Source organism: Poeciliopsis prolifica, unplaced genomic scaffold, assembly GCF_027474105.1.
Source record: "Poeciliopsis prolifica strain line A6 unplaced genomic scaffold, Auburn_PproV2 SCAFFOLD016, whole genome shotgun sequence".
NCBI lineage: Eukaryota > Metazoa > Chordata > Actinopteri > Cyprinodontiformes > Poeciliidae > Poeciliopsis > Poeciliopsis prolifica.
The window spans coordinates 6,856,146-6,928,234 of NW_026562391.1; the positions used below are offsets into that span (position 1 = coordinate 6,856,146).

Consider the following 72,089-nt stretch of genomic DNA (forward strand, 5'->3'; position numbering starts at 1 on the left):
ATGATTCGCAAGCGAGGTTAGCTATGTTCTTTTATTTTCATCACTTGATGAATAAATGCGAAATGCAGAAGCGGACGGTCAAATGAATGGTTATTTTAATAAAACATTCCACTAAATGTTCGAGCGATTTACCTGGTTATCTCTGTATCTCCTGCCAGCTTTTCACAAGTTAAGCTTCATTCACACAGACAGAGCCGAGGCTGAGAAGATCAGCACTGAGCCGACACCAATCCCCGTCTGACACCCGGCTGAGAAAATGTTGCGGGAGTTAAGTGAATGGTGCGCAAGTTATGTGCTTTTAATCAAATTAGCTACATTGCAGACAATAAGCACTTGAAGCGGGTTGACAACTGTACTAAGTTGGCAGTGTGCTGGTGGCTCCCCCCGCCCAGGGTCTTAGTGAGAGGGAGGGAAAGTGTCTGCTGTCTGGACCCCGGGCTGTAAAGGCTATTTTGAAAAGTTGCCCCTTCTCTTTCTCACTCTCTCTTGCACACACACACACACACACACACACACACACACACACACACACACACACACAGCTGCTAGAAACCATGACAGAAGATGACGGAGACGGTTGTCGCAGAGGGACAAGTCAAGTTTAGAGATGGAAAAAAGGTGAATTCGACAGCTTTTCTTATCTTTTTGTTTTGAAATATGCTCTCCTTCCTCCCTGCCCACCAGAGGACAATGTTGTGTGATTTATCGTGTCTTAACAAACTTCTTCACAGTGGAAGACTCGCTGGGTTGTTCTCCAGAAGCCCTCCCCGGTCGCAGGTAGGAGTTAACGCCTTCTATTTATGCATCACAAACACAGATCTTCTCGTCTGCTTCACGCAGCACCGATCTCAAAAATGTTCTGCCGTTAAATTAAGCACAACTTGCCAGTTGTCTGCTGGCTGCATGCCGCAGGGTTTAACACACCAGGATGTTGTTCAAGCAAAGTCTGAATAAGAAAATTCACTTCCAGTTTCATATAAAATGTTTCCCTCAGTGATGGATTCAGATATTAAATGACAGCTGGCTTTGAAGTGTTGCTAAAAGACTTGTGATGAAAGTTGGGCAGTACTCTGCTGTAACTTGCATTCTTTTGAGTTGAGAATAATTTGAGGTGCTGCAAATGTTTCAGCACAGATACGCGTTGCACTGCCTGCGTCCTCGAAGAAACTGGCAGTGGGAATAATCTGAGCTCCTCTGCTTTGCTCTAAGTGTGCACTGAACCATGTGAGCTTACTTGCAGCTCAACTTTTATTTTCGGCACCGCAGGTGGATCGATTCGTTATTTTTGTGGGGTTTCTCATGACTGATGTTCAAAAAACTAGACATGGGGACATTGGGTTGCTCTCAACAAACCCAATTATCACACAGTAAATGCAAAAAATAATCTGTGTTTTCCTTAGATTGCTTGACTTTGATCGTCTGCAAGGAGAAGAAGAAAGGGAAAAGCAGCGGACACAAGGAGAGGCTGAATGTGACACTGGAGGTATGTTCAGCAGCAGATCATGGCTTTGCTCCATCTGATCCCTGGTCCAACATTTCATTCAGCTCTTTTTTAGTATTTTATGCACAGCATGTTTGCTGCCTCAAAAAACACGAGTTCAGTTGTCAGATTGAAGAAATATGAAGCGATTCCTCACAGATGGTTTGTAGCAAAAGAAGCAGGGCTAGGGTCACATTAACCCTAACAGAGCAGAAACATGAGGGAGGAGAAAAGTAATCCCACATAAATATATCAAATAAAGTTCTACCTAATGAAAGCAGAAAGTTACAGAGCCCTGTAGAAAAGTATTCACACCCTCAAATCTTAAAAAACAAACGACAACAAAAAAAAAGTCATGTCACAGACCGAACAACACAATGCAGTATTTTCATTTTTTTCTTTTGCAAATAAAGTGTTAGAAGGACAATTTGAATTAGGATTGGTTAAAACGTTGAAATGGACAGAAGACATTATTACATTTTAATGTTTGAATTGTGTTGCTAGCTGAAAGTAAGTTGTGCTCTTTCACACTTACTGCTAAATATTTCTAATAGATTTTTTTTCTGAACTGATTGGATATTCCATTTATTTCAGTGGGGTCCAAGGTGATCGCAAAATAATGAATATTGCATAAAATGTCGAATAACTCAATGCCATGAGCTACAGCTGGAATGTCCTAAAGGAGCAAAATGTGGGAAAAGTTGAATGGTTCAAAGAGCAGAAAATATGCAGCAGTGGGAAAAAAACGTGGAGAAACTGCAAAATTCAATTTATCGTGACGTCAAAAGATTCTTCAGCCTGCAAAACAAATACACATCAGAGGACGCTGTGTGTTGTCTGGTCGGACGTTTTAGTATCATTTTCTCCTTCTTTCAGGGCATTTGTGGTGTGGAGCCAGGAACCGGGTATGACGGCGTGCCCTACGCTCTGTCCATCCTCTGCCTGGCAAGAACCCTGATCCTGGGTTTCAAGAACAGAGACGCCCTGCTGACCTGGGATGCTCGGATCCGCTACAGCCTGGGTGAAGGTCAGTGGCTTGGCCTCGTGCCGAAAACACAGTCTTGCCGTGTTACTCTAGGAAATTAAGAACGTGTTGCTTTTAGGTTGAGAATGTGCAAAATTTTGAATTAAAGGAATTGAGAGAGAAAATCACATAAATTTGCAAATGTATCATATTTTGTTTCTTGTTGCACAGGAAAAAGATCACTCTCAAATGCTGTATAAAATGTAAAAAAAAAAAAAAAAAAAAAAACTAATAAAAGGGGATTGAATAGTCATTATTTACTGATGTACGCATGCAAAAATGGAAGAACAGCCAGTCAATAATTTATTGAGGGTAAAGCAGATACGTTTCAGGGAGAAAATGTGACGGATCCATGTGCAGATTTGTTTCACTGCTGTTTACTGTCAGGAAAGCCTCTCACGTGTTTTCCAGCTCCCCAGCAGTTTGAGTTTTGAAGCACAAATAAACCGCAAATGGACCAAGAGAAGCACATTTTGCCATCCATCGCCTTTGTTTGTAGATGCTGCTTGTGTGTCAGATTTATGAACATACCAGAAATGCATCAATACAAAGATTTCAGATGGAAATCTTCAGTGTAAAATAAAAAAAAATAAAAAATGTTTTTCATTGGGTTAAAAATTTTAATGTGTTGAAATTTCTGTAATTAATTAATCAAACTTAACATGTTAAAGTCCTGACCATTGTCAATGTGGCTTCTTGAACATTATATCAAGTTCTATACTTTAAGAACCTCCACAATCACCAGATAAAATCAGATCCTAGCAAGGTGTACCTAATAAAGGGCCTTTGAGAGTATGGATGCATTTGAGTGTGTGTGTGTCAAATGTAGGTTAACGTCTGCTCTTAAACAATCTGAAAACATCTCATAAAACAGATTCGTGCCATCTGCATAAACAGAACTGTGACAAATTGAGGCCAGTGGAGCCCAGAGACCTGCTGAATCATCAGCATCTCTTCTTTACATTCAAACTCTGGGATCTGTTTTTAGCTCCTGTTCTTTGTGATTAATGACTTCTGTTATCCAGCAGCCATTATGTCTTAATGAGAATAAAAACAGCTTAGGGTTGGGCTTTTCAATGTATAAATGCTCTTGTGTCTCCTCAGCTCACAGGTTCCTTGTCAGCGTGGAACCAGGCACCAAACTGGAAAGTGGGCCTGCCTCCCTTCATCTGTGCAACAACCTGTTGGTCCTCAGCAGAGGCCTGCCTCCGGTGGTGATTGGTCACTGGAAGCTGTCGGCGCTGCGTCGATACGGAGCCGTGCCGCGTGGCTTTGTGTTTGAGGGAGGGACTCGCTGTGGATGCTGTAAGTAAATACGTTTTATTGCTAATCTGTAGCGACTTTAAGGATGAGAGAGGCAAGTCAAATCAACTAGCAATGTAGGTTTAAAACCTGGTTACTGAGAGGAATTTGCTTGACTTAAATATGCAGCTTATCTTGTTTTTGTCTTGCTAAAACAACATAAGTTCTGTTTATGCTTGGATGAACCAAAACTAACTTAAAAACTTTGGTAAAATTTGTTAAAGACGACAGAGAAAAGAAAGCATGGTGAGCAAAAGTAGGATTGAAATCTCTTCCCTTAAGATTAACTGAGTAAGATTAAGCTCTACAGTTTTCAGATGCAGACTGATAACAACATTGTAGTAGTTAGAGCTCTGGCGATGGGACCCGTAAGGATGCAGGGAGGCCAAACACTTGGCAACATTCACAGATCTCAAAGTCCAGTAGCTGACTGTCTGTTAGTGTGTAAGGAACGTTTGTGCATTTGCCTTGGAAAAGACCAGAGAAATGACATTTTAAGACTCAAAAGTCTTTGAAAGAATAGTCACGTATTTTTCCTTCAAATCAACATGAACATTTTAACCATTTTGTTGTCTCTTGTAAAAGAGATCATTGAATGAAAAATTGCTGAATACTGTTGGAACTTGAACTAAAGCCTACTCATGTTGTGTGCTTAGGCGATGGGCAACGTTGGTCCTTGAGGAGATGTTTTAGATGTGTCAGTGATGGACTCATGTAAATACGGTGTGTTTCAAGCAGGGAGGCATCCCTGGTGGGAAACTGGCCCTATCTGGGTGAAGCTGAACAGAAACGATACCGTTTTTGTGGACTTCAGGCCTCAGCTGAAGCAGTGAAGTGACCTCTGTCGCCTTTGTTTGATGAGGTTGAAGATCAGTCTGTTGCTTTTCTGGTGACCCAAATCCATCTTTGTTGGCATTTATTGTTTCACTTTTCAAAGTTGTGCAGCATCTCCTGATAATCCAAGAGATTGTCCAACACACTGCTGGGATTTTATCTTTGTGACGCTACGGCTCCACTGTGTCAACCATCTGCAGACTTTTCTCATAGCTTCATTCCTTCTTAAAGATTGTTCTGTACACTTTTGTGCTTCATTTAGATCATCTCCCTCTGTATACAAAGCTTACCTAGTCGGCATTAAAGTGCAATGGTTCACATTTAATTTCAATTTGAAATGGCTGATTTGAAACCTTTGCACAGTACAAGGGCCTTTTTAGCAGCTGAAAAGACTTTTGCTTCTATTAATATGACACTTAAGCTCCATGGAAAAGAAAATGTCTAGAGCAGCTGATCACTTGGTTTTCTAGAAATTATGAGTGCTACACGTTTTCTGACTTGAGTTCAAAATGACAAACAACTGCATCCTGAGAAACCAATTAATGTTCTGTTCTTTTTCATGCATCTCAACATAAGAAAGTGATTTATTAAGATACAAACACCAAAAAAAGGGGTTTGCTCATTAAAGAAAAGAGGTCAACATAAATATGTATTCTAAAGAAAAACTCGACTCTCTTCTCCCCTAAAACTGGGTGTTTAGTTGAATAATCTTCAACACTTCTTCTTTCTCCTCCAGTCTCTGACATCATCTGAGGAAAGTTTGCCCGACTCCTCACGTTCAGCTGTGAAATGTTTGACGGGTTTCTTCGCACATTCAGTCTGCGTTAAATAATCAGTCCACAGCATCACCAAAATCCAGGCTTTGCCTCAATCCAGGACTTTCCATTCCTTAACTCTCGGCCACTCACTGGTGGATTTACTGGTATGTTTTGGGTCACACCATAGAGTCCACGAGCATTTTCCTCAAATACTCTCTGGTACCTTGTAGAAGTGTGGGTGGTTTCCATGATGGTGAGCAAACCAAACCACTGGGGTTTTTTTTAAATGTCAACCTTGTTTAGAAGTAAAACCCTAATATCAGAAGTTTTAGACTTACACACGTCTTTTTGTTTTTATGACATAGAAATTACTGAAGAATAATTTTCAGAATAAAAGCTCTATCTTGGGTAAATAGGTTGACATTCAGATATCTGAATAGCTCTCAGACCTGTGACACCAGTGCCGCCGATAGATTGTAAAACCAGTCATTTACTGCGGCCATTTTCGTAGCTCCACGTTACATGTCAGAAATGTATTTCCGAGCCCACCAAAGCCTGCTGCGGATGTTGTTTTTGTCAGGGTTCGAGAATCTTCTGAATGTCAAGCTGATGGTGGTCATGAATGTGAAGAATGTCAACCAGCTTTACGCATTTTAAATGAATGCACCACAGCTGAAGTTTCAGATTATTGAGTTTTACTTTTTATGGTTTCTTGATGAAATAGGGGTGTTTCTCTTCATTGTCGAATTTTTCTAGAGATTTAGAAAGCGTTTGCATTTCTGCAATGCCCGTCTTTTCCAGTGAGGGAGTTTAAGCGTGAGTGAATACGAGAATAACCATGAGGTTTTCAGGCTCTGGTTACAATGTTCTCATGAGAGGCATCTATAAATACCGGTGCCGGACTCTCAGCCAATCACAAACAGCTTTGTGGTCGCATGTGTGCCCGCAGAGTCCTTCTTCTTTTCATCAGAATATTACCCAGCAGACACAGGGGCTGAGGTCCTCTTGCCATGGCGGCAGAAGTGGAGAAGGACAGAAGAAGAAATGTGTCAGTCGGGTCTGAAAGTGGCATTCCTTGCATGGTAGCTTCAAGGTGGGGTGTCAGTTGACATTTTGCTTTGCATATCTTCAATAATGGCGTCACGTTCCGAAAGGAATAAGCTGCTCGGGTCCGAAATGACTTTCTGTAAACGCCAAATACCAAATTTGCATAGCAAGACATAAGTCCTTGTTTTGCGCTTTGCAAATCATAAAAAATTAACAGAGTGTACACGGTGCTTCTGTACAACCAATTCATCACATTTAGTCTGGGAGCGCGAGCAGAAAATCAGTTTTCTCAACTTTGCCTTAATGATCATGTAATTTATTTGATAAATCAGTGTATTCTGGTGCAGTTTCGCTTTGTTTACACACCAGTGATCCAAAAAGTAACAACTAGCCTGACTTAAAGTTCTTTATTATTGAACATTTTATTTCACAGCTGTTTAATTTCCCTTGAGGCCTCATTTGCTCCAACAAAGTAAGCAAGTCTCTGTGTCATGGCTGTACTTTGAAAAAAAAAAAATATATATATATATAATAATTGCCCCTCTGTTCCTCCATCAGAGATGAAGACATGATGGTGATGTCATGTTGGCATCCAACATGACATCACCATCACTTGTGTTGCTAGGGAGACATCCAAACACACAAAACCTTTCTGACAGCGATTGAGCCGGCCCTGTGGGACAGAAGGCCGCCATGTTGCAAATTAACAAACACAGGAGTTCAGGGTCATAATGTAAGTTCACCTGTCTGGTAGTGCAATTGTATGCAAACACTCTTCAGAGTAGAAGACAATCAGAAATATCCAGGCAGGTCAGCCAGGGGCTGTCATAATGTAACCAAGAAAAGTAAAATAAACATCCTTTTTGGCGGGACTTTTAGTTTAATCCGGTGAAATTTCTGATTTCCTTTGGAATTAACAGCGAAAGTGTTTTTGGGATGTGCATCATAATAATTCATGAAAGTTTCGTTTCAGTTTATGTAGCCACATTTTGCAACAGGTGTCATTTAGGTGGAAGTGGGATTTCTTTACTTTGAGAATGGGTCGACAATAAAATGGTGGATGGCTCCAAATGACCAACAAAACCATGACCTCATCAGAAGAAACTCTGGCAAATTAGCACGAGACCAGGACTAAATTTGGAAAAAAAATCTAACAAATATTGCCACAAAAAGGCATAATCACATTATATTACAGATATTTTATTAATAGGTAATACTGTAAATCAAATTAACGGTAGGGCTTTTGTTTTAAAATTTGTATCCTCAGCATCACCTAAACTCCTCTGGGAAGTTTTCAAGTTCTTCTGTGACGACCCGATGAAAGTTCTCTGGGTTATGGGGTCCAAATGTGCTCGTTTCAACCCTGTAGCGCGTAAACGCTTTTAGCGCACACATGCTGACCCAGTAATAAACAATCATCCGCAGAATCTGGACAGCCATCCAGCTCCTTGCCCCAGATAAAAGCCATTCAATGCTTCCACACAAAGTTGGCAGCACTTTGTGTGTCCCTCAGCAGGTGTAAACACACATGCCTCCTCCGGTCGTACGTTGTTGCACGTGTGAGATTGTTTCTCCCGTGTGTCGTATATTTAGCGTCATTTAGACGGTATCTGCAAGTTAAGTCCAGCTAAGCCCGGCTCTTGCCAGCTTATATTAAAGTGTGAGTGACCCACAAAGATTGTAATGTCTGACTGTCCACCTGGCGCCAGCTTGAGTGGGGAAGCAACGCTGAACACAAACCCGACTTTAATAGATCCTGGATGCTAATTAATTCATGCTAAATTGCAGGAGATGGATGTTAAAGCATCTGTGGATGAGAAGAGATGCAACTTGAATGCATTCATGAAAATTTAAGTGACCTTTTTTTAGGTGCCTGGCAAGGATTTTAGTTTTGCATTCCAACACTTTTCAGAGAGAAACATTTTATTTTCACTCCACTGTGCTGACTGCAAAAAGCAGAAAATGCAAAAAAAAAAAAACAAAAACATAAAGCTTCTGATGATTCTTGAAAAGTGTTTTAAAGCTCTGGCTTTCTCGCGTCTAATAAAGATTTAAATTATTCAGGATCACAGAAAATGTGAAATATTCTTGGTTTAAAACCACATTTAAATCCTTTTTTTTACTTTGAGTGCACAAGTATTTTGTTGATCCTGATAAATCCTGATTTTGAGCAAAGCAACACATTATTTCTAAATTAAAGACACCACGCTGCCTTAATGGTTGCTGTTTCTATCTCCCCCTGCAGCTGAAGCGACCTCCTGCCATCTGCACGCAGTAATTTACCGTTTGTAGTTTCCATGGTTTTAATGGTGGTATCATGACCGTGATATTATTTTTATTGTTTACATTTCAAAGCGACAAGGAGAGGCAACCAAAGCAACAAACTGGTTCCAATAAAGTTTTCTCAAAACGTGAAGCACAACACTCATAAAAGGAAATCACAAGAGCATCCTACATATTTTACGTTTGCAGCAGCCGATCACTGTTGGAGATGATGTTTGCTCTCATATAAAACATTTCATAAAACGGCTCAAGAAACTCTCCCGCCCTACTGATGCGTGGTTTTCTGAATGTTGCTCTGGTGCTTGAGACACAAGTGGCCTGTGCTTGGACTGTGTGGTATCTGTGTCTCTCAGTTTCATGTTGTTCTTTCCCCTCAAGCCGAGGCTGCAACTTGTTACATGGTCTCCCAGCAGGAAGTGTTGGGAACCAATAAAGCTATTTGTGGGGGGTGAGGAGAAGTCTGTCCTTCTCAGTTTCATGAATCTCACCAAAACAGCACAAATGGGACAGACGGTAAAGGGTGAATGCTCACTCCGTCCATTAACATCGGCTTCACGTCAACGAGGCTTATTCCAAACAGAAGAAAATTGTTTATCTGATTTAGGAAACAGCCTGTCTGAACAGCATTGATGACGCCTCCAGAGGAAATGTCACCATCCATATTTGATGCTCACTGTTTTTTAAAGAGTGAATAAGCTATTAAAAGGATGTTTATTGTCAAAAACAGTTGTTAAAATAACTTGTATTCTTTCAAAAAACAATGCAAAGGCTAATTATGATTTGCTATTGTTTATATATTTAACGGCTCCAACCAGTTCCCACGTCAAGGAGTCAGATAAATAAATATATTAGTTCTGCTAAGACTTACTGTTATATCTTGAATGTTGACATAAAATTAACTGTTTTAAAAAATATTCTAAAAGTTCAAGTAAATAATTCAAGGATAATTCTCATGTTCACACTGACTGCGGCTTCGTTGGCTTTTGGAGTGGAATGGGCAAAATGCTAAGTCCTCCCACTCAATGTGCTTCTTACTTGTAGCTTCCCCTCCATTGTAGGCTGCATGGCTTTAAAGAAGGAAATCTGCTGGGTGCCACAGATATTACGCACAGCGCCCTCCACATTTATTGGGACCCTCGGTAAAGATGAAAAGCCATGAAGCAGATTCATCTTTTGTTGCAGAAGCAAAACCTCAGAATAAAAGCTCCGCAGAGGGAGAAAACTATACAGCCTGATGAAATATTTGCACCTACAAACTTGGCTCTGTACCTGAATGGTGGCACAGATGGATTCTGGAATCCATCTGACATGAAGAAACCAAGAGAACAACAGAAACATCAGGCTGCTGGTCACTAATCACGAAACGACACAAATTCAAAGTAGTTCAGAACCGCGGGCAGTGAGGCGTGGTGACAATAAAGCACGTTTCTCTTAGCCACTCGTCAAAATAGGAAAGACAAGAAAACGTGCCGTTCAAGTAAGTCAGATATTTGATGTTCTTCGTAATTCAGAAAATGGGTGGAAGACGGCAGCCTCTGAACTAAAGCTCGTCTTCAGCTGAAACTTAGACAAGTGACACAAAAAGCTCTTCCCATCCTGGTTAGAAAAATTACCAAACTTCCTGATCAATATGAGATTATTCTACAGTTAAAAAAAATCCTGATTTATTTGAAGGGTTTTTATCAATAAGCGTGGAGGCCATAGACAACAATAGACCTCACAGAAAAAACATCAAACTTTAACGTTGTTTCAGGTTCATGTTGTTGGCATTAATTCTGTGTTTCTTTGTGCGTTTTCTTTTCGTCTTTTGAAGACCATTTTATGTCTTCCTCACTTGGTGTATTTGTGAGAATAAATCTGTAACCTTGTTGGACGAAAGAGCAGAAAACAGACTTTCCCACTGAATACACCATTTTTTTTCCTTCTTTCAGACGTCTTATGACGCTTTGGTTTAAAATGTCTCGATGACATTACCTAAAAATCACTCAGAGTTGGAGCATTGTGTATTAACAAAAGCTATGGTAATCAGATGACAGCTTCTTCATAGAGAGTCATTCCTGGATTGTCTGCTTGGCATTTTCTACGTTTAATTTCTTTCAGGATTCATGTGATTGTCTCAGGGTGTCGCTTTATAGATGCGTCTCTTTCATCACAGCTCAAACTGCGTGTTACTCTAAATCACTGAGCCTTTTGCTCACGCCGAGCAGATTCAACGTCTCAATAAACCAAACAACTAATGAATCAGATACACTTTCGCCGCATTAAAGCCGAGCGACGATTCAAGTGAGAAACTCAGATATTGAACTATGAAGTTTGAAAACATATTTCGGTCGGCTTTGATGCGATTTCAATCGAACGTTGCTGACGTTGCAGCAGCACCACTGAAGCATGACTGAGACGTGATTTAAAACAAAAACGATTCCCATCTGAGATTCCTTTTTCCATTATAAGCAGCTTTACAAGAACAATGTTTTATGTATATATATTTATCTTTAACTGATCTACAGAGAAAGAGCTGACTCTGTGACTCACTCTCTGGTTTCTCTGATGAACTATTTCCACGCGTCATGATTTTTATTTTACTTTTGCTCTGTTTATTGTTGGTTTTTGTTGCAGTTTTCCCAGTCAGTTTGTGCTGTGTGGGCCTCAGCAGACAGCCTGTGAGCTCAACCTTTCTGAGGAAGGGTTGTTGCTGGCTCAAAACACAAACCATCCTTCACAAAACCTCCTTTGTACTCATCATGTGTACCTCTACCTCTGTGTCCCAGGGGCCGGTGTTTTCTTCCTGTCTTGCTCAGAAGGAGAGCAGATCAGTTTCTTATTTGACTGCATCGTCAGAGGAATCGCCCCCAGCCGAGCCTTGCACGGCGTGTCGACAAACCAGCCAGGTGAGCACGAAATGATCTCCTACACAGGTAAAACACAAGTTACTAAGGATGAAAATAAAGTGGTCCAAAATTTACGAGTAAATCCTTGCAGCTGCTGTGATAAGACATTTCTGGAAAGAATTGTCAGCAAGAAATCTCAAAATTTGGTTCTTCCACATTTAATTCATTGTACAATTATATAGAGAATTAAGCAAATCTGTTATGGGGAAGTTGTAGACAGACACACAAACTCAAAAATGTTGCAGAAGAACGCACGGCCAATGCTGGCCCAACTGTGGATGAGGCCCTTAGAGGTCCTTCCTTTAGGAGCGCACTTCCAGGAAAACCCGTCATCATAATTATACATTTAGAAGAACCAAGCAAAATTAAAACAAACAAACAAACAAACAAAAGCTGTTCAAAAGCAACAACAGGAAAAAAAAACATCCCTCCAACTAATCACTAACAAATACAGTGTTAGTGCGAAAGTGTAAACAATAGGTCAGGAACAAGCAATGGAAGTGATTCAGTTTGTAATACATTTGGATTCTGGTGATAAAACTTCAAATTACATCACTATCACATTTGTGAACCTGTTCTGTGTATATTCTAGCAGCCTCAGGCCAGCACAGGGCCCTAAGTAGCTGCAAAATTTACTTACACTTTGGGCCGACTCTGTGCATGCGCTTAAACTATCTGCGTCTTCTTCTGTGGTAATCTTTCTTTGACCTTCGTCACTATTTTAGAGACAGAGAGTTATCCAGGATAACTCTGCCTCCTTTTCTGTTAGGAAATTAAATAAAGTACCCAGTTTTGTAATGTCACGGTTGGCCCTATATATGAATCAATATCAAGGTGCCATGATGTAAAATTGACTCAAAATGTGCTTCACAGTCTCAGACTGCACATTGTGAGACAAGATTACTGCAGCGTTATTTTTATTTATTTTATTTCTCCTCTGATTTTTTTCCCAGTTCAGTTATCAGCGTCTCATTAAACCAATCGATCAAATTTCACTTGCACGGCACCTGTAAACACCAAGGCATTTCAAAGTGCTTACATCATAAAAACACAAAATACAAAGTCACAGAACACACAGCCAACATCGAAACATTTTGCCGTCATTAAACTTGAGATTATTGATTAATGTTTCATAATTATGCTTCAATAGCAACATAATCTGAAACATGTAGCTAAATGCTGAAGGAAATCATTTTTTTTATTAACAAAAAAAAAAGGGAACAGGGAAACAAACACTTTCTCGCTAAAGACCTTCAGTTACTTCAGTGTGTGACCTCATGTGTCCTGTGACGGAGGTTTACTGCCTGTTCAGTTGCACTCATGTAACATTTGCGTCGAGGCGCCATGCAAGTGGAAACGCAACATGCCTCTACCCCAGCGTGTCAGCAAGGAGATGAAGGGGTTGTGTTTCTGTGCGTGCAATTAAAACATATTGCTGATTTCACAGGAGGGAGGCTCAGGAGCTGATTGACACACTGAGGAGCTCCGTGGTGACTCTAGCACGGATTTAGCACTATGTGTTACGACCCGCCGTCCTGAGTTTAAGCATTTTTCGTGTTTTTGGTGCTAAACTTGCTCTGAGCATCTTAATGGATGAGAAATAAACACACAGATGGTTCAATTTGCTCTCAAGGTCTCAGGAGGTATTAAGAGTTGTTTTGTTGTCACCCACAAAAACTAAATAGCAACAGAAGGAGGTGTTTTTTTTACTTCTAATATTTTTTTTTTCCTTTATTCAAGAGAAGACAAAAAGTACTGTTCTTATCTTTCAATCCAAAATGAGTGCTGACTGTGCTCCACGCATTTTAAAATGCATTTTATTCTGCTTGTCATAGATCAACACAGCATCAAACTGCTGCAGGTCGACATGCGTTTCTGCTGATTCGCTCACATCTAAGAACAACATAGTTTGGTTTTACGCAAATACATAATGCTTAATGCATGGTTTAATGCATTAAATGCTAAAATGCAAAATAGGTATTGAACATTGTGAAAGCAAAACCTTTTTTTTTCTTCAGCCAAACAACATGTAGACTTTGCAGGGTGGTTTGGAAACGTCCAGGTGCATCTCAAACTATTGGAAACGCCATTAATTTCTGAGAGTGAAACCATATTTACAGATTCAATGCACAACGAGTGAAAACGTTCAAATTGCCAGCATTCGCATGGCACTTTATCTAGCCTCAAGTATTTATTTAATCCTTATTTTTATTTTTGAAAAGTGCTACTGACAGAAAATGAAACTATGCAATTAACTATCTCGGCAATTTTGAATATTGTAAAAAAAAGTTGAGCAAACTTCCAAAGAGAGTAAATATTTTGCTCTAACCCTACATTTATTTCGGTGTTAACCCACCTTGAATATGTGTTCTCTGAATCCTACATCACACGGTGCTGAGAATAACCTATAATTAGCTTTCAGCAGCGAAGTTAGCAGATGTTACCTGACCCCGCGCATAGCGTAGTGAAGAAACCTGGCATCCGATCTGCGGCAGTAGCTGCCGTCCAGAGGCACAGATCCAGGCGGCTGCTGACACGTACGCTCTGTGACCTGCAGCAGCATGAGCTCACAGGCTCGCCTCAGCATGTGGGTGTGTATGGGATTAGTTGTGTAATTAGTTGGGTTTTACTTCAAGTTTTAGTCTAAATTAGATGGTTATTAGTTGGAACGGCTGGTAGACGTCATTTTCACACTCAGTGGACCAAATATTTTAAAAGAATGGTGTAATCAACACTGTAAATAACTCAACTTCAGGCTTAACTTTATTGAAGCACTTAATATCTTGGGGGGGAAAAAATTGATTCTCTCAAAGAAGGTGAAGCTACATGGTCTTGTGGAATCATAGTGATAAAGAGGTTGGGGTTAATGCCGTACAGCTGGAGTACAAAGTCAGGGAATATTTCTTCACATTTACTATTTGTGGTCACATACTGTTCTAATACAGTCTTGATTTCACAGGAGGGAGGCTTAAATTTTAATTAAATTAGAATTCTAGTCATTTAAGTAATTTAAGTTTTTTAAATTTAGCAAAGTGCTGAATATCCTTTCAGTTTTGCTTTAGTGTGGTTCATGTGCAAGAACCTGCATTAAATATTTTGCTATGCTACAATCAAGTTTTTGTTGTTTTTTTAATCTAGATTTTATGTGAGAGACCAACATAAATTAGTGTATAACTGTGATGTGAAAGAAAAAGACTCCATGGTTTTCAAAACATGAAATCCAGTCGTTTCCTGCTCCGCTGAGTCAACACTTATCTAGCATATCTAGAGACTGAACTTTCTCCCATCATTGCATCCCGCCTTGTTCCAGCTCTTGAGTGAACTCCAAGTTTCCCATCTCACCACAAACTGGGGAGCTGTGCTCTGATTTCAATCATGCCTTTGTGTTTGGTGAAGTTAATTTTCCAGAAGGTGAACTTTGAACCCAGTCCGAGACGTTTTTGCAGCTTCTAACCCAGCAGCTACCAACTGTGGTCTTCCTGCCTCTTTTGGATGAATCCCCACACCAACACATGAATCAAATGGCTTAATTACCTCCACTGCATGCAGTCCTGTTGTGCAGAGGTCTGGTGATGAGCTGCTCATTTGCTTCAGGGGCAAAGAAGTAGCACCCAAAGACCAGAGCGAGTTGTCCTGTATTAGTTGGACCTTTCTTCTCATCAGTGCTCTTTCTTATTTTTTTTATTGTTCTTTTACTGTATAAACAGCGGGTCGGGATGCAGACCCCGCCTCTGCAGAGAAACGGATCAGCCAGGAGACCTGCGAGCTGGAGAAGAGACTCAGCATGTTGTCTCAGTGCAGTCTGGCCAGCAGCTCATGTAAGTCCTGCTATAAACGTTCCCTTTGGGTTTTAAACCAGCAGCACACTGCTCATGAGCTGGCTGGAGTTTAGGATGTGACGCTGACATTCCTACTGTTCTACACGCCGCTAATCCATTTATCATCTGTCCATCCACAGACTGTGGAGACATTTCTGTCTGGGTTATGTGTGTGTTAGTCAGAAATCTGAAGAGGTCCCACAGTTAATTTGCACCGATTGTCTCTGTAGACGCAGTGAGAGTTTAAGGGGTAAATTATAAATCACTGCAGGAAATGATGGTAGTGCTAGTTTTTTTTTCTTTCTAACCTGTCCTGTTTGGCATTGTGGTGCTTTGTTTTTGTCAAGGTGAGGCCCAACAGATTTACTTTCACAAGTGGAGCGTTACGGTTTTTGCTATGATGGTCTACTTGATAAAACTTAAAATAGAAATTTCTTTGAGTTTATCTGAAGTGTAATGGACAAAGAAAAAAAAAATAATTAAAAGGAAAAAAGATAAGAGGTGGGGAGAGAAAGAAGCACAGAGAGAGAGCACAAGTCAAAACCTTAAAGTCTGCCTCTGCAGAAAGACAACAAAATGAGAAACCACAACTACAAACATATGCATGTATTAAGATAACGGTGCATGTAATGTAAAATGTATTTAGTGGCAACTGCAGCCCAATTGAGAGTGTATCTGACAAACACCTGAATCTAAACACCGGTGTGTGTAAATGACAGCGGTTAAACTTCATCCTGCAGGATCAGTCATTTGAACAGCATCGATGATCTGTTGACTTTTCTCTGAATCGGTGTGGTTACTCACCTCTTCATCTTTCTTCTCCTCTCCAGCCTCCACTTACAGCTGCAGCACGCCTGTTGCCGGGGACGACCACAGCTTCTCCAGCTCCTCGTCCAGCCAGTCGGATGCGAGTTACGGCAACAGGTTTCCGTTTTGGGTGGAGCCCTCGGTCAGATCGCACCTTTCCAATGAGATGTCGTCTAGCTCCTCCACGCTGAAGGCCTTGACCCGGTCAGACGACAGACTGTTCGGCGCTGCCAGGGACGGCTCAGGGAGCCATCAGTCTCCTGCGCAGCGCCAACCTCGAGGGCTTAATGACTGCGGCCGCCAGAGCTCCTTAGACAGTGGGATTGGAATAGCGACAGGCAGTCAGTCATCGTATTCTGGGAGCTATTCTTCATGCAACGGGAGTCTGGACATGGCCAGCCAACAAGGAGGAGGCGGAGGAGGAGAAGACGATGAGTCAGTGGTCAGCCCTCCTGCTCCTTTCAATCCCCCTTCTTCACCTCCTCCGATCCCTCCTCCATCACCTTTTCAGCCCGCGGTCGTTCCGGAGCCCACATGCCCATCCAGGTGCACCTCCCAAGCATCTCACAGACACAGCGCGGAGTACCAGATCCCCAGCCTGCTCAGACGGTGGTATGACACCCCCAGGAGTCTTCTTCAGGCCCTGACGCTGAGGGAACCGTTCGCCCAGAAAGCCCCACCAGACCTGAGAGGCAAGGCCTGCGGAGGGGGAGGCAGCGGTCGGGTACAGATGTTAGACGCGAGAGGTCCCAGAAAACTGAGGGCTCAGTGTCAGTGGACGATGCAGCGCTCAGACTCCTGGGGTAGTGAGAGGGCGCCCCCTGTGGACAGTGAAGGAGAGTCCACACCCAGGGCTCAGGCGGCCTCAAGCAGCTCGGTTCCAGCAGAAGTGCAGGTACAAGAAGGCTCAAACGTTCTCATTTTCTCTCTCTGAGATCCGCTTTACTCTCGCATTGCCTCTAAACGATAGAACAGAGCCAGCCGTTTATTTCTTAGGATGTTAATAAAAAAGGAGAACAGGGTAAATGAGCCGGAGATTGCTTCTCAAGATTTCTGCGAAATTAATGTGAGTGAGCCAGGTTAGAAAAAGAAAATCATAAAAAGCCATTTAAACTACTTCCATATCTTATTCATTTGCATTCACTATTTTCCTTACACATCACAATAATACAAGCCTTAGAAAATTATTTTCACATTTTGTCACATTAATCACAAACTTTAATGCATTTAATTGGAATATTTATATGATGGTTGAATTAAATGCATTCATTTGGAAGAAAAAAAAAAGCAACATATTTTTAAAAGTGTTTTACTAACCACAGCCTGAAGTGTGCAGTGCATTTCTATTCAGCCCCTCTGACTCAATACGTTGGTCTGGTCTCTACCAATGTTACACATTTAGAGACTGAAGTTTTTCTTCTTTCTTCTCTGGATCACATATCAAGGCTCAGTGAGTCAGACTGGATGGAATCAGGAACATCTACATTCAAGTGTGCAACAGATTTGCTTTTGGACTTTGACCATGTCATGGTTCAGGGACTATTTTCTGCTGGAGGGTGGATCTCTTCCCCAGGCTCAAGTCTTCTGCAGCCTCTAACCAGTTTTATGCTGCATTTAGCTCCACTGATCTCTGATCAGCTTCCCCTTCATTGCAAAATATCCCCCTGCACTAAACGGGTGCTTGAAGTCTCAAGAGTCAAAGACATGTGAGACTCAGGTCCAACTCACTAAAGATGACCATCACCTACATTCCCTGCAGCCAGTTCAATATCAGATTCAATGAGTAAGAAATCCAGAGGAGAAAACATGAGCTGAAACATTTGTAGGTGGTGGAGTGCATGTTTAAGCAGTGTGGGCAGCATTTAGTTAAACAGAAACGCAGATTTGATGTTATCTGCTGTGAGGAAACGGGGGCAACTCTTTAGTGTCACTCTGCTGTCCGAGTTCGGGTCGGGATAAGAAATACACGAGGAAAGAGACGGGAAGCGGCAAATATTTGTGTTTCCTGACTTGATAGCCTGTCTCTTTGTCTTTGTAACATGAAGCCATCCCTTGGCTACCTTTTCCATCTGTCCATTCCTCTGTCAATCTAAAATTTCACCACTTTTTTTCCATCCACCTGTCAATGAGTCTTTCTGGAATTACGCCATGAAAAGTGTGTAGGGATCCTGTTTAGTGATAATACCCAATAGGTCACTGTTCATGTAGTGCAGGGATGAAGTTCATGCAACTTTCTTTAAGCTGTTTCTACAGATTTTTATTCTCACACTAAAAGTTTAGGACATACAACTATCTGGTCCGTCCGAATGACTTTGGATGTCTTTGGTCGGAGAACCGTGGGTAGAGAGACCCGCTGAGCAGATCCAAGCTCCACACAGAGGTGACAGTAAAACAAAGCCAAGTATTTTTAAAGCTCTGAGGTAACCGAGCCGGAGCACAGAAGTGAGAGGCCTGTTATTATTATAGGTGTCCATCACCAGCCCGCCTGCTGGTCTGTGTTGTTTTCTCTTTGATATGTTTGTCTGAAACCTGAAAAGCCCCCAGACGACATCCCCCGCGCTGCGGCTAATTAGTTCTCCGCTGGGTTTGTGAACAGAGGCTTCTTCTTGTTGCTGGGAAAAGGAGCGGCGGGTTTTTTAATTAACTTTTTTTTTTTTGCTCATCATTTGTACGAGCGTGCGTTTGTGCTTGTTAAACTGAACATGTGTGAGGAGAAAGCAAAAGGTGACTGATGGAGTAAATGAGAGGTGATGAAACTGCCAGAAAGTCCTGCTGAATGAAACGCGGATGACTTTTCTTTGTTTCTCGTTCCTCAAGTGTCAGAACTTTGTCAGAATGAAACAAACCTTCGCATCTGGACTCCATAAGCAGTTTGTCTAAAGATAAACTGTGTCACATGATGTAACTGAAGACCTGGCTGGTTGCCTTGTTACAGGCTGTGAGGAGGAGAAAATGGTGAAATTGGCTCGCTGTCAGACACTTCTCCGGGAGGAGGCCGCCACCCTTTTGTCTCCTGTCTGCCACCTCTGAAGATGTCAGCGCTGCCTCTCAACTCTGTAGCATCCTCTCTTCTTCACCCCCTGCCCTCCTCTTCCTCACTGTTGCTCCTCTATTAATTCATTTTGAAGCCTCTTTGTCTACAGCAGTCGTCTCCCTCCTACTGTCCGTCTAGCCCACTGAGTAAGAGGGAAAAAAACAATTTACTGCCTTGACTGAAGTGCTCGTCTGTCTGCGCTATTTGGTTTATATTACATTACACCACAACTTCAAAGAGGGTAAAAAATGCTCTTATAAGTAGTCGCCCTAAATGATGATGAAAGATGCTCTTGCACATTGTGCAGCCTGGACTTCAGGCCTCTGACTCATCATCGTTATTTACTTTGTTTCAGACAGAATATGTGAGCCACAGAAAAACAAAAAAAGCGGGCCCTAATAGAGGCTCTAACACCATTGAGTCCATCTAGTAGAAAAGTATCGCACAGAGCTTGGTCCAGTTTGTTTCTTTAATGTTTCCTGAATGGTATCGAATCCTGATTCAAAACTAATATAGATCTACATTCTGACTCTTCTTCTGGAAACTGAAAGTTTGACCTTCTGTTTGGAAATAGCTCAACTTTGGTGAGATTGAATGGAGAGCATCTGTGAACATCAGCCTGCAGGTCTTCTCACCAATTCTCAATTGGATTTAGTTCTGGACTTAGACTAGACCATTCAAAGGAATGAATATGTTCTGATTTATAACTGGGAGTTGTTCTGTTTTTAACTCCACCGTCTTCCTAATCACTACTGAAGGAAGGCATCCCACCAGCATGATGCTGCTGTCATTATGTTCTGTGGTGGGGGCAGACGCTAATGATATTTAGGGGCCTGGAAAAGTTTGGGAACCTTGTATCTAACAAACCTTGGAAGCCTTCAAAGAATAACTGGATCCATTCACTCAGATTGGATGGGGGCGGGAGGGATTCAGGGCTTAATGCATATTTCTCCCAATTTCTTCTAACATGTTTTTCTTTTCATCTCAATCCATTTCTTCTAGGAACATGGCTCTTTATTAACAGATCTTTCTTCTGTCTTTTCTACCAAGACACAAGGTGCGTAGTATGAAGTGTAAGACAATTTTTTTCCTGTGTATGTACTCCAACATATTTACTAGTTTTTGATGATATTAAGAGAAAAGGCTGCACTTCATTTTAATAAAAACCTTTCAATAGTTCATGGTTGTGTTCAATGACCTCAGTGCAAAGGGATGTCATAAACTGTTGCCAAACTCTTGTGCAGGAGAGAAACTCGGAGACAGTGAGAGTGTCGAGGTCAAAGGTCTGAATAGGAAGTTGTCTGGTTCACCACCTTCAGTTCCTCCTCCACCTCCTCCCCTAACGCTTAGTACGCTCAGAACGGTATCAGCATGTGGTAAGTAAAAAGTTAATTTCTTTGGTTAAATGAAAATTCTAATTTTTGTGTTGATTTTCTGAAATGCTCACTGACTGCAATGTGAGACCAAAAATACCTGGACAGAGCCCTAATGCTGAGTCCTTTGGTCAGAGTTTTAGGAAGTGGAGCATTTTCTAAAGGAAGCCTTTGCAGTTTTTTTTTTTGTGGTTTCTCCTCACAAAACAGCAGAGAAATACTACATGACTGGAAGGACTGCAGCTACTGTGGTTGCAGAAGCAAAAGCTCGAGCATGGGAGGAATTCAGAGATTCTACGGAATGTTTGTTAGCTGAAAAGAAGTCTTAGAAAACTGTTTTAATGACCCAGAAAGTGAAAGAAAAGGACCATCCCAGGCTGTTTGGATTGGTTGATCCAGTCGGAGGATATTATTTGTAACCCTTGCTGAGGGAGTCATAGTAGTCAGAACAATGTGTGTTTTGTAGGCCTTGAGAAAGCTTATGATCATCTTCCCTGATTTATTTTATGGGTTGCTATAGGTCTACAGAGGGTTTCGGTTACCTGTAAGCACTATCCAGTATACACAAAGAAATATATCTGGATTATTGGCACCAAGATGACTTTGTTTCCAATGTTGGTCAGTTCTCTCAGCAACTGTCCTGTCCTTCATCCATTTCGTGGCGTTCATGGTAAATATAGAGTTTTCTGTTTTTGGTACGTGTGGTTCTCTTGGTGTCTTCAAGACATGACCTAGGATATATTGGTCTTCTCTGCAGTAACCCAGCCTGGCTTCAGCATCAGAGTTAGCTTGAGGAGCTGCTTCCCTGGATTGAAAGGAGTCAGTTTATGCGATTCAAACATCTGATCAGAGTTGATCAGATGTTACTCTGGGAACTTCCAGAGGACGTTGGAGAGCATGTCTGGGCTTCCCTCCTGACTTACTACATCTACAACCCAATATTTAATAATTATTAACGACGCAAACTTTGTTAATGTGTTTTATTTTCAGCTTTGTTCCCGTCCAGCCGAGAATCTCATCCGTCTCCATCCACTGGCCTTCACAGAGACTCCGTTGGTAACTACGTTAATATCCCCACTGCTGCCCTTCAGGCCACGACCACAGAGCTGCTGTACTCACAGCTGAACCTGCACAGCTCAACTCATGAGTCCAGTCCACACAGAGCTGTGAGACATGACCTCCTGCAGCTCTACAGACACAGTAAGAACAAATCACTGTCCCCCCCCCACCTTTACCTGGACGCATATTTTTGCTCCCGCCTTTTCCTGCAAAGCATTACCGCACGTGGATGTTAATTGATTTGTTAGAAAATGTCAGCTACAACTGCATTGTGCCTCCACTGTTTTCTACATTTGTTGTTTATAAAAGGACCCTAAACTCCATTTAGATCAATATCTCACTGACTAAAAGTCAGTACATGTTAAATTAATTTACTTTGAAAATCATGTTGAAAAGATGATTAAGTCAAAGGAACACGTGAAGAAATTCAACACTGTTTTAATAGCAAAACTGAAAATGAATGTTACTATCTAAAGTGGAAAGACAATTACAACAGGTGAAACTAGATGCAATAATTCAGAAGTCATTTTAAAAAATCAACACAGAAATGGAAACATTTATTTCCCAAGTACCAGAACAGAAATCCAGCCAAATAAATCATGAATCAAGTGTCAATAAACAAATGCATGTTGCTCTAAATGTGTCTGTCAATAAGCTAAATGATGTTGTGAAATAACATCCAAACATTACCCCCCCAGAAGATGACTCCATCAGGTACGCCCACCTGGACATCGCTGCCATGGAAACAGCTCAGAGAGTGGGGGCGGAGCATGTTCAGGGCAGAGAGGACAGGCTGACTCAGCTGGAGAGCAGGTGGCGAGGGCCACCCAACTGACTCTGCGACGCCCGACTCCAGAAGCACTTCAGAGTGGTTTTCCACTGCAGCCCCCTCTGAATATCTCAGTGAGCTGGAAGGCCGGCTCCCAGTCGGTCGTACCGATCGCTGCTGTACTTTCACACACCCACAGGTTCACCGGCGCAGTCATTTCCACAAGCAATTCATTCCACTACAAGTAAGAAAATGTGTGGGAGGTCTTTCTGCTGCTGTCGTCTTGTAAAGTGCAACTTGTGTTCAAATTAAGTGTTTGACAGAAATTTTACTGCATGGTACTTAACTTAAGGAATGGTGTTTTGTTTTATTTTAACACAAGGTTGGCGCACTAGTAAAAACTGACTTAATTAGGAAGGAATGACACCAAAGTCATGGTTGATTTAGACAAAGAAAAGCAGGGTGCAATGATGTGTCGAGCTGAAATAACATTTGTAAACAAACGCCGTACGCGTTTGCAGCAGGATGCGATCTCACAATGAGATCAAGCCCTCCTCGTTGCACCGAAACCAACAATCGACTGTAAAGAGTCCCAACTCGCCAAGCTATCATTCCGCATCAAAGTGGCGACGCGTTCGATTGAAATAAGCGGCTTAGAGTTGGATCCCCGGTGCAAATGACATTAATCCGAGCCCATGTGGCCTGAGCAGAACACGGCTGAGTAATCAGCCGATCGCTGACATCATTCATCACAGCAATCATTGATTCTGCTGCAGTGGCTCTCGGAGGGGAGCCGCTGCTAAAGGGGAAAAGCACAACTTGGGTTTCAGCTGCTCGGCTTTCTAACATAAGAAGCGATTCAATATTTAGCTAATTCTTTTTACAGCTACAGTTTTCTACCTAATGTCTCTGTAGAAGAGAAAGCCAGATGTATCATGAACATATAATAATGTTATTTCTGTAGGACTTGTAAATATTAGCTGCTTCTTTGTTTATCAAGAAAAAAAAACCTTTACTAGAGAGTATATATTTTTAAAACCTCAGTTGTGTACATTGGCATGTTTTTGTGAAAATTAAAAGATTAACTGCTTGTTCTCTACATTTTTGATTGATCATTTCAACACTTTTGCATCATTTCAATAAAACGACCTACAACTGCCAACAGTGGCAGCAGCACAAACACCAGTCTAAATATTTAATTTTCACAATTTAATTGCATACAAATGCAGAAAAACACAACATTGTTGCCCTTATTTCACCAACCAGATCTGGCAGAAGTAAAGAAGTAGTGCCACATTTTCAGCTTTAGGTACTAAAACTGGTTTTCTGCATTGCATTTGTTATACAATTTACAAAAGGAAATTTTTGTAATTAAATTATTTCATTAACTAATTTCATTTGGTCAGTTTACTAAAAAAGTGAAAGTTTGTCTGTCTGATCTGCAAACTTTGCATCAATCATTCATTCAGCCAGTCACACAATAAAAAAGAAAACCTTATATTTTTCAGTAGCGACAGGAACGATTCCCACAGTTCAAGCAGGGTGCAGTTTCATGATCCTCCAGAGGCGGCGATCAGGAGCTGAACCTCACAGCTCGTTGTGCTGCAGACCCTGACGAGAGATCTTATTGGACAAGTCCTGCATGTGTTTCTTCATCTGAAATCAGAGGCACACGTTTTGCAACATGCTTCACGTCTGCAGCACTCAAGTTTACAACTAGATAAAAATCTAACTTCTCTTTTTATTGTGTTACTTGTGACTATATCCAAATCAGCTCCAACAAAGATTGAGATAACTTTTTATTTTTTTAGAATTTAGAAGAATGTGATCAAAATAAAAAATGTTTTTCTCTATAAACTGATAATATTTCTATCAAAATACAGAGAGACAAAATGTTTGTTCGAACAATTATTTTCAGGACATAAATGATCAAAATAAGATGAATAATTTTCAGACTTGGAGCAAAGAAAACCAGTTTAAACACCACAATACCGATGCTTTAACTTAGAGCTCAGACTTTCAATTACAGCTTTCATGCGTCTCTGCATGTTTTCCACCAGCATTGCTGTTGGATCTAATTAGTAGCTCATTAAGCAGACTTGTACTTGTCATGAAGTACACTCACTGGAACACAATGAGGTCATTCATGTAGCGATGTTTATTACAAGACAATGCTACATTTGCCTCTTTTTCTGGAGCTAATAATAAAGACGACAGTCAGTAGTCTTAAATCTGTGTAGTTTATATTGTCCAGCAGGAGCTGACTAATTTAGTTGCAAAATTGGTCTAAACTCATTTTCATTTTGAGCCAAATCAAGATCATGAAGGCTCTTAAAGGGCCGGTTGTGCCAGAACATTTTGATAAACCTGTTCACAAACTGTTAATATGTCAATAAATTCTTAAAATTACATTATAATTTTGATCATCTTTTCAGTCCCTTCAGGAACTAATAATAAATGAGACTTTTTATTTACTCGCTGTATAAATCATGGACTATAATCATATATCAACTAAATTCTCAAGAAACTGGAGGGACTGTTTGATATAAATTGGCAGTAAACAGATAAAAAATGCATTGATGTGATTTATAATATAATATTTAATCACACATAGTGTTTAGTCTAGTCTGTGGAGGGCCATATAAAAAGCTATGGGGGCTGGATTTAGCCCCCAGGCCTTCAGTTTGACACATGTGGTCTAAATAATGCTTTTTTGGTGACAAAAATCAACAGCATCGTTTGGTTAATCACATCCATTCCTGTAGTCTGGGAATGAAAATGTCAGGATTCCAACAAAACAATACCCACAGCATTAAAAAAGACAAGCGGAAGGACACTCTGGTGGGAAACGGCCCCCTGGTGTTCACATGGATGCTACTTTGATGCTGCTGTGGACCCAAACCTGGGTTACAGCAAGTGACATTTGGAAACTTTTTAAATTTGACACATCGTTTGAGCTTTCAGATGTTACGAATCTATTTTTCACATTTTTTAAAGGTTTATTTCAGATCTCTTGTTTGAGATGAAAGGTTTTAAATTAAACTTTTGCGTTATTTTTTTTTTTAGCAGTTTGGTTTTACAGAAGCCCACGTAATTTTGTTTTGTGTTTTTACTTTAACTCCTAAGAAGATAAAACAACAAATGAAAATTTCATTTGGAGGGAACAAAAGGTTTTATAAAAGCCACCAGTTTTGTTATTGATAGAGAAAAAGTACAGATGAATAATTTTAGGGATCATTTTTCTACTTTGTCATCGAGACCTTATAAAATTGGGTCTGTTTTTTTTTACTATTGCAATTGAAGGTATTATATTCAGGAATCCTGAGTGAATAACTCATCATAAGTTTGTTTGACACATAAGGTTTATAAAGTCAGATACAACAAAAAGAAAACTGCTCTGTTAAACCGTTCTGACTGCAGGGGTTCAAGAGCATCCCTTTATTTTATAGAAGATCCTGTCTTACCTTGTAACCCATCTCTCTGGTCTTCTCAGAGAGCGTGTTGTACTTCTCCTGGTTCCTCTGGATGTGCTCTCTGTCTCCCAGAGACTCAACATGTCGCAGCTTCTGGTGAGACAGCTCCAGCTGCTCCTGGTAGTGGTTGTGCTTCTCCACCTTGGTCTCAAAGTGACGCAGCTCCTCCTGAAAGAGCGAAGAGAAAATGGATGTGAACTGAGCAGAGCGAGTTCACCTTCAATTAAATGAACAGTAGAGCTGATAAACACTTGAAGTAGCAGATAAAGCTGAAATGTCACTGCAAACTCAAGCCGAATGCAGCCCTATGATCTTGGCTTCGATACAAAGTGAAGGGCAAAGTAATGCATCTGATCCTGCTTCTACCAAAGCAGCACTTGAGTTAAAAGTTGAACCTCTCGAGTTAAAATGAACAAAATCCTCACAAAGCAACCTTAGTAAGTGCTGCAAGCCTCACCTTGAGAGACTCCAGCTCATCTTTGCTGAGGTTTGCCCTCTTTGCAGCCTCCCACAGTTCAATCACACGCGGCTCCCGAAACTCTGCAGAGCAACGACACACACAGAAAGGATGAAGAGACAAACTAAGGAGACTGTTTGGAGCAACAGCAACTCTGAAACAGAGACAAAAGATGTTCTAATATGACAAACAACATACCCCGCTTCTCACTTGTTCTTCACATAAACAATAAATGAACAATGTTTCCAAATACTTTCCAATTCACAAATTTAGACATTACCTGAATAAAACAAAAAGAAGTAAAATTTCTATCCATTTTCCACAGCAAATATCAAAATTTACAGTGAACTTAGAATACTGGGATAAAACCATCGTCTCAAATGATCAAAATTAACATATTGTTAATGGGGAAATAAAAATGGATGGGAAAAGATGTTGCCATTTTACTAGTTCATTCGGTCTCTGTAATAGTATGTGGAGATGAATTGATCATGTAAAGTCAACTCTTATTGATTATAAATTATAATTTAGGTTGTAAAAATATGTTATTGGGAGTTTTGATGATGTCTAAAACTTCAGAGAAGACCTCTGCAGGTTTAAACCACTGCATTTAGGTAGAAATTATTTTTAGGATACCTCATATAAATAAAGACATTTATCAGTTTTATAAAACATAGCAGCAGTGAACAGAAGCAGCTGAAAGTCTCACATTTGTACACATTACCAGTCACTATTGCAGTAAATTATGAGTAAACAAGAAGTAATTAATTTCTCAGCCATCAAGCATAAACATATTTCATTATTTTACTAGAGATGAAAATGATCAATCAACATCAGAATCTGATAAGTTTTCCCTTTATCAGCTCTAATCAATGACTGGTAGGTCAAATTTAATAAATTACAACTGAAAATCTGTACCAGTGTTAGTGAATAAATATATCAGAATGTACTCTAGCGCACTCTGTTTTTAGTTCAATAAAAAGGCTGATAAACGGTAGTGATAAATGCCTCGGTTTATAAATGGAGATCATTACTTCATTCCTTCAATTTATGAGATTCAAACTGCTGCCAAGCTACCATTTACGACAACAGTAATAGAAAATAGTAAATAAATTTAGTTGCTGAATTAAAACTGCATTGTAAATGTCTCCACTGTGGTGCTAAGGAAAAAACGCTCATAATTAATTATAAACTAATTGATAAACAGCGATGTGTAAATCATGTAGCGCCCTCTCACTTACTCCCCACATTCCTCCGTCTCTATTTGCGCTCCTCATAAACATGCTGTTGCAGTAACAGTAACTGACATACTAAAAAAAAAATAGAGTCCTGTCTGTATTTATTTGGATGCAGAGTAGGATCCATGTAGTCACTCAGGACGCATTTAAATACCAAATCTGGATGAGGCATTTCGAGCAGGACGCTTCAAATCCAACAACTCAACACTGATGTCGATGCCTGGCCTGAACGAACCTTTGCAATACCAGACATTGTTATATTGTTTACCATAGTCTTGCTGGCTTGTATGCTTGCAACATCATAAAGTGAATTCAATTGAAGTCACTCTGAAGGTCCAGGTACCAAATGCGCAGCAGTAATTCTTCAATCACAACTTTTCTCACACGCTGTGTTTTTATATCCTTAGGTTCATTACGGCGCCTTGCTTCTGTTTTCAAGCAACATTTTTTCTGATTTCCTTCTCCTGACAGAGTGACATATAAATCTTTATCTCATTAGAGACACTTTGCTATTTGTAACCTTTTAAAAAGGCACTTTGTGTTCCGTATTGATGTCGGAGAACGGGAACCTTGGCCGACATTCTTGACTGCTTTGTGCTCAGTCTGTGCCTTTCACGCTTTTTTTACATATTTTCCACATCTTTGGGCTGAAACCCAAACGACTGAAAAGGAAAACTTTCAAGCTTTCATATATGATGTTAATAAAACAAAAAAAAAAATAAAACAGCATTTTGCTGGTTTAAAGCAATGAACTTGAAGCCAGACGGAGGAACTAAAGAGGACATCATTGTGACGATGTCCTTGTTTTATATATAACCAATCGTAAAATCTTATTAGATTTTTATGTCTTTTAGAAGCTAGGAAAGAGAAATAGAAAATATGATTATGCAGGAAGCTCAGTGCTTATAAAAGTTTTATAACTAAGATAAGACCAACCTGCATCCTAGTTGGACTTCAAAACTCATTAGAAACCCAGGAGTATGTAAGAATTGCCCCATGGAAAAGTAAGACCTGTATTTTAAAACGTATCAGAGCTTTTGTTTTGAAATACCAACAGAATCACTCTTTTTCACACCTGGCTTAGGTAAATTAGTAATGTGGAATCTAGTTTTATAAATGCAAACTAATGAAAGACAGAACAACCTTATTTCCAAAAGAAACAATCCTCTTATTACTAGTCTACTGCAGAAATTGAACTGCTGACATACACAAAATGTTATTGCTGAAAGCAGTTTTCTAACACCACTCTTGTTGATCACTGATTTAGGATTTTTAAATCTACTTAAGCAATAATCCATAAAAACCTGAACTTCTATCTTGTCACATTTTTAAAGCCTCACATAATCACTGATTTAGTCTCTTTAAGGATTTCGATCCTTATTTAGTGGCAATAATATTAAAATAGGAAGAGACATCCTCCGTGTTCCTGCTTGTCATGGCGATTCTCACTTTTTCCCCCAAAGGGATCGAAGGGAGAAAGTAGTACCTCAGTTCATCTTGTAAAGTCAAAAATCACACAAGATGCAAAGACTCAAACCCTGAGTGACACCAAGGTCTGATTCATGGCCAAGGCCATGTTTATACTTATACACTCTTTTTTCCAGGAAAAGATATAAATCCACACTTCAAAAGAGGATTCTCACTGAAAATAAACCAGATTATATTGGCTGACCCAAGTGAGACTCTCTGTGCATTGACATAAAACTAAGTCCTAAAACACTGGCCAACATTTCCTGAAAGTGGACTGACGTTCTTATTAAAGTCACACTAATGATGTTATGGGGCAAATTAACAATACTCATAAAAACTGCACCAATAAATTTGTGCACATGACTGTCCATTTGTTTCTTTGGCAAACATCACTAAAGGTCATAAAATAAACTTTTTCATTTTGGATTTATGCAGAAGTGCTTTCCAAGGCTACTTAGTCACCTTGAATCAAAGGCTTGGATTGAGTTTTCTGTGCACACTTCTTTGCTTCAACAAAACAAAAGGAGAAGACAGAAAATACTGACCAATGTAGAAGCAGACACAAGACCAGAACTACAACAGCAAAGACCCAAAGTATCCATCAGGCAACTGAAGTTTGCAAAGAAAAAACTACAATGGATTTCATGACAAGAGGATGTATGAAAAAGCTGCAAGTCTTAAGGAAAAAAAAGAAAACACTAACTGATTTACGTCAACGCTACAACTTAGCTCTGAAGGCAGTTTTAAAAAACCTCAAATCGTTTCTGATTGAAAACCAAATTGAATTTCAGCTAAAAGCCAAAAGAAACATTTGTGTGACGCCTGTCGCATATTACCTTTAGAGAAGAGCGTTACTATGATTACAAGTCTTTGTCGGGGTAAATGAGAAGCGAGGTGTGTTTTTCTTCCTCCTCACCACTGTCTTGAGAGAAACCCTCGTGGCTGATTTTGCGGAGGCGCTCGAAGCCGTGGTTGAGGTCTCTCATTTTCTCCTTCAGCTCCGTGTGCTTCTGCTGCAGCAGGTGCTCTTTGGTGTCGCCCTCCATGGGGGAGATCACGTTCTTGTGAATTTCTAAGGAGAGGGCAGGAGACAAGTGGGGGAAAGAAGGTGTTTGGGAGAGAGCCCAAGAAGAGACAAGTCATAAAAGGAAGAAATGACAGAGGGATGGAAATTAAAGCAAACAAGCATTTGATGAGCGTTTTGCAGAAGCTCTGAAATAGCCTTGAAAGACAATTGGTGTGATCTTGTGATAATAAAATCAATTCTTCTGTAAGAGCCGTGAGTCATCTATAAGTCTGGACTTACTGACTAGCGCCATCAGGTTATGAGATTCCCGTCTGTCTCATCTTCAAGGAGGACAAACTCAAACAAAGGCCATAATAATAATACCAGCTGACATTTGGATCAAAAAGAGAAAAAAAGGGCAAACAAAATGAAAATCAAGGAACAGACAGGCGGTGAGCAGACAAAGTGGTGAGCTAGAGCCTCAGACCCTGCAGGCAACATGTGATTGGCTCAATACTTAAACGCATCAGACAAGCAGAAAAAAAAACCCTCTAGCTTGTGTCGGTGCAACAGAGATGCTGTGGAGATTTTTTTTTTTAAAGGAAACAGCAACTAAGTGTCAGCTAAGAGTTTCATCTGGACTCTCCACGTCCAGATGAAACACTGCGGGGGTCTGCCGGCTCTGCTTAAATCTCTCAGTTTGACATGATGAGCAGTGACAGAGTAAAGAGCGGTGGACGAGAACCTGTCCTGCCTGATACCTGCCACCGGACCGCAGAACTCAATGAGAAGCTTAGGACTCCAAAGGTCAATAAAATCAGTGCTACGTAGCCACACCGGGGTCCAAATCGATTTGAGTTTACAGCAACTACCATTCACTATCAAACAGGTTCGATGGGTTAATGTGGTTCTGATCAGCTGGCTGAACAAAGGCTACTGCACTAATCATTCACTTACACTATAAACAAATCTGTTAATTGGAAATAATACTGATTGCGAAAAATAGACACACAAAGAGCTGGTTTGGAAAGTGTTGTCAGCTTGATAGTTTTCAATTACAAGTGAAAAGCTATTAGAAACATGTCAGCCACGTAGCCTATTACGGCTGAAAAGAAAGCAGAAAGCCCAACTTATTACCCAGATAATATTAAAAAGACACAACGTTCTATGCAAGCATACATAAGTGTGCATTTTATAATACTACTATTATTGTATTAATATATTTCCTCAATTTTAAATGTGTGTGTAAATACTGCAATATTGTTGTATTTTTAATCAAGGTTGTCATGTTATGATGATCTTAAACCAGCCCAATGAATGGTGAGGACAGATGAAGCGTCAATAAGTGCAGAATGGACCTCAATTTGTTTCAGGAGAAACATTTAGCTCACCCTCAGTCCTGCTGACTGTATCCATCAGGATGTTGTACTCATGGATCTTGTCTTTGTGATGCTGAAATTCCCTCTTCAAGCTCTGCAGCTCTTCGTCAGAGAACTTCCCAGAGCTCTTGGCCTGTTGAAAGAGAACAGAGAGGAGTGTGCTTCAAAAGTTACCAAGAACAGTTTTCTGCGTCGCCTTTCCTCTCTCCTTTGCACCTGAGCACAAACCTTGTTCCAGAGTTTGTCCAGTTTGGGATCGTCGAACACATCTCCGTCTCTGGCCTCGTGGTCTTTCAGGGAGTTGGTCTCCATCGGCCTCATGTCCCGTTTCCCATCCATGCCGTACTTGGCCAGGATCACTGCATAACAAAACCAGGATAATTACAATCTGTGGTCCACAATCACGCCGTTTGCTTTGTAAAAATGGCAGCAGCAGAGTTTGTTGTTGGTGAATGACAGCACAAAGTGAATCTGATTTGCATGTCCATTAATTAACCTTTTGACATAAAGTCATTTAATCCAAACAAAGACAGTGAACATTTTAAAATAACAGCAAAGAAGAATCAGTAGTAATGAAGCATAATAAACTTTTGTCATTATATTGACACCACCTTGAGGTAGGAGTTTAAAAAAATGCTTGTGTTTCATGGAACATAAAAAAAACCCTTAAAATTCAACATTATGGAGAAAAAAACACTTACTTGAATTTTCACGATCAAAACCTTACTTACAAACTAATAATCCATGAAAAAAATCTAATCATGGAACATTATGTTTTCTTCTGCTCTGAATGTGACAAATAGTGTTTCTACCCATTTTATACTCCTGCAGTGTAAAAAGTTGAACTTTAGTCCCTCAGAAAGTCTGTGCTCACTTTTCTATTCCAGTAAAATGGGTTTCAGCAGCTTATTCAGCAACATCTCAGCACTCTTATAAGCCATCACTGTGACATATTAACCCATAATGCATCAAGCGGGCACACAGGGCTGTTTTATCTTTTCAATAAACTGAATAGAAGTAGTAGTATAATATTTTATGGCGCTGATGGACTTCTGTACTTCTTTGAGATGCTGTTTTTGACTCAATCGACGAGTCAAAACGGTAAAACAAGATTTTATTCTTGCAGTGAGTTTTACGAGAGGCGTTGCACAATGAGACAAATAAATATTTTTAAATTTAAAACGGACCTAAATAAGTCATGGGTTATGTTTACAGGAGCTCTCTATTAAAAAAAATATGTTGGCCAGCAAAAGGTGAGAGAGTTAATGGCTGGAGCTCTGCTGGTGCAAAAATACTACTCTATCACTGAGAGTAATGAGGAGCGTAGATAACAAGCTGTTTGATCTACAATAGTTGTATAAAATGTGGAGAAATTAAAGTGCTTACCCAATAAAAATAAGAATGTATTGCACAAGCTGACAAAAGTTGTAATATTTGCATTTCATGTTTAAGCAAAAGACTCTTAAAATTGAAAGTAGTTGGAAAAAAGTGTGGATGAGATAGGGAGGCCAGAGAGAGGTTCACAGTGGAAAGGAAAAAAGAGACTCGAAGTAGAGGGAGGTCATCTACACCAAAAGAGAGACAAGATCAACTTTATATGAAGGCACAATGTACTGAACTAATCCAGTCTTAAACTCAGAGATGCTGAGAGTTTAATCAAATCTCATCAGAAATACAGAAATCCCCATCAACAATATATTTTTTGAATGTAAAAATGCTTATCTGCCCTCTGGGATACAACAGCCAAAAACTGTTGCATGGCAAACAATTATATACATTATTATAAAACAATATTGTGATGAGGTTATTTTTGCATTACATTACAAAGCTCTGTTTTTCTTTCTATTTGTCAACAGCTACCTTTTACCCAGTCTTAACAGACTAAATTGGAGTAACCAAAGAAATAAATAAATTATTTCCTGATCTGATGAGATCTGTTCATTGGATAATTGTGTTTTGATAATAAATTGAAAGAAAAATAAAAATAAAAACAGTGTGCTGGCTGATAAAATATTTGGATAAATTATTTACTTTTTTTTGCAATCGTAAAACTTGTATCTCCTCATGCTGATGATCAAGAACCATGCTGCACTAAAAATAAGCTCTACATTTTGTATGTTTTTTGGTCTCTAATGCTCTGAAGATCAACATTTATAGCAAGAGTGTTTCAGTGATTTGTGAGAGGCTACGGCGTCTTGTTTCTGAGAAGAGAGAAGAGAGAAGAGGGCGTCCACCTGCTGCTCGTGGCAGAAAGCATCAGATACTTGTGTGGGCGGCTGCTTCATCACCTGCAGTTTAGCAGGAGAACATCCTTTCATGCGCTTGTACATCAGCTCCTGTTTCCATCCTAACTTGATTAAGCATTTCTTGGTAAATTTAAATCTGCCCCACGCTCAACTCCCCTGCACAGGATTATGTCAGCTTGAACTGTCCACATTTTTTATTGGTGTTAAATACCGTCAATGGTGTTGAACTATAAATATACATTTCAATTTCTTAAAAACAAAATAAATTTTAAAAAAAAGAACAGACTTATTTTCTCACTTTAGGCTGTTCTCACCGTTAAAGTTGCGCCTGAGCTGGGCTTCTTTCTCCCCGTTCTCATCCAAGCCTTCCACCTTCATTTTTTTCCACTGCAGCTCATCTTTTTCCTGAATCTTTAGGTCGCTGTGCAGCTCGGCCTGTCTCACTGGCGTCAGCTGCATCTGTCAACACAAAAGGAGCAGAAAATGAAGGATTACTCTGATAGGAAGAGGAGAGGAGAAATGTGTCTGCTTGGTTACTATTTTTAATGTTCCATCAGTCCAGAAAAAAACTGTGAAAGTAGCAACAACAACAATAACAAAAAAAAAAAAAACAGACGAAATGTATGACAGATGCAGTTTGGTTCTATTGTCCTTCCTGCTAAATACATATTGCCTTTAGAACCAATTAGTCAACAAATTATCCCACTTCTGCAAGTGTTTCATTGCACCTTTGAGAATATGAAAAACACGCTGCAAAGCTGGGCAATCTGCCCTCCCCTCCCAAACAGGATGCCGTACTTTCCCACCGAAAGACGTCAGCCCAGACTACGTCTCCAGCACAACCACAATAAGAACTGGAGCACCTCATGGTTGTGTACTTAGTCTACTGCTGATCATGACCATGCACTGCTTAAACCTGATGATACTTAAATCGCATCTACAGGGTCGCTGATAACGACACACCACGGCGGATCTCATCCTTAAGATAGACAGATCATCATACAGAGAGGAAGTGCGAGTGATAAGTCTGATGCAAAGTCAACAGTCTGTCTGTGAAGATGTAAAACAGATGACAGTCAACTTTCATAAGACCGCCAGGACACCGCTGAACAGTGCAACTTCTCTGAGTGAAGTTGACCCCCACCTTCTTCAAATCAGACAAAATTGGTGTCAAACATTTATGCAGCAAAATTTTTTGTTTGTGCTGCTATCATTTTAAAGATATTAAGAAATGTTCTAGAGGTCATTGGAGGTCAACCAGCCCCAACACCCTCTCCCCACACACCTTCTACAGATCAGACAGAATAGGTGTCAGTCAACTCGCTACGTTTATGCTGGTAGATAGCGCAGATGTAAACATAGCACAAACCCTTGACACCAATTTTGTCCGACTTGAAGAAGGTGTGGGGGCAACTTCACTCAGGTTGTGGATGCTCCACAACCATTTAACACCTTCAATGTCAAACTGGGACGTTTATGATGATTAAAAGGCCTGGAATAGAAGACTGTGCTAATTTGGCTGAGAATGTCATTCTTATCCCCCCTTTGTCACAACGCTAAAATTAGAGTTTAAGCCTTTTCATTATTGTTTTCATTATTGTTAGAGTTTGTGATTCTTGAGACCGTTATACTCTCAGCTATGAGAAAAGATTTAACCTCTTTCAGTACTTATTCATTTCCACCAGGACGCAGAAATCTGCTGCTTCATCAGGACTGCAGATAGAAACGTATTCTGTCTTGAGGTACGTACCCGTTTAGCTTTCTCCCACACCTGGTTGAGTTTAGCTATCCTGAACTCCGCTGTCTGCCCATCGCTATCACTCCGCGTGGGCTCATTCACGTCCCGGGAATATTTCCCAGCCATGACACCCACACCGAGACAAAGCACCGTCACCAAACACTGCAGCCTCATTTTCGAAGAGCAGCTACACGCCAAAAAGAACAACAAACGAGGCTAAAACTACAACCACGGAGCACAACAAAGTGTTATTGGAGCTCGCCTCAGCGCACAGTCACGTGCTCCAAAGGGGGCGGGATTTGTCTCGAACAGTAGAACTCTGGGATGTGTAGTTTCATCTTTCCCGCGTCCTGGAACTGGTAAAACGGACCAAAGCCCCATATAGACTACAACTTCCAAGATGCCCCGGGGTTCAGTTGCCAAGTAACGAAGCAGCTTAAGTCCTGTGAGCGAATGGGAAGCCTCCACGCGATTACACCCGCTGGATGCTGTTCACATCTTCCAAAGAACTACAAAATGACAGTTTTTCATTATTTTTAAAAGGAGAAGTAAACTATGAAGTCTAACTGAGAGCACACGTTGTATTCCTTTGAACACTGATGTTCGTGGTGTTATGCACAGAGAACATCATTTCCAGATCTAAGTAGTGAAACAGTAAGAGTGATGAAGATTAATAATCATCATCACCTAAAAATGCTACATTTATTTAGCAATTTTATTTCGTAAATTAAAAACTATTTAAGATTCAGCCTAAACCCAGTAAAACCTAGCATTAAATTTAGAAAAATGAGAGTAAGGAGAAGAGACAAGGCTGAGGGAAAGATGTTATATTGTTATTCTCTGCCTCAATGAAATTGTTTTGGCTTGTAACACCAATAAATTTGATTCAGCTCAAGCTGAATCGAACTGAAGCGTGTGCAAGGAAGAACAAAGTAGAAGGCGATCAATGGATCTGTGGGATTATATGTTGCACAAATTTACATAAATCACATATGGGACCAAAACAAATCACATCATCTTCCTTAGTAATTTTAAATCAGCAGGCCAGCATTTATCATAAAGCTTTTTCTCAAGATATACTTCATGTAAAAGATCTAATGAATTTGTTGAAAATAATGTGACCTCAACATGGGCTGTTTACAAGTATTACTGTGAATACAGAGAGAGAACATCAAATTTGCGACTTCATAAAAAGAGGGAGCAAAGAAAAACAGCAGCCAAGGGCTATGAAACAGTATAAGATTTTCATTTTAGGAAAAAAAGTTTCCTCATCTGCAGCCCTGTCCCTGTTGGTTTTTATCACCCAGTTTTAATAGCGACGTTCAATTCAATGTGCAAACAGCTCCAGATGCTATCTCAGCTTTCTTGATCTTCCCAACCCCACATCCTTCCTACCAGCCTCCGTCTTTGTTCCGTCTCTGTTTACGGCAGCTTCGTGAAAGCAGCTTTCTGCTTTAATGAGCAGCAGCGTCGGCCAGAGATCTGTGGCTGATGGAGCCGTGCCTAATGAATGTGTCTGTCTGCCACCGAGGACAGCAGGCGAGCATGAAAGGTCAACGTAACCTCGTCAAAAACACTGGGATACGGTCAGGAAAAACAAGAAAGTGTCCCTGGTTCTGGCACACACGTCATTTATATACATATATACTGACCCTTAGTTTTATTTTTATTAATCACCTGCTCAGCTGTCATAATGACAAAAGAAATTACAAACAGCCAGCAGTCAGGGGAAGAAATGCTCAGGTTGGTCTTGACACCATTACATAATTAATTTGACTAACAATTAATACAACTGATAACAACATATCAGTATGTTTAAAATAAATGTTTATTTGGTCATTCATGAAAAACTTTTAATCTAATGTCTGTTTAAATACATTTTTGATTGAAGAAGAAATTCCCACATCACTCACTCTTTGTGTGCCTCAAGACTATCCAGATCTTTTTTTTTTCTTGCATCCTTAGTATTGAGCTCAACCTAAAAGTTTCTGTAGTCTGAGGGCTTGTGATGTCCATGAAAGAAGAGCTGATATTGGATCTTGTGGACCATTTTCTTATTAATTTAGCCTTATATTTTGAATCACTGTTTTACTAAATGACCTAATATTGACTGCTGATGTTTATAGTCAGCAGATGTACTTAGTTGTGTCAGAAAACACCAGGTTTTTACTTAAAATGTTCTGTTACTTAAAGACCATGGCATGCAACTGATCCTTCCACTTGAGGTGTGAATATCTGCAGCTCCCCCAGAGCTTCCAGTACCTGCTTTTCTGACGAAGACTCAGTTTAGGTGGACAGCCATGTCTCTGTAGGTTTGAAATTGTCCCATACTTTTTGTACTTTTGGATGACAGACAGGACAGTGCTCCATGGTTGCTCCACGAGATATTCAAATTTTGGGTTATACTTTTGAAAGCTAACTGTGCTTTAAAACTCTACAAAAACTTTATTTTAGACCTGTCTCCTGTGCTGTTTGTTTTTCATGATGCAGTTTGTTTAATAAAATTCTCTTACAAACTTCTGAGTTTAAAGAAATGTATTTTGTTTAAAATTATGACTAGGTTACATTCAACTGGAGATTACTTAAAGAGATAAATATGGTTCTTCTGAAGGCAGCTGGTTATTGGATATTATTCACAAATGTATACCTCCCTTTTGGGATTTTATTGTTATTAAAAATACAGCTTTTCTTTTTCCCTCCACTTCATATTAACGCACTACCTCGGGTTAGACTGTTACATAAAATCCCAATAAAATGCATCCAAGTCTGTGTTTGTAATTTGATAAAACTGAAAAAGTTCAAAGGACATAAATACTTTGGGATGCCTGGTCTAATATGCTGATATGTCTAAGGGGTTATTGTGTTTCCACTGCAGTTACACTTCAAATTGTTGTTTTTCATAAAAGGCTTTCAGGACAGTAATTATGATAGGAACAAAGAAGAAAGCAAAATAATGTCATTACAGCGCATGGTTATATAAAGGAAAATTACATTGTATGGACATTTTTGTCCCAATACTCAATTCCAGCAGGACAAAATCAACCAAACGGAGTCATTAAGGTTTCCCCTAAAGAAATGGGAAAGGATTCCCTCTTATCTAACTTGCATTAGCTTCCTTATGGATCCTCCTGTTTGCTTCTGTTTCTGTACCTCTTTTATGTTTTTATTAAAATGCTATTATTCTTTCATCCTGCCTCCAATGTCCTGCATTTTGATCCCAGCTGCATAAACTTCATATATTTATTTATTTTTCATGAATCTAAAACTGAATAAGGAAATTAGCTTATTTTCTTTCTTTTCTTTAATCATCAGAGTGAGCTTCTGTAATTCAATCCTATCAGTGCCTCCTAAGTAAGGCTGTAGGGACTTTTTAACTTGAGAAGTTTTGTTTATTCAGTCCTGGAGAATAGTGAAGCCTGCTGGATGTGGACTTACAGGGAACATATGTCATGAACATATGCCACAAAGCAGTTTAGATTTGCTTTGTGTCTCAAATCCTTGAGCGAAGGAAGCCTAACGTTTTGAAAGTCGACCTTCATGATTGGCGGCTCAGAGGTGTCAAATTGTCAAGAAGCCATTTCAATTCAAGTGATTCTGGAAATGTACTGATTAAAAGACACAAATGAAGACAAATGTCTCACATTTTACACAATGACTATCACAGTTGGGTCTTTGTTTCTTTTCTGTTTGTATTTTCTTCATTTTTTTTCCCTCATAGCAATAGATAAAGACCTTTTGAGAGGATGAAAAGAAACAAAAGTTTGGACAGTGATACGTTTACCAAACGTTTATAGCAAAATCGTGTGAAGTGAATTGCAGTTGATTAATTCCTGGAAGATGGACCTATTTGTGTCCAATGTTCTGACAGTTAAATGTCACACTGCAGCCTGCTGTGAGTTTCTTCTCTGTCATTAAATCTAATGAGATCCTGGTGAGACAAGTTGTGCTTTGCACATTAACCCTGGACCAGTGTGAGGATGTTATGTAGAATGAAATGTAAAGAAATTACCCGTCAGAGATTTTTCTGTTAAATATGTATTTGGACTTCGAGCTGTAATTTCTGAATCAAACAACAGGACAAGGCTTTAACTCCCTCATATTGTTACTCATAATTTTTAATGTGATTACTTCAGGCTGTATGAGTGAATGCAGCATCCTCTTGCTGTGTCAGCTGATAAATGTAAACAGCAGTTCATTTCTTATAGATCTTGCTGCAGGAAACCATTATGATAAATTACACATTTACTTCTTTTTATTTTCTGCTTGTCTCTCATTGATTCTGCAGAGACTTCTCTATCGACTTCTTAATAGAAGAGAAATCCTGCAACACATTCAACACTATGAAAAATGTAAAGAAATAGGCACAGGACTATTCAAGTTCAATATGTTCAATTAAATTTTATGTTTAGAGGAAACCTCGGACTCTGGACAGACAATAGAGAAATGTGCAAAGATTCATCTTTCTGTATGCACCAATTTAGTGAAATACTCTAAGTGGAGACTTCATGCTGTTTCATATTTTGTATGTATGCTATCATTTTGAAAAACATGTCATGTAGATCTGATCATGAGCAAAAAAGAAAAGGGGATTTTAGAACACCAAGTCCTGCTGTGTCTTGATGTGCTACTATTTTGAAAAACTTGTAAACACTGACAAATCAGGTGGAATTCAATGTATTTCAATGTTTCCAATACATCCATGGCAGCTTTGATCATGTGGTGACCAAGCTGTGTGGTGACCAAGCTGTGCTTGCTGCAGTTCCAGATAAGCGCATAGGTTTTGCAGGAATGTTATTTATCTTTTGCATCATGTCTTCCAGTGCTGTAGAAGCAAAATGCTAATATGAATAGTGTCAGGTGGGTAAAAGTGTGAGCCTATTGGCAAAACTGAGTGGGATACAGACCTTATGGCCAATAATCTGTGGGATTCGTCATTAAGTAAAAAACTTTACTAAACAATAAAAATGTACTCGCATAAATAGGATTTATAAACAAAAAACATGGCTTGGGGCAGATTACATTAGTGAATTGAAGAATGAATTAATTTTAAACTATTCACGGTAGCAGACCTGCTGTTTTACACCTGTTTAACAATAAGTTGCAAACGATTTTGTGATTTTTCCTAAAGATTACATATTTACTTGGATAAAATGTATTAAATCTGAAAACAAAAGTAAAATACTTGTTCTCTTACTTTACAAATAAATGTAGGCAATATAAAAACAAGCTATTTTGTTTCGAAGTGTTGTGTTGCTGTTGCGGCTCTAAAAGATTTTTATTTAGCTGGACCAAATGCAAAGATGGCGCTTAGGTTTTATAAAAGTTGCTGAGCCTTGGTCTAAGAGGAGTACTTTTTAAAAACTGATTAGATGAACAATTGCTTCTAATATGCTGGAATGAACAGTCATTCCTTTAACAAAAAACACAGAAAACACGCAGAAACATCACCATTCTTTTTAATTCACTCTGTGTTTGGGCGGAGGTTTTTGTCTTTTCAGTTTAACCCTTTTCCTCCTTTTCCTCCCTTTCCTTGGGAGAAACGTTTCTCTGGTCAAAGCTGAAGAGTGACCGTCCAGCAGGAGCTTTGTCCTGCTGGACGGTCACTTTTGTGGCAAGTAACAATTTTCTCACCTACACCATAGAAATTATTTCCATGGTATGTTGAGAACTCCTCCAGATGCATTTAGCACTTAATGTATTCTTGTGGGGACAAGGAAATAATGACGACTGTTCCAGCACTGAGTGGCACTTCTTAGTCTTGTAAAATATAAAAATCAACCATTGCCTAGAATAAAACATTTATGTTCACATCTTTATGATTTCATGTATATATTCAGCTACATGAGATTAGGCTGTTATTCACTGATCAAACCTTTTGCTACGCTCTGTGGGGTTGTTTGTGTGAAAAGAAGACAAAATTATGTATTAAACTTTTGGTAAATGTTATCATTCTGATGACCTTTTCCTTCTTGTCTCTGAGAGTCCATGCTTCATTGGATTCAATAAGAGACATAAATTTTTTTTAAAGCAAATCTCGGTTTAGAGATCTATTTCTTGGCGGTGCTGAAGGAGTAAGTGAGGATCAACTAGGAAGGATGGATGATGGTGACATGAAAAAGCAGCTTTCTAAATAACATGTTCCCTTTGATGGCTCATTTTCTAGGTTGGAAATTAGAATAATTTGTTGACTCCTGTAGGCAGTAGGCACAGAAAGCTTCGCGCTGTGTGTAATTTTGTAGCTTAGGCCACTATCATGTAGCCAAATGTCTTTAGTGCTGTGGATAGAATAGAATATAATCACTTTTTAAAAATACCCTAGGGGTAAATGAGTGGGCAAAGAACAGAGATGATAAGAAAGACGAAAAAGGGATGTAAAAGGAAGCAGTTAAGAAACCAGCAGCCGACTACAAATCTGAAGAAGGCATTGTGATAACGCACATGGGAAAACACAGCAAAATACAAAAGTAAAAAAAAAAGATTAAAAGGCGAGACTCAAGAGTTGACACAGTAGAGCAAACAGGAACCGACATATGTAGCGTCCCTCTAGCTAGCCTCTAGAGCTTTAGAAAGTAGATGTGTTTCAATACAGCTGCTAAAAGTGCAGCACTATAATTTTTAATTCATTGTTAAAATAAAATTGTGAAGGTTTTTTTTTTAAAAAATCAAAAAATATTTTAAAAATATTTAGTGGTTTATTTTCCATGGTTTATTTTTCTTCTACGGATATGGAATCAGGCAGAGGACATTTTAAAAAGACGCAGGTTGATAGCAGCTCACTGCGGCTGCGCAATGTCCGTCTCTAGGCAACCGTGACGTTCAGCGTCGGTCCGTGGCGTTCAGGGGTCCTTCAGCTCCCGCCACGACAGTGTAGCTGACCTTAATATTGCCTGTGTTTTATTTTGGCCATTATTGTCAAACTTAGTGTTGATGTTTATTATAGGCGTGTCTATCGGACAGTTATGTGTCGGTTCAATACGAGACGCACATTTAACGGCCAAATACGGGACGACGCTATATTTTACAGGATGGGTCGCAATCCTATTCAGGGGTGCTGACGTACAGTTTTAGGGATGGGCAAGATACGCCACTGCTTGACATTAACAAGGAGAGACAGATGAACATTTCCCTGTTCATCCGAGAAATGGTGAACTAAAACTTCCTGGACGTCAGACAACATCCTGGTCTCATTATGTGTCTTTGCTTATTTCCAGGCCCAAATGAGCAACTTCGTGTTTAGAAACAAGCCGAGAAAATGCACAACCCGCGACTTAAATAAATAAATAAATACGCCTAAAATCACTTATAACAATCGGACTTGACAGAAACTCAAAAGAGTTCCTGACTGTCCAGCAACAAAATGCGCATCTCTCTCCTCCCTCCATTGTTTACGTTTCAGTTGCTGCTGACAACTGTTGCCTAGAAACGGGGGTCGCTCCCCAAGACGCATAGAAGAAATAACGTTACATTACAAAAGAAAATAGTGGCGAACAGTGATTTGGATAAGTAACTTTAATCTGATTACTGCATTTGAAATAGTAATGCATTAGATTACTCGTTACTGAAAGAAGAGGTATGTTAAGACATACCTCCCGCCACGACGGGAGGTATGTCAAAGTGTTTTGACAATGTGTTTTGACACATCGTCAAAACACTTGACGATGTGTCAAGTGTTTTGACACATCGTCAAAACACTTGATTTGTCGGCCCATTACGTCACAGCGCTGCCTGTATTCTTGTACGGAGGCGTCATAGGTTGTGATGTCACATACTGCTTTGTTGTGTAACACTGGGTATAAATAACTCCAGTTGGTTCAAGACAGTTGTAGAAGAGTGAAGATCGAGTACAACAACAATGGATTTGAGAAGAGAGATGAGGTTTTTAATTAATGTTCATGCAATACCGGCGATTGAAGAATACATTTTTCAAATTGAAGAGGAGGCCTGGTCGGACCTTGACCATTTGTACCAGGACGAGGGAGTGACAGAGAGGACAAGATACCTGGTCAGATTTTTGACAGAGGTTTTCTCCAACTTGGTAAATGACGTTTCTGAGAACCTGGCCTACGGATATGGTGATCTAAAAGTCATATTTGGAAGCCAGGTCTCTCAGGCCTTTGTCCGGGCGATGGGAGATGACACGGTCATCCACGGAGAGAGTGCTGCAGTGATCGACATGCTTTTCTTGAAGCATTTGATCACTGCAGCACACTCTCCGGTGGATGAAGAAGACCCCGTGTCACTTCTTCGGCCGGGCTTAGGTCTCAGTTCCTTGGTGCGAGCTGTCATCAGTATCGTCCACGAACTGATGACAGCGAGACGCGCCAAGGGACTGAGGGCGTTCTTAGAGGAGCAGAGCAAGGACACAGTGCGACTTTTTGTGAAGTCGTTGCTGTGTCTAGGTATCAGGGAGTCCAAGACACGGAGGTGTTTGGATTCCCTGATGGAGGTACAGGAGCGCATGGTTAACAACATCTGCGCTGCCATCGAGGGCCATCCGGTAGAAATCCAGGTGGACTGGGTCCCTAGACTCACAAACAAGGTTTTTAGGGACCTCAGGAAAACCTGTGAATGTTCTGCCGGATGGGCTCTGGGCTTCATGGAGCACGAGGTCGTTGACGATATAATCGTCCACTGCCTTTTGACCCAATTGGAGAAGCACCAGAAAAAAAGAGCCGGCTTTTTCACGAGACTTTTTTCTGGTGCACATAACATCTTTAAAAGGTATGTCACCAAGTGACATACCTTTTAAATATCACTTGGTGACATACCTTTTAAAGATGTTATGCGACTATTGATCTCGGCTGCATGACGCCCCCCTGTGCCTCGGCCTCTCTGCTCCTCAGTTCATCCAGGTATCAAGTCGCCTCTCTGTTCCTCCATCGTCCTGGTATAGAGACGACACCCAGTTCCCCCGTCGATCTCTCCCCCGTGACAGCTCTCCATGCCTTCATCGGTCCCGACCCCAAGAAGCCTCCACGTCCGATTCTGGTAACAAGGTCCCTTGATTACTCTGCCATGTTTGGGTTTTTTACCTTGAACTAAATAATTGCCACAGCAATTATTTTTGATCATATTGAACTGTATCTTTAAATGTTCCTTAAAAATGGATGCACAGTTGTTAGCACTGTCGCCTTGCAGCAAGAAGGTCCAATTCTCGGCCCAGGGTCTTTCCATGGAGTTTTCATCATCTCCCTGTGCATGGTGGGTTCTCTCCGGGTACTCCGGCTTCCTCCCAGTTTAAAAAGATGATTATTAAGCACCAGCACCACTTGTGACCCCTCTACGAATAAAAATGTATTTTACAAAATGATCTAGATTTTTTAAAATTGGAATATGTCACTTCGACTTCCAATTTAACACAGAGAGAGATGGCAGCCAAAAAATTACATTTTTATTATGAAATAATAAAAAAGTCGTCGTCTTCTTTTATCTGCATGGGGGAAATAAAAGAAGTCAGCGACGACCAGCACGTAAAGACCCTGGGTTTGCTGTCAGAGCGCAGCGCACAGCAGCTCCACAACTCAGATTGCTGCACAGATTTGTGATACTTATCTTAATCTTACAGATTATAATGGCGTTGAGTTGTGCAGCTTTACGGACGCGTTCATTCATGGCTGCTTTTCCGCTTATTGTGCTGCTCATATTGGTCTCGATGTTTGCAGTTTTCTGGAGTGCAACGCGAAACTCAACGCCGTTCACAGGTAAAATGAGTAGATATTTATATTTATGTAGCCCGGGAAATACTTAGCCTCACAGGACACAATAACTGGAGTTCTTAATGTGCAGTATATTTTATTCTTTTTAGTTGAGACAGATTAAACAAAGCTGTCTTGCTGCTTACTTGTGTTCAGCCATCAGAACATGCATGTATTGAACAGTAGGTAACTACTGATGGAGCGAGGCAATCTCCATAGTAACATAGGAAATCACAAAAAAAAAGAAAATACAATAGATAAAAGACAAGTAAAGAAATATGGTAGTGGCCTCAGGCTGCACAAATAAAACAGAGAGCTGCATTACCACACACTCATTTAAAGCACATGGAATTGCGATTATTTTATCAACACTCACATTCTAAGGCACATGTGTCAAACTGAAGGCCTGGGGGCCAAATCCGGCCCGCCATAGCTTTTTATATGGCCCTCCACAGACTAGACTAAACACTATGTGTGATTAAATATTATATTATCAATCACATCAATGCAGTTTTTATCTGTTTACTGCCAATTTATATCAAACAGTCCCTCCAGTTTCTTGAGAATTTAGTTGATATATGATCATAATCCATGATTTATACAGCGAGTAAATAATAAGTCTCATTTATTATTAGTTCCTGAAGGGACTGAAAAGATGATCAAAATTATAATGTAATTTTAAGAATTTATTGACATATTAACAGTTTGTGAACAGGTTTTATCAAAATGTTCAGGTTTTCTGGTTTTACTCTTTATAAGTTTGAGTAAAATGAACATTGTTCTTTTATTCTATGAATTACTGACGTATCTCTTAATTTTGTTTATGAATGTAAGCAGTTAGACTTAGAAAATGCACCAACGAATATCTTCTCATGGTTCTTAGCCCTGCTCTGGGCCAAACGCCCTAAAAGTCAAATCCTAGAATCGCCCCTGATCCTTGTCCAGAAATATTTATTTTCTGAATCCTGTGGGGCAGTCTGCACAAACCTGGCAGTGAGAATCTTGTTTCTCTTGCAACATTGTGGATCCTGCTGTTTGTGTTGGACTGAAAGCCAAACAGATTCACCCATGAAAGTTCGGATTTATTTGAAGGAAGCTCTTTGTTGGGAAGAATGCACTCCATGGTAAGTATCAACAAACAAAAACAAATGGAATAAATAAAAATGGTGGCAGAGAGGTGGTGGAAAATGAGGGATGTTTGCAAGTTTGATCCACAAATTTTTCTGTCACCTTAAATTTTTTTTTAAATTTACATTAAAAATAAATGTGCTGTCCCATCTGTTCATTGTGACCTTTTTCACAACTTCTCAATTTCTAAAGAGCATATTTACATCCATCTCTTGGACTTTAATTATACAAACAAAATTGATAGCCCCCCCCCCCAAAAAAAAAACAACAATAAAAAACTGAATCATCTGGCCAGGAACCTCTTCTTTACCTGTACCATTTGTGTGATCAAACATATTGTTACAAAGCAAAGATTTCAGCACCAATTGTCTTTTACAACAGCAACAAAAATTTGTTTAGCACTATTCCCTTCTACTAAGAGGTTCTGAGTGTAAATCCCAGCCATAATCTGTTTATATTTTGACTGTTTTTCCTGTGCATGCGTTCGGTCTTTCCATGTCAGCTTTCTAACAATCTAAGAATATGCATGTTTGGTTAATTCATCCATCCAAAATTCCCTCTACATGGGAGATTTTACATTCTGTAGGGATCCATGAATAAAGTTTGACTGACTGAGTGTTCATTTGAATTTCTGTGAGTGTGTTTCCCTCGCCCAAAAAGTGTTGGAGACAGGACACCAGATAAAAAAATAAAAATAAATGCAAATAAAATCACTCAGAAAAAAATAGTGAACAAAGGTAAACTAGTTAAGTTACACTAAGGACCACATCTGTTGAAGCATAATGGAAACTTTAATACCACTTTTTGAAAAAATCAGTTCCGTGACAGCGGTCGTCTGGATCTTCTGCCACATCTCTTTCCAATTGTACACAAGTCATTTTCTCATCTTCTGCCTTTCGTTCAATTTTTTCGCCTGTCTCACATACATTTACAGTCACCCTGACTCCACTTCCAAGTGTCTGTCAAGTGCAAACTCAGATGTCCTCTGGCAGACTGCTCTGTCAGGAAGCGAACTCGACTAAGTCACAAAGTCCAGAGGCCACAATCTGCAGCCCGTATGAATAATGGTAATCATGTATGTGTGTGAGCTTTATGTTAATCAGCTTTATGTTAATATGTCTTCGCATAAAAACATGGTGAACATTTCCATAGACCTCACACACAATCTGAACTAAACATCCCAACACATAATGAGAGTTACCTCAAGAGTGTCCTGTGGATATTGTTCTTTGATGGCATTTAAACATAATTAAGCGTGAAAGTTAATTTGTAAAAAGTCAAAGGGCTACCATATAAAAATCTCAGCGATGGATTAATATAAAATGCCAACAAACAGCCGATTTTCACATGAATTTTCATTGACTGATTTTCTTATATTAGTCTAGACTGCTTTCCACATTTTAATATGCTATCAAGCAGTTATGATATTTGCTTGGTAATAGTTTTTAAAATTACCCTGAAATAAATTAAATTTTTTGTGTTTTATATTATGAACCTATAAGAAAAAATACTATCAATTAAGACCAAATCAAGTACAGATAATCATAGCAATAAATAAATCATGTAAGGAAGCGTTTTGATCTTTGACTTCTTGAGGCACATGTGAAATGTTTCTCTATTAAAATAGTCAGCAAGTTATTGGTTTAGAGCTGCACAAAAAAGATAAATAAATAAAATTAATGACCCTTTACTTTGTTTTTCAATTGGTGGCCGTTTTCCCAAATAAAAGACCAGGCATCCAGGGAGAAATGAAATGGTCTTACCTTTGTTCCACTGCACATGCACAACCTTTTGTGTCTTTGTGACAGCAAAATCCTCAGGTATTGTGACAAAACCATAAAGTCACGTGGAGCAGCTAGTGAGCGTATTCACCCAAAATAGTGCATGTGAATGAATGGAGACTGTGTCCTTGGAATCTGAAAGGAGGAGAATACAAAATAAAAGCCCCCGGGGGTCCAGACAGACCGCCTGGTTCACAAAAAACAAAAGACGGGAGCTGTGAAGAGTTTCTCAGGAGGATCTGTCACTGAGAGGCGAAGACAGTGACCCCCAGGCATGGAAACAAATTTTACATTTCTGTACAAAGTACAAGTGAAACCAGATGTTGACATACGATTTGGAAATAAATATTTAATCTGATTTCCTTACTGTCAAACATTAAGTCACACTAAACTGCTTAAGATCAAGTAGCTCTGCAAACATTATGTACAAATACCAAAATGAACACAATAGATTGATTATGATTCCCTAGTTTTTGGAGAAAGCGTTCTTTGAACAGTGTGACATTTTGCATTTCTTCCAGAAGCTTTTCTCTAAAGTTTGATAGAATTTCGTTCCATTCCTCCTCACAGGTGCAAGCAATTCAAGTTTATCAGTCAGCTTGCTTCCTTCCACTCAGCTTTTCACCTCTGTCCTGAAAGTTTGTGATGCAACATCTTAAAACATTTAAAAACATTATAACTAATTTGTCTACAGAGACTAACAAGCTTCCCGTCAGGTCCTTTTCATGTGTCAACTTAAAGGTGTAAAATCTAAATTTCCATGGAAATTCAACATTTTCTAGCTTTTATCAAGCAGGAATAAATTCAGCATTTTTAAGCGGCCTTAAAAATGCCAGGAAAAAAATAGTTTGATGTGAATTCAGTCTGTGGGAAAAGAGTGTAAATGAGTCTTTTTATGAAAGTAAAAAATATGCAAATATCTGGTTTCAGCTTCTGCCAGATGGTGCCTTGTTAATTCTGGATGCTCCCTTCACAGGTTGAGCTTCCCAGTCCATCACAAACATGACATAAAGCATCATGCTTAAACGCACAGAGCAAAATGTTGCTTTCAAAACGAAGCTTGGAAAAGGCCAGATGTTAGAAGACAAATACAACATAGTAACTTTTGAATTGATCTATATTCAGGTAGCACACAGGCTTCAATCTCACCACTATTGATTTGTTGGCTTCACTGTATCCAAATTGTACCAGGAAAAAAAATCCAAACATTTTTTTTCAAAAGTTTATCTCATAGATATCATATTGAAGAAAATTAGATGGAATTTCATTACATCTACAGGCTGCGGCTGATGAAATTCTCCTTGGGATGCACACAATGTATAGAGCAAATTACATTTTTATTAGATGGATATGTATTTTTGAGAGTCAAAGACACATTGAAAAGCCTCATTTTTAATTCATAAGCAGGAACAGGGTGGGAGAAATCTCTGAACATAACAATGTTGAAAAGATAAAGAGCTCCAGAGGGAAAAATAACTGGAAAAAAGGGAAACAAGGACAATCTCAGCACTAGGTGACCTTGCAGGCTTCCTACTGGCAGGATTCGTGCCTGTAGAGTCAATTTTATTTGTAAACCACAGAATGAGATTTAATAATTTTAAGAGGCAATTGGATCTTTTTTCAAAGTTCCCGTAATAAAAAAGTACATTTACTCAGAACTTCAGCTCCAAGGATTAGAGCAACAAAGACTTTGAGATTGTAAAAGAAAAGTTTGCTATGAACATTTATGCAATGAAAAGTATGGATGACACAAGACCAGCTGAAAAAAGCATCTTAATGCAAAAAGAAATGGGGACTGTAGTATTTGATGTGTGAATTTCTTTTCTTTTTTAAGCAGTTGTTTATGTTTTATATTTCTTGTGCCTTTTCTGTATTTACTCATTAATTTTGAATCTCTAGCTAACCATTTTGGCATCCAGAAAATGGAAACAAGCAAAAATGTTACTTACTTCATGTCCAACAGAAAAAAAAAAATCCTCTCAAAGACATTTACATTTTTATGGTGGCATGTGGGTCACGATGAAGGAAAAAAGAATACCAAAGAGATAAAAACCCAATTTTTTTCATCAGAAGTTCATCCCCTCACACCGTGGGTTGACATCTCATGCCTGTTTAAAAATGCAGCAGACATTGTCATAGCATGCAGCCAGAAAGATGAAACTCTGGGCCTTATGTGCTCATGTTTCATCAGATTAATATAATAAGTTCTCAAACTGCTACCTACTCTAGAGCAACACTAAAATCTATCTATGTTCGCCGTACCCTGCAGCACCTCTGCTGTTAAATTATGAGTTTAGCAACATCCTGAAATCAGCAGAAATTTGATTTAAAGTATGTTATTCTGCATGTAACATTAAGTTTAAAAGGTAATGTTTTCATTATATTCATAACAAAACCAGTAATCAGTAGCATGCTAGTTTATATCTTCTGTTCAATATCAATTAACTGATTTGTGCCACAATAAGTGCAATAGCTGTTCTAACACTAGCTCGACCAAAAATGTCAACTAAAAACAAGGAGATTGGACAAAATTGCCAAAGAATTATCAAATTAATTAAATGAGCATTTAATGACCGAAAATTGATCTAGCCATAAGATTGATCTTTTGATTAGTTGTTTTTTTTTTTTGTAAATTGAACAGAAATGGTGGAATTGAATTGCTTTCTGCGTCCAGTGCACACAAGAAAATCTCTAATCTCGCAGTCACAGCAGTGAGAAGAGCATTTTTTTTGTTCTGTGTCCTTGAGATAAAAATGTACATCACAGAAATCTTGTGATTGCCAAATGCTTGATTTATAATCTGCAGAGTCAAGTTGTTGTTTTTGTTTTCCAAAATGAAACCTTTTTGTTTATTTAAAAATGTATTAGAAAAGGCCACTTCCTCATTTTGTTAAAGTTTAGCAATATTCTCACAAGAAAACATTTATTTAAAAGCAGAAACTAAGTGAATATTTTTGTATTTACCAATCCTTTACAAAATCTTCACTTTGTAAAGTATTGCAGTAGTAAGTGTTTATTTTTCCCAGTTTATGTGATCATTTTCATAACTGACTAAGTCATATAAATAACAGACACAGATGCAAATTTTAACATTTTCCTCTTGCTGATCTGTTTATACATGCCATAAGATACATTTATCTGAATGCAGATATGCTCAGATTCATCATGCTGTCTTTCCCCTCAGTGAATGTTTACACCCTCATGATGACCATATGCTACATGACAGCTTGGTGTGCTTAAGATTCTCAGTAAGCAATGAAACGCAAGCAAGGATCCCAACAGCCCAGTTTTAACACTGAACAAAAGGAGACGTTGTTACCATCTCATTAAGATACATTATGTGAGCAGATCAAAGATTTTTAACTAATTCACTGAGCCATTGATTAAATGGTTTAATAGTCACATTTGTAAGTTAATAATTATGCCAGTTAGGAGATGAGGGCTTTAGAAAAGCTAATGTCATGCAGTTAATGCTCTCACATTATCTGACTGAGACTGCAGAAAGCTCATGTCAGATGACACAAATTACCAAAGACTAAGGCGGGTTGGATTAGATACACCAGCGAAGTGGGATATTATAGCAAAAAGCTATGATGCCCTACTTGTGAGAATAAGTCTGTTGGATTCTTCTTGACATCAATTACAATTGCATGGACATGTTAAAAAACACAAACTAAATAAATAAAAAAAGAGACAGAAATCCAAAAGAGCAATAACATTTGCAACTACTGTTGATTATTCAGCTAAGAATTAAAAACACAAAGTTTCCCCTATCTGGACTGACATGTCAGAGCGGTGATGAACCAGTGCCAAAAGATGCAAACTGATTAATATTTTCAACACATGCAATTTCAACCATGTCAAAGCAGGACACATTACTCACAAGGTTCATCAGTCAACTGCTTTGTCAGGGCAATATGCTGGCAGTGGCAGGCTGCCACCTCAAATACAGACAAAAATCCAGGTTCAATAATCTGGTAATCACTCTTATCTCCACTTCCACACCTCAATATCTTTCTTCATTAGTAGCTTCAGACCAGGGTACAGCTGGAAAAAGGGATCTTACCCCAGGCGCTTTAATATATGTTCAGCTCCACTTGGGCATGAAAAGAAGGCTTTAACATTTTTTACTCCAGATGCTTTACAACATTTGTATAATGAGATACAGCATTGAATGAAGGCTTTGATGGAAATATTTTCAAAGCATTGTAAGCTCTTAATGTGCAAAACTAAAGAAGGCTTTTATGTTTTCATATTTCTTATAATGAAGGTAACTGTACAAAGAAATTATAAATAGGGGAGGCTGCATGATGTGTTTTATTTTTTCAGTCATATTGCTTACTTTGAAACTGGCATCAAATCCCTTAAAAAGCCTAGCTGATTTACATAATTTAAAAACATTTGCTGTCAGGAATGTTGAGTCATTCTGGCCACTATTTAAAGTCAGCCTGTAATGGTACACAGAAATATTTGCAACATAAGTACTATCAAACTAATTGTGATGGAGAAGCCAATGAGTTCCAATTCCTAAAAAACATTAATTGTTCAAGATAATGCTACATTAGAAATGTCTCAACAGAAAAATGGACTTGGACCATGTGTTGATGGCTGATTATGCTGCATTTCTGAAGTCAAACTAAATGACTTCAGAAATGCAGAATTGGGATATAATAATATCCCAATTCTACTTTTCAAAAGGCCTGGATGCTGCTAGTCAATAAACTGAGTCACCTTGTTAATTAGTGTCATCAGTATAATTAAATAGAGCTTCATTTCTCAGAGAACATGTGATTTTAAAGTATTATATTAAATATTGTGTATTATTAAATTAATTGAATTTGTTTGGGGGCAGCAAAACAACCCAAATATCTAGGACACTGACCCCAAATGAGCAGAACTGATCACCTCTACACCACACACTCAGTGAATGGACGTTTAAGCTCTTAAGGGATGCACTGCTTTGTAATACTAAAGGTTTTCTGAGATCTTAATAATTTTCTTCTATTATCTACTTTGTTATAGTGCCATATTACAGTTACATGACTCAGCACTTTTTAATTTAATGACTGTCTCTTCTTATAATGAACATTTCATGTTTTATCCCAGAAAGCTGTTGCAGCACATTGTAGGATTAATAGGATTAATAGGGTGTAAGAAACCAAGTACAGTCAAGCTTCTGTTGATGTCTGTGGTTCATAGTTAAATCATTTGCATAATTATTACCTCTAGTTCTGTTTCCCTGTGATTAATCTAATAATGAAGCAGGAATTTGAAGATTAATGGGGGAAAAAGATTACAGAGTGGAGCTTAAAACTCTCAGTTTGGCTTCATGGATGTGTGTGTGCTAGCAGCATGGTGCCGTGCACTCCTACCAGCCATCTGTACCTGCTGTTTAGTTGCTCTAGTTTCTACAGGTAGAACATGGTGATCTGTTTTGTTTTTTGCCAAAAGACTGTGGATATCAAGCCCAAGCCCACATGCAAAAACCTTCATGATCAAAAACTGTTTCATGATCTTTCAAGGACATCCTGCTTTATGAAAACGATGGGAACGATTCTTTACCGAACAACACATTACACCAGAAGTATTTGGCAGTCTGATATGCATGACCAACAGCACCTCATTTGTCATTGCACTACTTGTGATCTGCAACATTTGATTGCAGTTAGTTGCTTTTTGTGTGACCATACAGCTAATAATAAACCTTTAACACTTTATTTACCACAATGTCTTGTAAAAATAACATTATTCCCCTTATGCTGTTTCATATGAGGAGTAAAACTGTCTACTTTTATTATTTTTGCTAGTGTTTTGGGGAAATGGACATATTAGGCACAATGTGAACATTTGTTTTAGAAAAAGGAAGATGAGCCAGTGAAATGATGAGCATCTTGAAAGCTGTTGATCTTGTGGGGTATTCAACATCTGCTGCAGTTGTCAGTATCTGAAACTGTAATGTGCTAAAACTTAAAGGAAAATGTTTCATTTACCTTCTGCTTAAACAAAAGAAGATGAAGGACACAAGCAGCTTGTCCCGTAAAAAAATGCTGGATACGCAGAAAGAATACCAAGAGGTAGAAGAACACATGGAGGACACAGCTTGGCAGAATGTCACAGAGACAGACGGTGAACTGAGTTGAATTTGAATGTTAAAAAATAACAATGCAACCATTGAAATAAGACAAAGCAGAAGTCCTGGACTCATACATTATATATGGATAGTTAGTCCTCAGGTCAAGTATTAGAAAAGCACAGGATCAGTTATGGTGTTTTCAAGACTGGAGGCTATTGCATCCTCATTTTTGAACCATTTGATCTCAGCAAAAACAAGTCTACATCTGGATATCTCATAAACAAAAGTCTAAAAGCAGTTATACATGCTAAGAGAAATGTAACTTTTAATATAAATATGTATCAAATTTAGCCAGGATTCCAGAAATCATGATTTCAACAAATAAAATGCTCACCAGAGAGTTGAGCGAGAACAAAGTGTGCAAACAGAAGGCAGCTAATTCCTGGGGTGGTCCCGGTCTCACAAAATGTTCCTGCCGTTACCTTATTTCTGCTCAATAGCCTTGGAGTTGTACGACGATGCAAATTTAATTTGGCACCTTTGACGCTCATCTCATTTACAGGAATCACCTCTGCCTGCCTTTGTCAACTCTCAGCTGAATTGAACAGCAATTGACTATGTATGCACATCGCTACATCTGACATTTATTTTCTTGCTATTCAATTATAATGCACATAACATCTTCTGTTGGCACCTCTTAAATCTACCAGCACAACATAACAACAAGCTTTCATGTATGACTTTGTATAAAATTCAAAATTACTTAATTGATCTCAATGGGATAATAATCAAATGAGAGATAGAATAAAGTTCAGATTGCTACACTTCAAATAGAAAAAAATGATCTAAAAATACATAAAAATTTGCTTAAGAGATGGAATGATTTGTCAGGCTTTGTTATTTGGCAGAATGTCCTTTTCAGTGAAAAAGAAAAGAAAGGAGTAAAACTGTAGAAGGTTTTTATGTCCTCCATAGAGTTGACATTGGCATTACAGTACATGCTTATTGTGATTCTTGGTGAGTGGGGACTGCAGCAGTGGCAGCAAAAGGAAGATGAGCAGGAAGCTGAGAGGGGGACGAGGAGCGAAGGAACTAATTGAGTGAAAAGGTCAATGTGTGTGACTGTGCTTAAAAATAAAGGGTCGCTGACAGGTCAATGAGAGTCTGCCATTCATTTAAGATTCAGTGTCAAAGTCAGAGGGGGTGAAGTAGCAAGAATCTGTATCTAATGAGCACACGATGCGGTAAGCTTTAGTATTTGTACATTGTTTTACTAATCTGTATACTTTGAGGACTTTTCATGTCGTGCGTTTTGGTCAGACCTGATTTTTGTAGGAATTAACTTGAGGTGGGTAGTAATTACACATTTTTTTATGAAAAAGAAAAACCACACATAATTTCTGAAGTTGTTTCGCTACGTTGCACATTTAACTTTTACTTGAGCATTACTATGATGAAGCATTACTCCAGAGTGAATAACTTCACAAAATGAAGAATAAACATATTTTAGCTGAAGATGCAAAAGGCAGAGATGGAAACCTACAGTTTACGTTAAAGTGAGACATCTGGTTTATACACCTGATTTATTTATTTAATCAGATGTTCTGATCACTCAGTAACAGAACATTTTCTTCTGCTTCTACTTGAGTAAATTATACGTTGAAGTCATGCTCACTTGAGTAATATTTTTGGCTACTTAATCGACCTCTGGAAGACTCCCAGTAGTCACTGACTATACAATCTGAATCTGCAGTGATTGTCACTCTCAGAGAAACTCTGCGCCACTTGCAGCTTCGCAGGCGTTTTTCTAGAATAAATGTTAAGCAAATGTAATTTCACATGTTTGGAAAGAAGCTCTGATATCTACATAAATATACACAATCTTGATCTACTAATCCAGGCAGCATGTCTTTATTGCTTTGTCCTCTCCTAGATGCTTTGAATGCCAAGACAGGTTATTATCATCTTGTGAATGTTATGTTGTCACCTGTTGTAAAGAATGGTTTAATTAACCAGTTGCCTTTTATAGGTTTGAAATAATAGTTACATGAAAAGCCATATCTTCAATATGTCTGCACATTAATTATTGGGTTAGACCCCGAGGGCTGATTTGACTCCGAAGAACCCAGGAAATTAAAACATTCATTACGCGTATTACTATACTGTCACATTTTTAGAGGTTAATCATTTCATGAACTTTGTCCACTTAACTATTTTTCCTGTTTTATTTTGAAGGGTTGTTCTTGTTCTGCTTCCTGATGTTTTTCGGTCATTTGTAATTGTCACAGCGTGTTAAACTGGGTAATTAATCGTATCAGTCGCGCTGAAAGGTTCTCCTGTCTACCTCATTACTGTCCATGCTATATCCTCTAATACAAGCTTGGTTAACCTTCATTATGTTTGTTTCGGGTTACATTTCAATTGATTTTTACCCTGATCCAAGATCAAGACCGCCTTTTCAGCAGGTAAATACATTTTTGTTATTAAGAAATGCCACATTACATACTACTGCTGAAAATATAGGGTTTTTGTGAAAAAATCTTGTAAGGAAAGGAAATGTCCAACAGATTTCTTTTCTTTTCTCCTCTGGTTCCTCTTGAAATTGAGTTCTTGGTATTTTGGATTGGAACCTGAACTACATATCTCCTGTTCCATAAACGCCATGTTTCAGCACTTGCCTGTGGTAGCATTGATTTTCATCTTCAGAATCACAGCTGCTTGCCCTCGCCTGAGCCAGCCTCAATTCTGGGGAAAAAAAAACTCATTCAGGTCACGCCTGCCTTACTCAGACATTCACAAGCCCAGCCTGTAAAACCCAGGAGATCAAAGTCCCACTGAGTCTCTGGAAAAGCACACCTATCTCAACCCTTCCTGCTTTCAGATGAAACCCCTAAAACTATTCCCCAGAGTCCTAAACTGGCTGTTTAGTTTCGAACCTAAATAACAAAAAGGAGTGAAAATTTAGATCGGAGATAAAATAAAAAAGTTTCTTAACCTATGTGAGAAAAAGGCAGGAAAACATTCCACATCTAAAGGACAAACATTTATGATGTTTAGTGATTGAAGATACTAATTTTATCACTTGACAAAAACATTGCTTCCCCGGTGTCCATTTAACTTAGATACTTGGGAATCATAATCTTAAAGAAAATCAGCCAGATCACCGTCAAATGCAACAAAGTGTTTGATATTCACGCTCCAACTCAATTTCCTGATAAACTTTTAAGGCGTTTGCTTCTTTTTTCATTTTCCTGGTGCCACTGTGACATCTTATCTTCTGAATCACATATTAGTGAATGGATTTCAAAGAGGCAAACTTCTCATAAAAGTGCTGCTGTCAACACTTTTACAACTACTGAGATAAGCAGTAAATTCTCTGAATTACTTCAAGCTTTTCAAATCCTCCCTGTAGGATTAAGAGACTCATAGGCAAAACTGAAAATCAGAGATTTTGCACACAAACTGCAAGTAAATAGTAATAAAAAAAAGATAATTACTCCCTTCATTAGTTATTTGCATTTAGTGAAAGGACTTTTGGTTGCTTGGGATGTTTAGCATTTAAATGCATGGCTTGTTTCAGAAATATCAAAATGATCTTACTAGAGATTAGTTTGAAAGTAATTAAAATGCATGAGGAGAGATTTTAATAATTTTGCTGCTTATTTAACTGCAGATACATCTTTTATATATACTTTCTGATTACCACAGACAGTTAGCTAAATTTTAAGTGATGTCTCTGCCTCTCTATTGCTGTATAATTTGAGAACTTATCTAAACATTACAGATACAAAATATATATTTTGTATCTCCTTCCTCATGTTCTCTGTTGGAAAAAGAGTTTTTGGGCAATCACGAAGTTCTAACTTTCAGAAATATTTTGTACAAAGTGGTCAAAAGTTTTCAAATAATTTTTCTGCACCTTTGAAAGCAGAACTAACATCCATTTACTGCTGTTAAACTGATTAAATTCAAGATAAATAAAATAAACAATCTAAAATATTATTTATTATTAATTTCTTTTCTTTTATTTCTACACTTTGGCGGATTTTTCCTAGTTTTAATGAATGAAGCTTCAATCCCCTGATGAAACAGTCGGTTTGAACTGAAATTAAAGGAGACTTCACCATCATGTATTGATTAGATATCGAAAGTGTGTTACATACAGGCAGCTATAATGTCAAAATTCCCTACTGATGTTTTCGATGTCTATGTAGATTACTTCTACATAAACATCTGCTTTTCTCTTACTGCAGATACATTGCAGATAGCATGCTGCAGAAAGGCTGGAAATATCACCTTATTCCACTGTGTCATAAACCAAACCTCCTTAATCAATGAATCAATCAAGATGATTTGTATAATACATTTCAGCACCAAGGTGGTTAAAAGTGCTGCACATAATAGAAAGAGAAAATTACAAAGCTTTAAAGAAAACAAAATACAGTCAACAATTTTTCAGTAATAGCAAAACCGGTATGTGACTCGTGCTATGAAAAAAAACAAAAAAGTACATTTTAAAATCTGAAGTCAAAACTAATGAAAACTGCCAAATTATTAAAATTTTGGTGCTTTATTTATTTTATTTTATTTCTTTTCAGTTTGGCATCTGATTAAAGATGTCGAGTCGACTCTGGTGCATGGGATTTATTGAGTTTACAAAGGAGTTCAGACATTGCTTAAAATCCTATTCCTTAAAACTTTATATTTGGCAGAATGTATACCTTCTTTTTCTCAGATTCATTTCATTACTTCCCGTAAACTCACTGCCACTTCGGATTGTAAAAGTGGCCATTTGTTTCCAGTTGTTTCTCTGTTCATTTTCAATATGAAAAGTTAAATGGTAAATAAAAAAAACATGACTCCAAAAAGTAAACTAGAGTTAATTTAAAAGTAGGAATGACCGAGGCAACACGGGACTGCAGGGATAGTCTTAACCTTTTAACAGTCTGCCAAAGCCCCTAACTCTTTAATATCCAAGTCGTTCTTTCAGACCTTCTTGACTCTGAGCCGAATGCCAGTGAGAATACATTAAAAACCCACAAAGATCCCAAAGTCTTTACTCTGCCTCCAAACTCACAGTATGTGAAAGAATGTCAGTGGGAAGTGTGAGAATAAGCATGATCTGCTGAGACTACACCTTTTGACCTGCATCCAGGAACCAAAGGATCCTCTGGACAAGTTAATCAATGTCCACTTTCAGGTTTGCTATTAATCTCAATCACCAAGTGTAGTCATGGATAAAGCAATTTAAAGTTTTTTTTTGTATAGTGTTGTGTTCTCTGGATCCTGGAGGTAAACTGTAGTGCTCGCCTCAGTGATGCATTGCTCCTGTCTAAACTTTGTTCTCTATGCATGCATGTGTGTGTGTGTGTGTGTGTGTGCACGCACACATGCACACATACTGTAGTGTAGGATTTTAGTTTTTATTCAACTGACAGTTATTAGTGAGGGAGTTACGTTATGGGATATAACAGTTATGTCCATTATTTTTGTGCTGAACGGGTCAGGTGTGTTTGGGATCGTAGGAAGATGAACTCTGCTAACTAAAAAAGCAGGAGAAGATCTTTAGTTACGTCACTATATTAAAATTAGCACATCTAAAATTAGCACTCAAGTAAGTCTCGGCAATTGATATATTCACTGCTTTTTAACTCGGACAGTCGATCCAGTCATCTAAAAACACAAATAAGATAAGAAAATGTCCTTAATTTACTTCTGGCAAGTGTCTCTACCAAGAATACTCCACTAAACACTCCCCTTTCAATTAGATGTTTCTACTTGATGCCATTGTTCTGCTCCCAACAACTATATATGTAGAGTCTTGAGTGACATTTGTTAAAATAATTGGATACATATTTGTGCAAACTCTGCATTTTGTCTGATTCAAAAGTTTTGGTTACAAGTATGCCTAATGTCCATTATATCTCGCCTTTTTATGTGTACTCCGTTTTGACCTTCAACAAAAATAAATGCTGTTTGTATAAGGTGACCTCAATGCATTCCTCAATGAGTTGGACATGAAGAGGACGTTTGGATAAGCAAAATAAATATGGCAAGACAACAAATTTGAAATGGAGGAAGAGAGAAAAGAACAGAAGCATAGAAAGAGATGAGCCATGACAGCTTTACAACACGAAGCAGGGCTGCAGGGTCTTGTCTTTGAAATGCACTTTATCTTATTTCCGAGGAGGTCTGAGTCTGTGCATGATGGGTTCAAATGCCAGGGCAACAGAGTTGTGACTGAAGAGGGCACAGATTCATTTCACTCAAGAAATTTAATAAAATATGGTGTAACATTGGTTGCAAAAATGTCCAAATACTCTTTTGCTTCATAGTAGGTATATGGGTTAATGGTTGGAATAAAAAATATATATATATCTGTAATTCAGTTACCTTTATCACTGAAGTTCCTAATTCCTCATTTGCAGACCTCCTCTATTTATCATGACTATGTGCCATATCCAATCAGAACAAACTGCTAGACTGAATAAAATTATCTCTTAATTTCCTAACTCTGCAAGGAGTGTGAATAATTTTGGACTTGATTGTAAACATGCAAAAAAAAAAAAAAATGTTATTAAGCTTCAACTTTCAAATTATAAGTAAGTCTAATTGTAAGTCTGGTATCCAGTCCAAGAACTATTCCATCTATGGTGTGATGCAGATGTTGGATAAATTCTGTTTACAACATTTATTGTAGTATTTTAGGCATTTCTAATCTACATAAAGAATTCTACATTCTTTATCTCTGGGCTTGCTGAAGTTATCTTAGTCCAATTGAAAAGTGCACGCTCAGTTAGTTAGCAAACAATGACATCAGTTTGAGGCAGATGAGGGTTGGTCAGCATGCAGCTTCACAACCTACATTATAAACAGACTGTCAGTGATTCATACAACTGTGTAGTTATTCAATCTGTTTGACACTTCATCAATTTTGCACTGAATGATGATGAAGCATAAAGAAACTGATGCCAGGCTGTTGTAGGTAATTCTTTCCACACATGCTTGGATTGGTTTGATTGCTAAGACACTACAATGAAACAAGGCTTCTGTTTCTGCAAGCTGCTTTCATTTTAAAACCCACATTAGTTGTTATAGGTGAGAGTGATTTTTATTGCTAACTTTTATGTGGACAGCTATGCCGGAACGCCTTACCAGATGAAACATTTCTCTATAAGATCAAGCAAGAGGAGAGAATGATGGTAGCCAATGACTTGATGCAATCGATATGGTTTTCCTAAATAGAAAATGTTTTAAACTGATGTAAGTGGACAGTTTGATAACTGGGAAAAATTGAAATTTGACTAAATTGAAATGACTTTTTTTTTTTTGGTAAAGTGTCTTGACATGGTGTGTCAATTATTGGTACATTTTAGTCACATCAACAACAACATCACGAATCCTGTTTTTAACTGTCTATCAGTATGAATGTGGGTGTTCATAGTTGTCTGTCCTGTATGTCTGCTTTGGCCCTAATATCTGTATCAACTGCATATTCCAAGGCCCAGTTAATTCAGTTACTGCAGTGTAAAGTCAATGTGTTACTGTCTATCAAACCATTGTTTTAATTTACTTATTTCTAAAGTTATTCTCTTTGCTTATTACAAATTTTTATGTTCCTTATTAAGTTGTGTGTGGAAAATTTGTGTGTATATTTTGGGCATTTATTGGAGAAAGCACACCACAATTGCATATTATTCATATATACTTAGGGGTCATTGGATTTAAATGAGGATACAAGGAAGCTGGTTTTTGTTGTTTTGCACAAACATTATTGCATTTGTTCAATTTGAAGTGTGAGTTCAGTTTTCAGCAGGAATACATTTATGCGAAAACTGTTGGAGGTCATGTCCTTTTCATGCTTCATTTTCATTAATGCTCCAAAAGCAGAAATGAGGTTTTCTTTTCTTTTTTTTCTTTTTTTTTTTTAATGTTTTTGTGCAATAGAGATCCTACAATAAAAAGATATCAGAAATAGATGTGAAATTATGGAGGCCAAAAGCTGTTTTGAAAAACTTTTTTGGGAGAAAATTAAAAAAATATCTCAAAGGCTTCCCCAAAATATTTTAAAGAACTATTTCCATTTGGTGTAAAAAGGAAACCACAAGTGAAATGTGCCAAATTTATCCACATTAGCTGTTTCACTATTAATAATTGATTAAAGAAGCATTCAGTAAAAATGTGGACATGCCTCAAATGATGAGCTATTTATAACTAATACAAACTCAAAAATCCTGCAGCATCAGAAATTGCTAAGTTTCCAGCAGTTGAGCAAATTCCTGCTTAACTTAAGAAAATCCAGTTTGATGATTCTGTAAATTATTTAGGACAGTTAGGGCCTTGTTTAAGTTTCCCATCTTGCTCAAAATGGGATGTTTTCTTTCACCAAAAATGATGTTTTTTTTTCTTGGTGACTTGGTGTCATACAACATAACCTTGGAACCAGATTGTCAACATGTCTATACAGACAGACAGGCCCACACAACCTCACATATAAACTTATCACGAGAAGTAAGTGAAATGATGCTGCATGCCTGTTTAAGCCCAGGAGAGGCTGTATTGACATTATTTCACATACATTTCATACAGAAAACAGCAGCTCACAATTTCTAAAATTGGCTAATTTAACTACAAAAGCAAAACAATGAAATTAAACTCAATTTCAGTTTTGTCGCTAAGGAGGTTCAATAATCACAAATTTAACCGACAGTGGTGGGAGGTTTGAGAAACAGCGAGGCATCTCTGAACAAATGACTCAAAAATGATTGCCTGGATTCAAGTAGTCTAATGATCCATCCACCCTCTGGTGAATTTGTGCCGAAGTATTTGACTGAGATGATGAAAATGTAAATATGTGTAATGTGGCGATTCTGTATCTCTGATGGCTCCAGATGGCTGTAATGAGACATTCTGACAATGACAATAGCTGAGTCACTCAGCATTTGGTACTAGAAGAGTGTTTGGATTCACCGAGAACTGCAACATGGCGTGTTTGAAAGAAGCAATGAGATGAGCTGACTCTGTAGTAGCAAGTCTGAGGTCAGTGTTAAACTGTGTGGGTTTGACACTGCTATAGATCAGCGATCAATGACGTGTGAAGAGAACAACAAATTGCTGCTCGAGCACAAAATAACTGAAGAAGAAGAAGCTAACTTTGTTGTGCTCTTTGACTTTAATCTGACCATCTTCATCTTTATATAAGACTTATTATGGTTTCTTTTTGGGTTTTTTTCCCCCATCTTCAGATGTTAATAGATTGTCATTGCAACTGTTCCCAAAGCCTGCCTGTGGTTATGCAGCATGAGGCATGAAGCACTATCTCTTTTATGCAATTCTGATGTTATGTAAGCTTCACAAATGAACAGTTAATGCAAAGTAATACAGCAGGCAGGAGGCCTTATTGGCATTTATGGCTGCTTTGTTCACATTTTCCTGCTTAAAGATAATTGTAGTGATACTCCAGCAACATTTCATTGCCCTTTAAAGACTCATTTTGTTTTCTTTGTAACATTTACATGGAAAGCAAGCTTCTCTACAATTGCGAACCATCACAGTCAAAGTGGATTGTTATTGACCCTACTTGGAAAGACATTTTCAAATCAAATTATGAGCCACAAAATTGCCTAAAAACACTTTGATGATGATGTGCTTATTCTCTGGGGTGTTCCCACAAAGCCACTTTCTAGTTGTAGCTGCAGAGGTACGACTCTTTTACCAGTCAGCAGCCCCTGAACACAGGAAAGTACTGGCGAGTGCACTTTCAGCCACAGAAAAACTGTCACTTAGGCTTGCCCCTCTGATCTCAAGTGGTTTGTTGCACAGAGTCAGCAAGGGTTGGTTTTAATACAGGGTAATTACTTGGTCATTTGGAGGAAAGCCAGAAGCTAAAAGCTCAGTCAGAGGGCCTTTGCAACTCTGACAGGTGTAGCTGTTACATTCACTCAACAGAATTATAAAACCTCTTATTTTAATGTTTCATCCGTGCCTGAAAACAGTGGTAACAAATGTCACAATACGAACATTTAGAGGACATAAACACCCCCTTAATTCCAGGAGGTGTGCTGCAAAATGACCTGTAATATGAGTTTTATTAAAGATCCAGTGAAAAGAGATGATACTAAACACAACACCATTGTGTATGTAGACATTTAATATGATGCCATGTAAAGCTATACTGCAGGAAGATTTGCTACACTTGGTTTCAGGCTGTTTAAGTTGAACTGAATGGAGTTCTTGTCTGTCAAAAAAGGGATTTTATCCATATTATCACCACAAGCCTGCAAGTTATAGTTCACGTCTTCATACTCCTGTTTTTTTTTTCTTTACATCTTCTCATGTTACACTACTTTCATTTTGAGATATTATTATAAAAGCATCTTTTGCTGCAGTCACCAATAAACTCTCTTGGAGGTTTGCTAGCAAGGACAATCCCCCTGATTGTCCCTTAAAAGAACAGAATTTGAACTCCGAAGCTGCATCGCTCAACCACCTGAACCACCAGTTTAAAGTTTCAATGAAGCAAGATGTTCGAAGATGATTCATGTAGGATGTGACGGAGTCATCTGATGAGACTTGTTGAAGGAAGCTTGGGAGGAGGAGACGCGGTGTGGGTCTCAGGGAGCTGATTTTTTCTGAGTTCATCTCACCCCCAGAAAGCGAATAAAAGTGAATGAAAGAGACCGAGATGGAGGGAAGATGAATTCATCCCTTTATCAAATAGAGTCGAAGCAGTAAAGACATGCCAATTCAGCCCTTCTATTCTGGTTTACTTTTGTTTATTGAATAGCTGCATTGTCATTTCTAACATTCAACCACCTCTGATGCTTTAGAGGTAAGAAGAACCTCAAGGTTATCCATCTAAGGAATGTGTGTAAAGTGTTTTCAACATTATCTATTTGATTGTCAAGAGGATCTGTCCAATGACTGATGGCAAGGACCGATAAAAGAAGACCAACCATCTTTAGTTATCAGGTGAACAAATAATGGAGAACTTTCCACACAAATCTTTTTGCCCTAAAAATACACAGCGGCATCTGCCCAGAGGGTAAATCTTTCCAAAGCTTGGCTGCTCTGCTGCTTTCTGTCTCAGCTCTTTTGTTTTACCGACATGTAAGGTCAGGTGGATGTCAGAACAGTTTGTTACCAATCCTGCTGCAGCATGTTGTCCCTGAAACAACTCGCTTCTGACAGATATCAACCTAACTCGGAATACAAGGCGGTGATTATCTCCTCTGTCCGAACAACTTGTGATTGACTGATGAGTCAGACCTTCAGCTGCATGGTGGAGGTTTTTAGCAGATTTAAAGACAGTGTAAATAAATATAAAGTCTGGCTGATTTGATGGACATTTTTCTTCATCTCATTCCAAATCAGACCAACTTTAAAAGGCATTTGTGTTCATGTGGAAATATAAACATGTTCAGTGACTGTGACTGATTATGCTTCCTGATTTGTTTTTATTCATATTTTGATTCAAAGTATACTGCACTCTCTTTGGTTGAAAACACACTTTTATATCAGATCTACTTGTAGATCTGATATATAGTCATATAGGAAATCATTGACATGTGGTATATAGGAATAAATCAAATGCCACAACTGCTGATGTATTTATTCATTGCACACTATTTTCTTGATATTACTGCCACTGTAATGGAAGTTTGAGTGAGGTTTGTAAGACTGACAGTCAGTCCAATAACTCAGGCAAAACACAACAGACAGGGTTGTCTCCTGAATATATTGTAGAGGAAGGTTCCTCCTTTTTCTACATGATGTTTTGCTGCTGATCTAAGGCGACTCTTTGGGAGTTGACCAGAGTTCACCTGGCTTTCATGCCAGGGGCATTTTGTGTTCAGCTGTCATGTTTCATATCCACCATCACTCATTTGGAGCAAAACATGCTGTGCACTAGTTGGATGCTTGCATCTCAACAGGTGCTGCCTCTGGGGCAGCGTTAGGAGTCACGAGTTAGTTTGACAAACTTTCAAAGTTTTTCAGACACCTGTAAAATGGTTCAGAACCATCTTTGAACCATTTTACTATATCCCTGAAAGTTTTGTTTTGGTATTGACATTAGATTACATGAGGCTAATTCATATAACACTCATTATGGCATTACCATCACAATTTGGACCAAACTGAGTCTATATATGCATTGGTAATGAAATAACAAAAATAAGATGAACTGGAATTAAATTTATTGAACAGATGTTTAGTACTGGAGTAAATAAATACCTATGTATTTTTTCTGGAAATGTGGTTAGTTGTTATTAATAAACATTTTGTGAGCTGTTCCAGTAAACCTCAGCACCTCTCTTATGTGTTCATCTCTCCCATCAGACCAGCAGGAACTCAGTAAAGTGTGCTAACAGCGGTAGAAATCGGCTGCATCAGCAAAGGGCACACCGGCTCAACGAAATACCTCTTCTGATCCCCCTCCAAGCTCATTTACACTGAATATGCTGGCAGTGTAAATACAAACTACAAGAGCTCCCAGCGAGAAAGCCCCACAGACAGGTGATCCCTCACGCTGTCGGAGGGGTGTTTACTGAATGGAAAGATTTATCACCGATTGAAAAGTGAAAGCACTGTCTGTGAGCGCGAGGGCTGAGGATGGATGTCTGTTTGTTGGCAGTAGTGAAGGTAATCACTGGAGGTCGGTTAGTGCTGTGAATTCAGAGCCCTAGAACATTAAACAGTGCTCTTTCTGAAGCTAGTGAATTTATGATTTAGTTTAGAACTTCAACTTTCTGCTTTCATCGAGTCAGCAAGTCCTGGCTTGAAGAATCTTAGGATTACTCTTTAGTTCAGTGCTTCTCTGGGTTCACAAAAACAGCTTTAGCTTGCAAAGTAAACTAATTAAGAGAGGATTTGGTGTGCTGTGTCTGCTCAGCAAAACAAAGCAAATTATATCTCACATAATATTTCTATTTTGTTCCTGCATATTTTCTCTGCAATATTTGTTGGATTGGGTTCTATATTAAAATAAAGAATAACTGGCTGGTCTTTCAAAATATCGATAAAGGTATTTCTCACCCACCAAAACAAACCTTTGTCTCAGATCCCATAAAGATACCCCAGTTATGACATTAATTGATGATTCCTGTCTGATTGTTGTCTGATCAGGCTCCTCATAGCAACTCTTTCGCAAGAAGCTTCAGCAACAGAGAAGCTGACAGAAATGGCTTTGATCAACCGGGTCAGAGCCTAAATTGATCAGCCTGACAAAATTTAATTGCAATAAATATTTTTGTTTATGCTAAATGAATCATTTTTGAGTAAGACGGTTGTGTTTATTATGCTGACATTTCACATCTCACATATGTTTAAGCCTCTAATGACTTCTTCCTGACACATCCTCTAGCAGTCCAGGCATCAAGAAGGGGCTTTTATTCAATTGGTAACAAGCAAACATTATGCATTATAGGCTTGATTTTTGGTTACTGGCTCTTAATGGATTTGATTTTCTGCTCTCAACAAAGGGCCTGCAACCATTTTTGCCTTTAGTCCATCTAAATAAAACTGCTTCAAAGCTGCAAATGTTAAACGACATGTTAAATAAAAAGACAAATTTAATTTTGTAGTTTTAAAGAACCACAAATAAATTTTTTATTCTTACATCTTAAAATAAACTAAAACTTGGAAGCCTGTGCAAAAAGACAACACATTTTCTTCCTGACATTTTCTTTCTCTCACATCTTGCTCTGACCTTTTATTAAATGGGAGGTGGATAGTTTCGGAAAACTATGTAAAAAAAAAAACAGCATATAGTTTTCAACCAAATGACAATAAAAATTTATGTCTAAAGAAGCAGAACTAGTGTTTTTAGTTTTTTAAAGAAACTGGAAAACTACTAAATTCTGCATTTTTTCACATATCAATATTTAAAAACCTTTGTTAGTTATGATAACTTTTAGCCAGTTTGAAAATGCCATTATGGAAATTTGCAGACCATTGCTCCCTTTTATTATTAATTAAAGAGTTTGTTTTCCTCGTGGATTTTTACCCATGAATGAATATGCACATTTATAAATATTCATTTACTGACAATATTCCTCCCGACTTTAAAATCCAAGTGTTCACTTAATGGAGATGGGAATAAATTGGCCTTCTGATGGGTTTTACACCTCTGACTGATTGTGAGAACAACTTATTTTACACTATCACTGCTATGTCATCCACTTAGCAAAACTTCTTGTAGATCATTCATTTACAAAAACCAACATGGAAAAGATCTCACCCTAACTCATCTAGCTCTGCTGTGAGAGAACATTACACAGTTAATTACACACCTAAATGTACGTACCGTACAGCAGTAAACAGTCTCTCATTTGAGTGCAAAGGTGATTTAGAGGTTGCTGTAAAGCCAAGCTTCGGTGGCAGGATCATCATAGACATTACTTGAATATGATTATGTCACAGCAAGTAGTTGCTAAATTGCTGTCCAGTAATAAAAGCCTGAATTATTCTCACATCCCGGATGTATTCACTGTATAAATGACTCTGCTTGACAGCCAGTATCACGATTACTGAGGTTTATGGTATCAATATGCTGTTTGTATAGCTTATATGGTGGTGATGTGAACTTAAATTTCCACTGCAGCTCTGGTGTTTAACGGTTTCTACACTGACAAAGGGAATGAGATGCAAGACAGTCCAGACCACGTGTTAGTGGAAAATGTGATTTTCACTGAGAGACTGTGAATACAGTTTAGACCGGAGCGTTCACCATCACAGCGGAGAGCCATTTCAATAAATTCTGATAACAGTTTCTCCCCTCACACATAAAGTCAACACATATCCTCCCTCTAATATTGCTATTCCGCATACAATCACGTTTAATGTCTGCTGGGAAAATATCAACACTCATCGCTTCCACCTCTCTTTGTCCAGCTGATTTTTCTGGAGACATTCGACTCATGATTGAGGCTTAAAAGAGAAAAAAAGAAGCGTCAATTATTTTTTGACTTATCAAAGAATAAAAAATAATTATTTGTTTGCTTATATAGTACATTCTAAACATTTGAGACAAAGATGTTCACAATAAAACAACAGTGCAAAAAAAGGGCTAATTGAGGTCATTAGATGTACAAAAAGTTGGGATGTTGCACAACAGCATCTGAGATGCAATGATATTAAAATCCTGTGTAGAAAAGGATTTTATTTGACTCTGAGTCAGCATATTGTTACTCATTCCTTTCAGAGCTTTTTCCAAGTGTGACTTTGAATTCTCAGTTCTCACAAAATAAAGATCAAATACAGAAATAGACTGAGTGTCTTCTCGTACAGCAGACCGGAAAGATGACTAAAAGACAGAATTGGGTTGAAAGCATCATTTAGACAGAGTACATTTTGTGTGTTTGGAAATGGTCTTGATAGGACTGAATGTATTTTTTTGATTCCCATTATCTAAAAAACTAGATGGAAAGCTAGAAATATATAGAAATTATGTTTTTGGTGAAATGCACAAGATTGCCACAAAGATTTGGACATTCACTTTCACATAAACATTAATTTTAATGTCATCTCTTTCCAAACTAATGTATTTATTATAATAAACTCCATTTATTGCAGAGATGACAGCTTCAAGGAGCGTGATTAATTGGAAATTTCATCCATTTTTCGAGAAGCAGATGTTTTGAGGTCAAACACTGATGTTGGGTAAGACTCACAGTCACTGCTCTAATTTATTCAAACAGTTGATTATTAAGCAGAATTTATGAGCTAATTTAAAGGCCACAAGAAGTTTGAATGTCTGGAGCCATTGACTGCATGCAACAGTGGTGACCCACATTTGCGTATGAATTTTTGTCACTTTGTGATTCCTCCTACATTGTAGCTGATTTCCTGTCACTTCCACTTTCTTACACATAGTTATAATGACGTGAAAAAATTCATGGCATATCTTATTGTACAAGTGCTATATCATTAAAGTACCACACTCAATTTTAGTGAGCTCTTGAGAGGGATCCACTGTTTCAGAAATGCTAGGAGTCTGCAGGCTGGTGCTGGATGTTATGTACCTTCGACACACCTGAATTTAATGGTTTGTAAGGTTTAGTGAATACTTTTGCAGACTTATTATTTGTTTAGACTTGTCAAGCATGATACGGCGAGGCTTAAAAAGATGTTGAATCTGTTTAAGAATGTTTTATTCATGCAAAGATTGTCTCAGTATGAGTAAAAGCTGAATTTAAATCAACATGATAGATTAGAAAATGACCCCACTTACAAAAGATGGGAAAACACGCTCAATTCATCTGCAGTTGGTTACCGTAAGTTAAATTGTTTTCTGGATAAAATACAAACGAGTTCCTTGAATAGCTTTTCACCTTGTATAATGTAAAATGAAATATATAATCAGCAATAAGTTTCTTCTCATCTATTTCTGCTTTTTATATTAATAATGTTCCCTTTATGAATCAAAATAGACGAATGTCCTTGAATGCATCATGCTGGAGATATCTGTAATATTGGTTGCCGACAGTGGAGAAGGACAGCCTGAATAGCTGAACGGTTTTTAATACTTAGTAAAACGTCAGTATAGCATCTGCTTTCTAAAATTAGTCTTTGCTCCCACAATGTTACCAACATCAACATGCAGATTGTGTTAATAAAGACTGGCACTGCTAACTCAAATACATTTGAAAGCACCATGGTTGGAAAAATCCTTTATGTTTAGCATTTTATTCCAAAATCTTCCAAGTTTTTCTTTTTTATTTTTTCTTCACTGACATATTCTAGGGTTGAATGTGTGCAAGACTATGGATTTGTTCAATCTTCTAATACAAAAATAGTATTTTTGTCTAATAATTTTTGGGGAAAATAGTTTCTAATGAACATATCTGGCAACTCACATGAAAAATAAATGACATCCCTTCTTTGATTTTGTTGGGTAAATATATAAACCTTTGTTCATACAGGAAAATCTCTTGAGACTCGCCTCATTTGCAAGAGAGACCTGTTACATACATCACTACAAACGATAAATAATACATTAATAATAACAGTGTTTATTGAACTGCTTGTAAATTCAGTCCTACAGCGAATGTTTTGCTTTGTCTGCTGGTAAAGTTCATCCCTGACAGCTGGTAAGATATTGTTTGAGTTTATAAGTTTTGGCCACCTGTGTTTTGTGACCTCTATTCTTCTGAAGTGTGTCTAAACAAGTAAAGGTTTAACGGCTGAGAATCACCGTCTACGTACAAGCTAGCATGGTTATTAAAAGGTTAGACAAAGAAGAGGAAGACAAGCCACAAAGAATCTTCAAGGTCAATAGTAAGAACTCAAATCATTTTGAAAACATGCTGGACTAAGACGAAAAGGTTGGGCAGGATTTATGTGCTCTCTTTTATTTCTTGGTGCTTGTTGAAGGTCAGCTGTCGCTGCTGCCAAAGGAGGAAAAAAAGGCAAAGTAGATGCAAAAGCCATATAAAAACCTGATATAAGACACAGTTCACCAGGGACTATTAGGAGATTAATTTCTGTCTAATAATCAAATGTGTCTGCTTTGGAAAACAATGGATTTGTCATTTTTAGAATCCAGAGCCTTAAAACGGCTGCTGATTCTGACTAGAATAGGATAAACTAGCAAAAGGTTTGTCAAAATAAAATATTTATCTTCTACCTGACATGCTGACCTAAATGCCAAAAATAGAAGCGATTTTATTTCAGTTTATTTTTAACATTGAGGAGGTTTAAATGATTCCTCTAAGTTTGTCCGAAATGAAACTCTCTACATGTGAAGCTTTTTGCTTGTTTAGGAACGACAGCTGCAAAGACGGGTTTTCTCAGATAGATAGCTGAATGTCCTCAGCACAATTTGAACTGTAACACAATTTAGCATAAAATTTGACTGTTAATGATTGGATCCAAATTTGATTTCACATTAATTGGGTTGTATTGGAATTAATTGCCTTAGTTGGATCTT

At 38.5% G+C, this 72,089-nt stretch overlaps 2 protein-coding genes across 2 annotated transcripts; one reads left to right on the forward strand and one right to left on the reverse strand.

Annotated features, from left to right (window-relative positions):
• The first annotated feature begins 511 nt into the window (after positions 1 to 511).
• LOC129367089 (protein Dok-7-like) lies at positions 512 to 22,542 on the forward strand. Its single transcript, XM_055041340.1, has 12 exons — positions 512 to 618; positions 732 to 777; positions 1,401 to 1,483; positions 2,357 to 2,507; positions 3,609 to 3,809; positions 11,497 to 11,616; positions 15,324 to 15,434; positions 16,265 to 17,136; positions 20,278 to 20,332; positions 20,520 to 20,651; positions 21,639 to 21,848; positions 22,406 to 22,542. Exons 1-12 carry the CDS (start codon positions 565 to 567, stop codon positions 22,540 to 22,542), a joined length of 2,172 nt encoding a protein of 723 aa, XP_054897315.1. The 5' UTR covers positions 512 to 564.
• A 984-nt stretch (positions 22,543 to 23,526) lies between these two features.
• On the reverse strand, positions 23,527 to 35,771 carry lrpap1 (low density lipoprotein receptor-related protein associated protein 1). Its single transcript, XM_055041341.1, has 8 exons — positions 35,496 to 35,771; positions 34,060 to 34,204; positions 31,728 to 31,858; positions 31,512 to 31,632; positions 30,031 to 30,186; positions 26,407 to 26,489; positions 25,941 to 26,117; positions 23,527 to 24,132 (listed from the first exon to the last, which is right to left on the reverse strand). Exons 1-8 carry the CDS (start codon positions 35,655 to 35,657, stop codon positions 24,064 to 24,066), a joined length of 1,044 nt encoding a protein of 347 aa, XP_054897316.1. The 5' UTR covers positions 35,658 to 35,771; the 3' UTR covers positions 23,527 to 24,063.
• Between the last annotated feature and the right edge of the window lie 36,318 nt (positions 35,772 to 72,089).

What these genes read in the sequence shown, in the direction of transcription:
- LOC129367089 (XM_055041340.1), top strand. Translation starts at nt 565, where the DNA reads ATGACGGAGACGGTTGTCGCAGAGGGACAAGTCAAGTTTAGAGATGGA. An exon ending in CGGTTCCAGCAGAAGTGCAG is followed by an intron (nt 17,137 to 20,277) that starts GTACAAGAAGGC and finishes CATTTCTTCTAG; the next exon opens with GAACATGGCTCTTTATTAAC. An exon ending in CCTGCAGCTCTACAGACACA is followed by an intron (nt 21,849 to 22,405) that starts GTAAGAACAAAT and finishes TTACCCCCCCAG; the next exon opens with AAGATGACTCCATCAGGTAC.
- lrpap1 (XM_055041341.1), bottom strand. Translation starts at nt 35,657, where the DNA reads ATGAGGCTGCAGTGTTTGGTGACGGTGCTTTGTCTCGGTGTGGGTGTC. An exon ending in TGGACAAACTCTGGAACAAG is followed by an intron (nt 31,633 to 31,727) that starts GTTTGTGCTCAG and finishes CTCTTTCAACAG; the next exon opens with GCCAAGAGCTCTGGGAAGTT. An exon ending in CCAGAGAGATGGGTTACAAG is followed by an intron (nt 24,133 to 25,940) that starts GTAAGACAGGAT and finishes CTCTGATTTCAG; the next exon opens with ATGAAGAAACACATGCAGGA.